We start from the raw sequence: 72,089 nt of genomic DNA, 5'->3' as shown, positions 1-72,089 counted from the left end.
ACCAACATGACAAGGTCGGACTACTTTAGTCCGAAAGATGTCGTGTTAGCTCAAAAGACAAAAAGTTCACTAGGACTAATCCGAATACCCTCATGGTGCTATTCAGATATGGGCAATCGGAGAGGCACTCAGAAGGCTTCTAGACATCACCCTATGTGGAACTCTCCAGACACCAAGTCCCACATGACAGAGCTTGTCCCCTACTTCAAACTCGTGGGTGCACAAGCTGTTAATATAACTAACTTGAAGATAATTCCTAACCCGAACAGATACAGAATATATAAACAGTTTTGTCATAACAAATTTAGATTAGATTTTTATTAAATTTTATTTTGACAAAAAATCAGTTCAAGATCCTATTTGTACTTTTAAAAAAAATATATAGTCTATTTTTTCATTTAACAAAATAGAAGATTCAATTGGTAACTTTTGCAAAACACAGGATTCAAAATAGTATTTACCCTTATATTAATAGTGTGTGATGACTAGTCGCTAGTGTCTTATTTCAAAACCCAATTACTATAAGCTTAAGACCACTAATTCATAGGGCTGTACATCGGTCGGTTTAGTCGGTTTATACTATATATTTTCCAACCCAACATAAAGATCGGGTTGTAAAATTCTGCATGCAAACTGCCCAATTTTAAAAAAAAAAAAAATTTCGTACTGACGGTTTGGGCGGGGTTAACCCGCCCAAACCGAATTAAGATTTTTTTTTTTTTTTTTTTTTTTCAGATTCAACTAAAATAAAAATTAATAACATAAATACATAATATTCCAAATCTAAATTCAATTGTCCAAATCCAAATTCACATCACCATAATAAAACACAAAAGTCCAAAGTCCAAACATTCAAAATAAGAAATACAGGAGTCCAATTTAAATTAACAGAATAAGATCAAAAACAGATAATTAAATAATTTCAACCATGATTCTCTAGATAATTACATCCCTGAGATTGGCTCTCAGTTTTAATAATACAACAATCTTCCAAATATTATAAATTCTCAAACAATAGTTACCTAATCAAATAAATGTCCACTTTCTTTTTTTTTTTTGAAAATCAATAAATGTCCAATTCGATCACCAAAAAACAATATATAAAAAAGAACAAAAAATATCTAAATTAATGATTTTTTTTTCTTGTTTGGATTCAAACTAAAAATGGGAGATTTCTTTATTTAAAATGAAATTATAAACGTTTATGAATCTTTTAAAAGCCTTACTCTTAGTCCCCTCAATCCTAAGTGAGTTATGCATTAAGAAGTAAAATACAAAACCAATCTTCATCCTGGCCAGGCAACCTTTTGATACTGCACTACTAACTGATAAATATACATGTACCATCAATCCAGGCGGGCTGAGAGTAGAGGCTGAGAAGATGAAGATAAAGAGAGAGAGAGGCGGGCTGAGATGAGATCGGGCTGAGAAGATGAAGCTCCTGAACGCACTAACGAGTGAGAGAGAGAGGCGGGCTGAGAGACTAAAATTTAGGGTTTGGGATTTTTTTTAATATATATTATATATTATTATATATTATATAATATATATAAAAAAAAACTGAAAAATCGAGTTAAATCGGTTTGGGCGGTTTGGGTCAAAATTCAACCCGTCCAATTTACAGATTGGGCGGTTTAGAATTTTTTCAAGTTATGTCGGTTTGTATTTTTTATCGGTTTTGTCGGTTTGGTTTAGTCGGGTTATTCGGGTTGGGCGGTTTACGAAAATTTTTGTACAGCCCTACTAATTCATTATTATGTGGGATAAGTTGAGGAATACCTCTTTTTTTTATCCATTAATCAAAAATACCCTCATATTATATTTCATTAAAATTTACCCACTTTTATGAGTGAGTTGCCTAATATATATACCCTTGCCCTCTACTTAAATGTAGCACATGATTTATATTAATCTAAATGGTATAATGGGGACATTATTAATAAAAGTAGGTATATTTTAAAAAATATATAATAAAAATAAAAACAAAAACAAATAAAGTAAAGTGAGATATACAATGCAATTTCTAATTATTATTATATTTCCTTAGTTCTATCTTTAGAAAGATCAAATCTTTCTCGTAAGAAAACAAAAAGTCTCTCATGCTTATTATTTTATAATCATTAAACTTTATACTCTCTCTTATTATTTACTATTATTTAATTTTTCATGGAGGAGAATATTTGAGTAGTTCATTGCATCTTAATAAACTATTCCATATAAATATATCTTGAAAATATAAGAGATAAGTCGGTCCACGATTAATATACTATATTTTATAACATGGTTTAATAATTAATAAAAAATAACAACCAAATAATATACATATATAATGAGTTATGTCAACTAATTCAATTGATATTTATTAAGTTTATATATACACATGTTATAAGATGAGAGAAAAAGTCTCATGTATATTCATATACAGATCAATATTTTTTTTATAAGTATTTGTGATGAATGATTATGCAAAGTGTTAATTATGAGTTAATTATGAGATTTAGTGTTATGATCCATCTAGAAATTTATTAAAAATTAAATACTGAGTCAAAAACATGTTGAAAGTAAATGTTGCAGAAAATAAAAAGAAATAAATATATAAATTAAAATCTGGATTGAATCGTGGGTTAGGTCGTTTTTACTAATCACAGTACTGCTCAGAATTGTGCAAGCAAATTATCAGTCTCGTCATCCTCAGGATAAAACAACACAATTGAACTACTATATCGAAACTCTATTCCACGATAAAAAATCATTGAAATAGTACACCCAACAAAATATATAGTAACCGTGTATAACTATATATAATTTTTTTGTGATAAAAATATATTTTTTTCCCGTTAGTTTTGATGTATTATATAAAGAAAGTACTGAAAGTAGTATCGAGAAGAAAGATATTTCTAATTATAGGAACATTAGAATGTTGAATCATGAGAGTACGTTACTGAAAATTAAGACGAGAAAATATATCAGTTTACTAATTAATATACGTATGTATATAATGAGTTATGTCAGATATTTATTAAGTTTATAAATACACATGTTATAAAAATAGAAAAAAAAAAGTCCCGTATCAATATTTTTCTATAAGTAGTTATGATGAATGATTGTGAAAGTGTTAATTATGAGATTTTATTAGTGTTATGATGCATCTAGAAATTTATTAAAAGTACTTAAATACCGAGTTAAAAAATGTTGAAATAGTTGCTACAAAAAATAAAAGAATAAATTTACTAAATTAAAATTTGGGTTGAGTTGCGGATTAGGTCACTCTTTTTAAGACGTTCACATCACTGCTTAGAATTGTGCAAGCAGACTATCAGTCTTGTCGTCTTCAGGATAAAATAGCCCAGTCAAACCACTGTATCGGAGCTCTATTGCACGATAAAAAACTATCAAAATACCACACCCAACAAAATATTACCACTTGAAATACATATTGTAATATAATCTTATATAACTATATATAATTTTTTTGTTAGAAAAAGATGTCTTTCTCTCATTAGTTCAGATGCATTATATAGGAAAAGCACAGAAAGTAGTAACGGAAAAAAAGACGTTATTTGATCATGAGAATGATAGAAAGTGAGATTGTATGAACAATGCTAAAAAATCAAGACGAGAAAACGTCTCTATTTATGATGAATGATTATGAAAAGTGTTAATTATGAGATTTTATTAGTATTATGATCCATCTAGAAATTTATTAAAGGTACTTAAATATTGAGTCAATAACATGTTGAAATAGTACGTTGCAGTAAATAAAAAAGAATAAATTTATCGAATTAAAATCTGGATTGAGTCGCTAACTAGGTCGCTATCTTTAAGATGTTCACGTCACTACTTAGAATTGTGCAAGCAGACTATTAGACTCATCGTCCCCAAGATAAAACATCCCAGTCAAACTACTGTATCAGAGCTCTATTGTACGATAGAAAATCGTCGAAATACCACACCCAACAAAACACTACTGCTCAGAATACATATTGTAATATAATCGTATATTTTTATGTATATAATTTTTTGTTAGAAAAAGATATTTTTTTCTTGTTGGTTCTGATGCATTATATAAAGAGAAAGTACAAAAGATAGTAACAGGAAGAAAGACGTTATCTGATCATGGGAATGTTAGAAGGTGAGATCGTGAGAACAATGCTGAAAATAGACAAGAAAACGTCTCTGTTTACTAATTAGTTAAACCGGCCTGTTTAAAAATGATTTTAATTAATTAAATAAAAACACTAATTAATAAATAAATTTTCTTCAAAAAATAAGGTACACACCATACCAGCTCAACTCGGTCGAACGACAGTGCGTGTGTGGTGTTCAAGTAAATTTTTGTATGACTTCTTCCTCTTCTACAAAAATGGATATCCCTTGGGGTCCAAGCTAATTGCTCATATCTACACTATATATCAATTATAAATAAGTGTACTCAAGCAATGTAAAATTAGACCTCTAAGGACTTAAAAAAAGCACCTTTCCAATTTTTAATAATTTTCAAGAAAACATAAATCATGCATATATATTATACTTATTTCATCAAATTACCTTAATTGCAGTTATTTTAATGTAGTAAACAAAGTACTAAGGAAGATCATATGCTAACTCTCTATAAATATGAAACCATAATGAAATTAAGATTATTAAAATATATATAAATGACATTTAAAATCTATTTAAAGCATAATAACCATTATTTAAATTAAGTTTGGTAATAAGTAAATCTTATTATAGTTAATTAAATAACATGCATATTTTAATTTCAATTAAAGTTTTGTAATGGAAGGGACACTAGAATATTTATATTGGTTGACTAATGAGTAATGAGTAGTCACTAGTGTCTTATTATTTTAAAACCCAATTAGTATAGGCTTAAGACCACTAATTCATTATTACATTTTCTTATTTCTATCTTTAGAAAGATCTAATCTTTATCGTAAGAAAATAAAAAATCTCTCATGCATGCTTATTATTTTATAACAATTAAACTTTAATGTATATAGTCTTTCTTATTATTTACTATTATTTAATTTTTCATTGGGAGTAGGGATGCACATTTTTCGCATGGAGATGGATCCCGCAGGAACCCGCCCCTAATGGGGCGGGGATTCCCCATCTAAATGGGGAACGGGGCGGGGACGGGGATCAAATTTCGTCCCCGAATATTAAAACAGGGCGGGGACGGGGATGACACTCCCCGCCCCGACGGGGACCCGTTTAATTTATGAATTATTTTTTTTTTATTAATATTTTATATTTTATATATGCGTTTGTATTTTTTTAGTATATTAATATCATTTTTATAATTTTTGAAGTTGTGTTTTTGTATAATAATTACTATATTGAATAATAAATAATATGCCGTATTTTTATCTTTTATGTAATTTAATAATTTTATACATTTAAAATTTTAAAATAAATTTTATTTTACAATAGGGGATTCCCCGCCCCGTCCCCGCCCCATAAGGGATTCCTCGCCCCGTCCCGGATGGAGAATAAACGGGAATGAGAATTAAAATTCTTAACGGAGATGGGGACGGGGAGAGCACTCCCCACCCGTATGCATCCCTAATTGGGAGAATATTTGAGTAGTTCATTGCATCTTAATAAATTATTCCATATAAATATATCTTGAAAATAGAAGAGATAAGTCGGTCCACGATTAATATTATATTTTATAACATAGGTTTAATAATTAATAAAAAAATAATATTGAGAAATTTCTACTTAAACAAACAAACAAACTTTTCCTTTCTTATTAATTAAAAAAAAAAAAAAATAAGTAAAAATTATTGGGTTTATTGTGAGATCGTTTTCTTTGTACGTATGGGACGGTCAGTGGGTCACGTATATTAGTACAAAGCCGAAAATGACAGCCTTAACTTTTATGTGAAAACTCAAAAGCCTTCCTCATGAGGGCATTATTGTCTTGTTACATCATTATTTTTTGAGAAATTTTATTTACCTAAAAAGTTGTAAAATATCTTATTTTAATAATTTTTATTTTATATAAAATTTATATTTTTAATTGTGTTAGATTTGTATAATTTTTTTCTTTTAATTTATATTCTTATCTTGAAAAATATAACTATTAAATAAAATAAATTATATTTTAAATATTACAACAAAAAATTAAAATTAAAAATTATATAATTTTTTTTTAGAAAAAATAAAAAATATATATACATGAGTTAGAAAAATTATGAAATGAAATCAAAATAAGTATTGAAATTAATGTAAAATAATATGAAAAAAAAATTAAAAAAATATTGAGAGTAATTTTTAAAAAATTATTTAAGTTTATGTATTTTTTTTTTTTTAATAATAGGGTGTATTCATTGTATAGGGTGCAAATAAAGTTCCCTTTAGTTTTTTTCTTGAGAAATTTTATTGGGGTTTTTTTAATTTTACAATTCAAAATATTTTTTTTTTTGTATTTTTTTTTATAGAAATTTACATAGTAACTCATATACCAATTAATGGAACAACTTAGATCATTACCGAAGGAGAAGATTATTGTATTGATCTTCCTGATTGATGCCAAAGTTTTTCTTATTCCCACATCAACGTCTTCTTCTGTGAGGGGTTCAAGAGCAGTCGTCTCAGAGTGGTTCGGTTCGGCTCAACGACGTTCTCCGTTTCAGATTTTTGTTTTCATTTATTAATTTATTATTATTAGTTTAATTCCAATTAATGTTTTTATGGGGTTAGAATTATAAGGACTTCATTCCTTAATTAATTTTAATGTTGTGATTGTATTTATGTGTTGAAACTAATTTAGTTTTTTCATTAGTCTTGTCTTTTGACATGATTTTTTAGTCTTTCTCTTTTAGTTTTTTCTGGTTCGAGTCTTGTCTTTTGGCATGGATTGTGTAGCTCAGAATCATCATGGTGCTATGGTAGAAACATTCATGAAGGGGAAGATTGGATGTGTTCAACCCGAAATTGCTGAGATAATAGGCATTAAAGAAGTATTGAGTTGGATTGACCCTCATTCGTGAGATAGAGTCATGTTGGAAACAGATAGTTTGGTGTGTGTCCAAGCGATTCAGAGCGGTATTTTATGCCTTCACAATTTGTGTTTCGTAAAACGATCTGCAAATAAGTTGGCTCATTGCTTGGCAAGAGACTCTTGTTTCTCTACAGGTCGTGTGCTTCAGTTGGAGGACTGTTCCTCTGAAATACGTTCTATCACTACTACAAAAACCCCCTTTAGAGGCGGTTTTTAAGCCCTTTCAGCGTCGGTTTTCGTGAAATTCGCTACCGACGCTGATCAGGGCGACGCTAAAGGGTTTATAAAAACTGACGCCATATGTACCCCTATGGCGTCGGTTATTATGAAATAACCGACGCCATAGGGGTACATATGGCGTCGGTTTTTATAAAATAACCGACTCCATAAGGGTTTCTTAAATTTTTTTCAGTTTTAATTAATATATTTTTTTTACATTTATTAAAAATCTAAATTTATTTTTGTATTATTACTTAAATTAAATTAAAGCATAAATAAAATTAAATTCAAAAGTTAAATAAATACAAATTTACATTGCTCTAAGTGTTTGTATATTAGGTATTTTTTTATTAATATTTTATATTTTATAATTAATATGTGTTTGAATTCTAGTATTTTAGTATCATTTTTATAATTTTTTAAGTTATGTTTTATATAATAATTAGTATATTGAATATTAAAATAATGTGTAATATTTTAATTTTTATGTAATTTAATATTTTTATACATTTAAATTTTATAATATGGGTTTGTATTTTTCTAGTATATTATTATTATTTTTATAATTTTTTAAGTTATGTTTTGTATAATAATTAGTTTATTGAATAATAAAATAATGTGTAATATTTTAATTTTTATGTAATTTAATATTTTTATACATTTAAATTTTATAATATGGGGTTGTATTTTTCTAGTATATTATTATTATTTTTATAATTTTTTAAGTTATGTTTTGTATAATAATTAGTTTATTGAATAATAAAATAATGTGTAATATTTTAATTTTTATGTAATTTAATATTTTTATACATTTAAATTTTATAATATGGGTTTGTATTTTTCTAGTATATTAGTATTATTTTTATAATTTTTTAAGTTATGTTTTGTATAATAATTATGTACTTGACTTCCGATAAAGTCACTTCCGATAAAATCCTAACAACCAAGTTTAAGAGAAACGAAAATCAAATATTATCCTAATTCTACCAAAATTTCGTCAGCATAACGACTATACTTGAACGTTTCCAAAAAAATTTAAACCTATTAATAACATTTTCCTAATACCATTAATAAACAAAATTTGAGAACCTTTCAAATATGAACTTTGATATTGATAATCATGGTACTAACACGAACATGTTATGAGTCAAATATAAAGACCTACTAAGTATAATAAATGCATAGACACATCAATTAGATTATACAAGACAAGTGCCTAAAGTAACAAACAAAACAAATGTCACCTAATTTCACGAACATGTTTTGAGTCAAATATAAAGACCTACTAACACGAACATGTTTTGAGTCAAATATGAATGTGTTATGTCACCTAATTTCTTACAACTAGCGAGTAATAACCTAGTTATTTATGTTATGTACTTTTCCTTTAACATTTATGTTTTTATAATAAAATTTGATCCAAATTCTACTGAAATTTTGGCAAAGATAATGTAATTGGACGTTCCCCAAAATTTTAAAAGTGCCTAAAGTAACAAACAAAACAAATATAACAATACAGAACAAAGAAACTAACATAAACAATACAAAATTTATCCATCCATCCGACCGCAGTACATGTATTCGCAGAACCTACTTCACTACGGATGAATATTTAAGATATTCAAACTCAACTAAGCATGCATTGATAATTATTTATACTAACATAAGGTTAGTGGCTGGATATACCTATTGCAAATCCGATCAACACCGAAATATGTCGACCCTCAAATATTAGCACACAACCAATAACATAATGCAATATACAACCAATTTAAAATTTTAATTATTAAATTACTTACTAGTTATTAAACAAAGTAGCAAGTTATTAGCTAGTTACTAATTTCCATAGTTAACTTTTTAAAAAATAACATATAAATATATATACATATATAATCAATTATATATTCACACTACCATTATTTTAAAAACTTTATCTCTAAACTAATTAAATTCCTACTACCTCTCATTCTCATTCACAACAAATATATATACAATACAAATACACAAAATACACAAATAGTATATACACACAAGATATATATAAACACATATTCAATAATAAAACAAAAAATATATACATATATATTATATATCAAGTTAATAAATATTTACCTTATAAACGCAATCCGGCGATAAAATGCTACAAAAATCCGACCACCTCTAGAACACACACAATATAATATTAATAAAATAAAAAAAATTCTAAAAAAATTTACAAAAACGAAATAATACCAATGTACATAAATAAAATGAATAGAAAGCATATTTATACCTTAATGGACGTTGAGACTCAACGTTTTCTCCGCTAAAATCGGTGGCCGGAGTTATACCCACCACCTTTCTTTATAATAGGTTCGGTTTGGTATATAGAGGGGAAAAAAACTAAACTTTTTTACAGTATAGGTTTAGGTATAGAAAATAGAAGATTTTAAGACAAAAATGGGGTAAAATAGTTAAGAAATGAGGGAGAATGAGATTGTTTTAGCGGTGGTTGGCGAGGGTTTTTTCGTGGGTTTGGGGCTGCTGTGGGTGGCTGTTCTTCGTGCTCAGCAAGGTGTGAAATGAGGAAGTGAGGAAGACGAAGCAGAAAGGGTCTGATATATAACCCTATGGCGTCGGTTATTAGGTATTAACCGACGCCATAGGTGCCACGTGTCGAATAAAGGTGGCACCTATGGCGTCGGTTAATACCTAATAACCGACGCCATAGGGTTATATGAAAAAACCCTGATTTTTCCCAACCCCCAACCGACGGCATAGATATATATACATTCTATACCTACGGTTTTTACCAAAAAACCGCCTCTAAATGTCAATGCAGATATTTTCACCCCCTTTAGCTTCCCTTTTTATAAATTGGGTTGAAAAAAGGGAAGCTAAAGGCTTAGATTGTAGTAGTGTATTGTTTTGAACGAATTTATTAATTAATAGATCTTATGATTTTTATTCAAAAAAAAAAAAAATAAAATTAATGGAACAACTCAAATCGCAATAGCAACTATAGGAGTAACTCAAACTGTAAAAATAAAAAAGAAAAATAGTATATGGAGTGATTGCCCAAAAATTTATAAAGACACCCTATTTTAAGAATTTTTATTTTATATAAAATTTGTATCTTTAGTTGTACTATTTTTTAACTTTCTTTTTCCAATTTATCTTCTTAAAAAATAGGTTAATTTAGATTTTTGCCCCTTGAACTTTGACATGTACCAAAGCATTCCCCCTGAACTTTTCAGTCATTAAAAATTCTCTCAAAACCATTGAGATTGTTAGATTTAAGGATTTTTGTCCAATTTTACTAAATAAAGTCTGATGTGGATGAAAATTTAGGGGACATAATTTTGTACTTTTGAAAGATTAAGGGCGATATCAAAGTTTGATGGGCAGGATTTAGTATATGAACTATCGTCATATTAGTAAAATTAAATAAAATTGGAGAAAAGTCCCTAAATCTAACAATTTTAATAGTTCAAGGGGATTTTTTAAGGGCCTGAAAAGTTCAGAGGGCATGATTTAGTACATGTTAAAATTCAAGAGGTAAAAATCTTAATTATATTTTGAATATTTTGAATATACCTTATTAAATAAAAATAAATTATATTTAGAATATTATAACTAAAATATATATAATTTAAAATAAATATAAAAATAAATCAAAATAAGTAAAAAAAATTAACGTGAAAGAAATTTTTTTTTTTTTAAAAAATATTAAAAGTAATATTTAAAATTGTTTTTTTTTTTTTAATAATAATAGTGCACTTATCATTTATGGAGTGTAAATACAACTTTTTTTTGTCTTCTTTCGGCAGAGTAAACTAATTTTGTTACCACTATAATTAGGGCCGACCCTGAACATAGGCGGGTTAGGCCTGTGCTTAGGGCCCACCTAGCCCAGGGGCCCAAAAAAAATTTATTCTCTTTTAAAATTACACATTTTTTTTTATCAATTTTGAAAAATACTACATTTTTTTTCTAAATGAGGGTCCAAATATATTTTTTTTTCCTTATAGCCCACTAAATTTCAGGGCCGGCATGACTATAACTAAGTTCACTATTTTTTTTAGTGTATATGATGTACAATAAGTGTCCAATTATTTATAAATCGACCATGTATTGCTCTAAAGATTATAATCCGAGGTCAAAAGTGGAGTGCAGCCAAATTAGAATCTACCCTTTTGGAGCCAAATCCCCAATATTTAATTCCTCCTATTCTTAATCTTGGATATTTTCTTAATTTGTTTCTGTATTAATTTGAATTTTTATTTGTGCAAATTAATTTGCTCTGGTACTATTGTTGTTGAAATTTTTAAAGTTTTCCAGCTTTTATCCCACCACAATTTCAAAGATACAAAATTAATACAATAATGCAAAAATAGTATTTTTTTTTTCAATTTCTATAATTTTATGTGTCCATAAATTAATATGGTATTATTAAAAATTCACAATTACAATTTTACTTTCAGCCCAATCAACTATGAGCCCAACAAACCAAGTCTTACCAATTGAATATGGTTGGGAAATTTGATTTTCTATACTTACATATACCTAATATTTTATTTCTAAACTAATACATATCATAATTGAAAGTATATGACCACTTTATCTAAAACCCAAAAATACCCCTCTCAAATTTTCCATACTTTTTTTTAGTGCAAAAACATTAAAAAAAAAAAAAAATTGGTAGTCCGATGGGGTCCGATGGTAGTCCGATGGTGGTCCGATGGTCACCTGATGCTACTTTTGTATGTACAAAAACATAAAAAAAAATTGGTAGCAGATTTGGTCCGATGGGTGGTCCGATGGGTCCGATGGGTGGCCCGATAGGTGGTCCGATGGTGGCCCGATGGGGTGGCCCGATGGATGGTCCGATGGGTAGCCCGATGGGTGGTCCGATGGTGTAAATGGGGTGATGTAAATAGGGGTATTTTAGGGATATCATAAAAATTGTCATATTTTACAAATATTAGTTATTATTTGTTTAGAAAAAATTTTTTAACCACATGTAAGCATAAAAAATCAAATTTCCCATATGGTTTAAGTAGAAAAAAAAGTAACAATAAAAAATTTGATGACTAAAGAATTAAATACATATAACTTGTAAAGTAGATATGCTCTTTTTGGGATGGGAAATTTGAAAAACTATACTTTAAAAACTCTAATATTTTATACCTAAACCAATACATTTCAAAATAAAAAAAATATGACACTTTTATGAAAACCCAAAAATAACCCTCACATAACTAACACCCCAACTCTCTCTCTTCCTCTATCTCTCTAGCTTTTCTCTCAACCTAACACCCCACACCATTCAAACCCCAACACACCACCGCGCCGTCACCCCCTCACCACCACCTACGACCCGACCCAACCCCCTTCTCCATCTCGTAGCTAGGACCCTCTCCCGTCACCCCCTCACCATCGTGTATCGGACCAAAACCCAAAAAAAAATCCCAGCCGAATGAGCATCGGACCTAGAGCCCAAAAAAAAAAAAAAAAAAAATCCGGCCAAGACCATCGGACCCATCGGGTCCATCGGACCCAGAGCCAAAAAAAAAAAAAAAATCCAGCCAAGACCATCGGACCCATCGGGGGATCCCATCGGGTCCATCGGACCCGAGAGAAAAAAAAAAAATAAAAAAATCCAGCCAAGACCATCGGACTGGACCCATCGGACCAGACCCATCGGGACCATCGGACCGGACCCATCGGGACCATCGGACCGGACCCATCGGGACCATCGGACCGACCCCATCAGACTGTCTTCTTCCCCAAAAAAATTTGCAGATCCGAATCCACCCATTCCACCCAAAATTTCTTAGATCTAACAAATAATAGGTTTCACAAACAATCCAAAACAAAATCACAAACACAATAAATCTAACCTTTTTAACAAAACAAAAAAAAAATGAAGAACATAGTTTCGGTTCGGCGTGGGTGGGCTCATCGTCGATTGGCTGGGTCACCATGAGTGGGCTCGTCGTCGATGGGCTGGGTTGAAGTTGCCTGCGCCGTGCGCCGTCACCATGAGCACAACTTCGGGTTTTTGTGGGTTGAGGAGGCTCACCGAGAGAGAGGAAGAGAGAGGCTGAGATTAGGATTTGAAATGTGAGGGGGGTATTTTTGGGGTTTTGAAAAAAAAGGTATAGTTTTTTTAGGGTTTAGGTTTTTGGTTTAATAATAAATTTTTTTAATTATTTAAGAATATAAAATCAAAATTCCCTTTGGGATTTGATCCCATGATCTCCTTATGTATGACATGTAACTTAACCGTTATGTCAAAATTTGTATAATATTTAAAAATATCACTTTTAATTAGAAATATATATTAACTAACTAAAATACATATGCAGTTCTACTCAAAAATAAAAGAATACATATATAGTTTTTCTCGATTTTCTTTTTCAGGGCGACTGCCCTACCTCACCTCAATGTGGGTCCGCCCTTACTAACAGTCGCACAAAAAATTCTAGGGTTTCAAAAATATTTCAAGCTTCTTCTTTTTCTGGCAGGATTTAGTGTTCTAAATGGTTCTTCTAATCTTCTTCTTTTCCTCTTCTTCTACTGAACACGGGTAGGTTAGGATTTCTATGGTTTTGTTATTTCTCTTTTCATCATAGCCACGGGTTCAAGGTTCTATGGGTTATGGTTCTTAGATTCTATGGTTCTACTCTTCTCTAAACCTAGAAAAACTATAGCACTCAAACCTGAAACCAAAGCTCCAAGCTCCAAATTCTAAAACTGAAACCCAGGGCCGCCTTTTGAAATTTAGTAGGCCATAGAAAAAAAAAATTATTTTGGGCCCTTATTTAGAAAAAAATGTGGTATTTTTCAAAATCAGTAAAAAAAATTGTATAATTTTAAAAGGAAAATATTTATTTAGGCCCCTGGGCTAGGTGGGCCCTAGGCACAGGCCTTGCCTGCCTATGCCCAGGGTCGGGCCTGCTGAAACCCGAAAATTCTCACAGCTCTCGGCATAACTCTAAATACCAAACCCAAAAATCTCTTGGCCAAAACACACCAAACCGAAACCAAGAACAGAATACACACAAATACTATAAACACAATATCAGAGAAATCAAATTAGGGTTATGAGAAAATAAAAGGTGCAAAGACAACACCCGAAATTGTTCTCAGAGTTCACCCAACTACTTCTATGTCAAGCTCCCCGTCTTGATGTTCATTCATCAACATATCAGGTAAAGGTTACAATTGTGTCTCTTTTTTTGTTCTCACTATTTTTCTCTCCTTTTACAAAGATACTAACTCTCTCTTTTGCAAACACACTGAGAAAAACTCCCAAAAGAGTTTTCTCTCTTTTTACAATGGCTCTCTTTACTGCTCTGTGGAGATTTTGTTGTAATTAATTTTGTAATTGCTGTTTCTTAATCTTGATAAAGAATATTTTCAGTTGCTGTAACTCTTAACAAATTTCTGTTACCTATTTATGTTTAAGCTAGCTGACTAATTTCATGTTTAAGCTAGGTGACTAATGTAGGTGATCAATATTTTGGGTTTTTGTTTATAATCAATGTGGGTATTGGTATATATAGCAAGCATAATTTTCTCTGAGAAATGTTGTGGACAACTGACAAGTTAATTAATTTGTTCCAAAAGATGAAAATTTGCTGGATTCCAATTGATTAAAAATGCAAAAATTATAGCAGAAAATGAAATTGTAAACCAAATCTGTACACAGTTGATAGATTATCTTGTGGCTTGTGAAACAAATAAATGATTGATTAAATAAGATATAACAAAAAATAAAGTAAAGAATGAAGAAGAAAAGGTTCAAGCATTTTCCTAAATTTTACTTCAATTTTTATTTTTTTCAATGTAAGAAACTACACTAAGTATTGTGTAATCATTTTGTATAAATAATCCAACAAGTACAAATAATAATCACTTTGGTTTTCAGTTGCCATTTCTTGGTCCAAGCTTGATCTTAGAACTCGAAAAAACAAGTTTAATTAACATGATTCCACCCAGCTGCACCTGCGAAATTCGCTGTCCAAAACATTTCTCAATCTCCCAGCATCATTCCACTGCTCGGCCGAGGCATAGATGTTGGCGAGCAGAGAAGAATAGCCCGCCTTCTCAGGCTGTAACTTGAAGCAATTCCTAGCTGCGATCTCCCCGATCTCAACATTTTTGTGTATTCTACACGCGAGAAGCAATGCTCCCCAAACCCCGGCATGAGGCTGCATTGGCATAGTCTTTATCAACTCATGAGCTTCTTTCAATAATCCTCCCCTGCATAAAAGATCAACCATAATCCCATAATGATTGACCGAAGGCAATAGCCCTTGCTCCTTCATGGAATCGAAACACTTGTAGCCTTCTTCAACTAAGCCTTTTTCATCTCTTCAAACAACTCGATTGCCTCGGTTGCTTTAACATTCAGACCACAGCCCGATATCATTGCAGAATAAGCAACCAAATCTTTGTTTCTTAAACCCCGAAATAGCTCGAATGCTTTCTCAATGTTTCCACACTTAGCATGCAAATCGATAAAAGAGTTCGCCAAGTGATCATCCAATTGAATCCCATTCTTTTCATGTATGATTCGATCCATAACCCGATTTCCAGATAACCAAGCTGTGAACAAGCAGATACAACACTAGTTAAAGTCATCTCATCTGGCTGAATGTTGAAATCTGTTTTAACCATACCATTAAACAACTCAAGGGCTTCCTTTGGTTGATTGTTTTGTTGATAACATGCTATCATAACCTCTTTTCGAGTACCCCGAAATCATGGTAATCCAAGAAACATTATTTCTAACAGGCATTGCATCAAAATAGCTTCTTGCTAACTCAACACTCCCACAACTCACATAACCACTCAACACAGCATTCCAAGAAGCCAAATTCCTCTCAGGCATCTCTTCAAACAAACCCGAAATCATCGAATTCCCTGAAACAACATCCTTACTAGGAATCTTAACAAACACCCTCTGAGCCTCTTCCAAATTCCCAAACCTCAAATACCCCAATAACACAACATTCCACGAAACCACATTCCTTTCGGGCATTTCATCGAACACCTTTCGAGCAGTTCATAACATGCGATGGGTTTCGTGTAAGGTATCTGTTGAATAATTTTTGTAAATTCTGATTTCTACTCCATTTCTCAATATTTTCTTCATTTTAATCTCAATCTTTTTCTCACAAGCACACCTAAAAATACATAAAATTAATTAAAAAACTAAATAAAATATCTAATAAATAACACATATCATATTATCACAAAATAATTATAAAAATATATAAAAACCTATAAAATTAACATAAAACTAATAAATTCAAAAATAATTAAAAACTTAACTAATTAATTGAAAATTAAGAACTAAACCAATTTTAGTTTAAAAAAATATAAAAAATAACTCTAATTCCTAGAGTTATCAACCATGTGAAGTGAAGGGGGATCCTAATGTGAAGGAGGACTTTGTTTGTTTGTTTTTTTTTTTTTTAATATGGTTTTTTCTATTTTTTATTGAAAATATAAAAGTTTTATTAAAGGAAAATGTTAATGTAGCTAAATTTTTAAAAATAAAGGTTCCCTCGCTAATAATTTTGTTTTTTAAGGTCATTTAACTTTTTATCCGGCAAAAAGTTGTGGACTATTTCCTTTGTTTTTGTTGTGTTTATGATTTGTTATTTTTCTTTTTTCTTTCCTTTGTCTTGCTTGTTTCCACGGTATTTTTCCGCCATAAGCGAGGTTATTCAATAAACTTGGGAAGAGATCACTCATGAAAATGTGATCTTCTTCTCTTCTAAGAATCTAAATAAAAAAAATAGTATTGTTTAGTATAATAAATATAGTGACCAGGGACATTAATTGTGTGTCTCCTCTTCTTTTAGAATACTTTTAGTTTTTCTTATTAGTTTTTTTTTTACCTGTTTCCTGATATAGCAGGACATGGTAATTTTTGACATTTGACTCTGATCTTATTCTTCAAGCCTATGATAAATCATGTCTTTGGCCCAACTTTAGTTAATGTGGAAGAGTCTATGTTGAAACTGTTATGTAATTTGTATCTGAAAAGCTTATGAGACTGGGGAAATCAATTGAGTTTCTGCCTTGGACTTAGCTGTAAACTCTCTCTTCTTCTTATGCATATATGTTTAGTTAATGTTCTTAATTTACAAGAATTGGAATAAAGGTGCAACTACCTTGTAATAATTGAGTACAAGAGTTCATACACTTAGAGCATGTTTGGTATTGTTTTCTGTTTTTTGTTTTCAAAAAATTATTTTTAGAAATGAGAACAAAAAATAGTTTTTGAAGTTTTTAAAAACAAGTCATGTTTGGTTAGTGTTTTTTTAAAAAAATATTGACTAAAAGTGAATTGGTTTTTAAAACAGAAAACAACATTTTGTTGTTTTCAAAATTCTTATTTTTTGTAACTTTGTTTTCTGAAAACTATTTTTAAAAAACAAAGCCAAACAAGCTAAATTGTTTTCAAAAAACAATATTCTGTTTTTAAAACAAAAAATAATTTTTTAATTATGATGTCAAACATGCACTTAGTAATTAAATTGAACACATATCTGACATAGAAATACAGAGTGTTACAATTTGGTGTCATTAACTAGCTAGTTGGCCATATTCAATTTGGTGATGACACAAATTTTATTAAGTCATTTTTTTTGGAATTAATTAAGAAAGCTTGGATAGTCAATGAGGATGGTTTGCAGTAATTCATAGTATGATCTGTCTTGCTGTTTTGCAATAACCTGCTAAAATTATAGGGGTAAGTATTATACCTAAATTATAGGGGTAAAATTATTAAATGTACATTAAATAATTCGCTTTGAGAATTACTAGAAATATTCGAACTCGTTACCACATAAATAGAAGTGAGATAAGAATAATAACTATTAGCGAGTAAAGATTGGCGAGACAACAAGTTCGTCTCGGGATGAACAAAATACATAATGAAAGTTGTTCCAGATGAATGAACAAAGAGCTTGCAGCTCATTGACCCACATACTTGTGAATGAAAGCTTGCAACTCATTTATCCACATACTTGTGAGTGTGTTCAAAGAATAACAACATTCATCCATCTCGCAAGTGTGTTCAAAGAATAACAACATTCATCCATCTCGCTCTTTATGCGTTGTAGTAACCACCTCACTAATACTTTATAAAATGGCAAAAGAGAACCGCGAGAAGCATTGTATCTCTACAGTAGCATTTTCCTACAAAGATAGTAAAGAAGGATAATACATACTCGACGAGCATCATCCAATACAATCAGCACAACCGTCTATGTATAAAGACAAAAGAACAATTGAACGGTTATTTAATATTATCTCATATACATAATAATGAAACGTAGGGAATGTCCACATTTTATGAGTTGTTATGAATGAATAGATCCCAATGGAATAGTTGTCACCCTACACGTCTATAAATAGGGATAGGACTTAGGGTAAAAGAGAAGACAAATCTAGAGAGAAAAAGAAAGATATAATTATCACTAATATTATTGTATTCTGTATTCTAAATACTTTCACTAATAAGATGGACTCGTAGACTATGAAGAATTAACTTCAAAACCACGTTAAAAAACTTTATGTTGTTTATTTAATACTATAATTAATTTTGTAGTTTATTTATCACAAAAGGCTTGGGGGTAAATGTTATCTGCGTTTTTGGATAGATGATACGTATACTTCTAAGAACAAAATCTAGCTAAGACAGGCCAATTCTGAAGCCAAATCAAGTTTATAAATCAAAACACTGAAGTTAGACTACGACTCTGGATTCATATGTAAGCCGAGCTCATATACGCGACAAGGTCGGACCACTTTGGTCTGGGAAAGATTATCCTACCCAGAAGCTAGAAGGTCCCCCCAAACAAATATGGATGCCTTCATGGGGTAATTCGAAACGGGCAACTGAAGAGACATTTGGAAGCCTCCAAATATCATCCTATGTGGCATCCTTTAGACACAAGGTCCCACCATGTCAGGGGTTTGTCCCCTATGTTAGACCCAGGGAGCGCACCACCAAAAGCAAACCACCTTTTTGTGCAATGCCATATTGACATTCTCGGTACCAACATGGCTTCGCACGACACCTGTCATCACCATACGGTCCCCACTCGTAGGGATATATAGCCGTTACCTCATGAATTGGGCTTTACCTAACCGACCTAATAACAATATGTATTGTATTTTACCCTAGTAGTGGGCTTAGTTGACACCTCTAAATCCTACCAGGTCTGGGTTCACCCATACCCGATGCTAGTCTATAAATAGAATATTACCCCTTCATGGGCTAAGAATTAGGGTTCTTAATTAAGCTAGGACAAGAGCACTTGTGTAAAGATACTTTGAAGCTTTAGCTCAATAATATTGACTCGTGGATTAAAACTCATTAACGCTCCAACTACGTAAAAATTTTTGTTTTTTTTCTTTAGTTTATTTCTTTCTTAAGCTTATTTATTTTATAGTCGATTTTTAAAAATTTCGATATAAATTTATAGTAGATTAACAAGCTCAGATAGATGGATTAAAAAAGTGATACTGATTTTATGGTCATAATATCTGAAACAAAGCAAGAATAATGGAGAATTAAGTTTAAAATTAATTTGAGGGTGCTCCGGTATTTTGACATACATTTCTTTTTTATATTTTGTCGTTTTGTCTAACCCGTGGGTTTTGGTTGGACCTGTACTTGCCAGCAAACCCGGCCATTTTTTTTTTGTTTTAAATTTAATATATAACATAAAATAAATAATGTATTTTTTATAGAAGATTTTAGTAAAAATTATATGTACATATGTGTAATAATAAAAGTAAAAATTAAAATGTAAATATGATTTTTTATATTGTTTTTCTATTACATATTTTATCTATTACATTAAAGATGAAAAATTTAAGATTATGTATGTAATATGTATGTGAATACTATACTAGTGTATATATCATATGGATATTTAAGTTTATTATAAATATTTTTTTAATTTAAATATTTTTAAGGATATGGATATATCATATGTATAGACTATGGTGGATAATAACTAGTAGGAAATGTATGGATGGATTATGAAATATGGAGTATGGACTTTTGATTTTTAGTCATAATTTATTTTGATACTTTTAGTTTTTATTATTATGTTCATCATTCCTTATTTTATGAACAATGAACATAAGTTTGACGAATGATTTGTTTAGTGGTATATTGGATTTACGTTTCTACTTTAGATTTTAAATATATTTTTTTTTCTATAAAGAATTTGGATGATAAAAAAATATTTATCGAGAGTTGATCGAGTCAACCCGAATTCGCGGACCCTCGACCCTGAAACCATTTCATGGTTGGATACGGGTACATTTTTGGAACCCAAAACCCGATCAACCCGCCCAATGTTTAGCCTAGGGTTTTATTTTTTGATATAGCTGGTCTTGATTAGAGATGAAAAAATTTATACCGCGAGAATGGGTAATTGTAGGGACTCGCCCCTATTGGGGTGGGGATTCCCCGTCTTAGCAGTTAATGGGGCGGTGGTGGAGGACACTTTCAATACCGAAAGCGGGGATGAGACGGGCGGGGATAATACTATCCGCACCATATCCGACTCCGATATAAATATATATAGTTTCTTTTTTATTCTTAACGTGTATATACACTACAAAAAATCTTACTTTTAATCACAACAAAATTTGTGATTAAAGATAAAAAAAAGTTGTGGCTAATTATAAATTATCATTATTGTGTTGTGACTAAAAGGTCCGTGTCTAAAAGTATTAGTCACAAAAATTACAATTTGTTGTGGCTAAATATATTTTTAGTTACAATATTTGTTTTGACTAAAATTAAAGACTATGTTTTAGTCACAAATATTTTTTTATTGTGACTAAATGTCACATTTAGTTACAAAAAAATTATGTTGTGACTAAAAGATTGTCACTAAAAGTAGCAGTTTTTTGTAGTGATAGTATATATATATATCATTGATAATCAAAATTATTTTGATTATCATATATAACTAAAATTATATATCATATGCTTAAATTATGAAGATCTAATGACAATAGTGAAATGGTGATCATTGTGGATTACAAGTGTGAAGATATTTTCTTCTCCATTTTTAGTTTCATCTTTATTTAATTTTTAATTTTTTGGGAGACTTGAGAGGTATGAGACCATGATATTATACTTGGGTTATATTTTTTTTTTTATTTTTTCTTTTTGAAACTTTTAGAAATATTTATTTTTATCTTCTACATGAGTTATGCTATTTTTTTTTTTCTGATAAAATGAGAACTTCATTAAATTTGGCATTCGAAACACATGATATCCAGCAAAGTGCTTGAGCGTTGGACACACAGATGCTACGTTCAGATAAAGACCGAGACATCCTAGCAGCAGCATGTGCTAGTCGGTTTGTTGAACGTTTTACAAAATGAATTTTAAGAGAAGGAATAGACGATAAAAGAGATTGACAATCATGGACAAGAACCCCAAAAACCGAACTGAGAGGAATCTTGCTTCGAGACAGATTTGTCTTTTATCTTTTATGGATTATGAAAAAGTAATAAATATTTGTGAGAATATTAGTTTAATTAAAAAAAAATTCAACTATTTTAAATTATTTTATTTTTTTCCATTTTGCCTTAATGGATACTTGATGAATGCTTCATAATTGATGGGTATTCTCCTACCATAAATTCTCTTGTTATTAGATGGGGATGGGAGCATAAATAGGTAATGAGGATAGGGACGAGTATTGCATTTTTTTTTATATTAACCGTCCAATTTTCATCTCTAATCTTAATGTCTAAGTTTCTATATCTAAGAGTGAAATTGTCTTTTCTCGGTAGGGTAGGGTTTTGTTTTCTGATATTAATTAGGCCAAATTTGAAAGGTGGATTAATAACTTGTGTCATATATTTTACCAGCAAAAGGAGGAAAGATTCAGAAAAGAAAACATGCAAGTTTTGTAGATTTTTCTGAAAATATTAACTCTGCATGCCCTACATATTAAAGTGTACGTACTCATATTATTAATGTTCACACTTAATTTGTTCAACGCCATGAGTACTACTATACTCTATATATACAATTATATAATGCAATAAAATATTCATATATTTATATATATTTGTGTGGTACTGTACTTATCATTATTACATTACACCATAAATAAATGATTCATCTTTTATATCAATCAACAAAAATATTCAAGATATATATATATACATACACTACCCTTAAATTGATGAACAAAACATCAAATATATGTATAAAACCAAACCACTAAACCAATAACTATGGTAGCCTCTTCTTTATTCCTTTCTCCATTTTTCATTCTAACCTTGAGCATTTTTCAACCCCAATATTGCACTAGGGTTCTTTCATTGGCCACTCAACTTGAAAATGGTACATATATATATACATTTATTTAACTATGTTTGAACATTTTCTTACATACATAACAATGTAAAATTATGAAAGTAATTTTTTTTTTGTTCAAAACCCTAAATTGTACGTACGTAATGCTTATTATGAAAACAACTTATTATATTCAATTATCATCAAACCCTAATTATTATTATGTGTATGCAGACTTTAGTTACATGAAGGTGGTGACCAACGCCACCAACCTACCACCGTACACGGCGGAGTATGACTACATTGTGATCGGAGGAGGGACCGCCGGCTGCCCTCTAGCGGCAACTTTATCAGCGAATTACTCGGTCCTGGTCCTGGAAAGAGGCGGCGACCCAGAAACCTACCAAGACTTGTTTAGGGCGGAGAATTTCGAGCAACAAATGACAAAAGAAGACGATGGAGAAGGCCCGGTGGAGAGGTTTAGGTCGGTAGAAGGGGTAGAAAATGCTAGGGCACGGGTTCTCGGGGGAGGCAGCATGATCAACATGGGATTCTATTCAAGAGGTGAGAAGGAGTTTTATGAGAGATTAAGAGGAGAAGGAGGGGTAGAGTGGGAGATGGATTTGGTTGAAAAGGCTTATGAATGGGTTGAAGAGAGTATTGTGTATGGAAGTGAGTTGTTAGAGTGGCAAAACACTATGAAAGAGGCTTTGTTGGAAGGTGGAATTGGGCCCTATAATGGGTTTAGTTTGGATCATAAGTTGGGAACTAAATATTCTGGTTCTATATTTGATGAGTTTGGGGGTAGACATGGTGCTGCAGAGCTTCTTAATAAAGGGCATTTTAGTAATTTAAGAGTGGTTGTTTATGCAACGGTTGAACAGATCTTGTTCTCAGGTATGTTGTCAATATATATAGTATTCTTTTATATCTTAATACATAATTAATTAGAAGATATTTGCAAAATAATATTATTTAGACTACAAAGTTGTCATTTGATAAATTGTTAAAAAATATAAATTACAGGTAGTTTTGTCGCCAATATTCCTTACTATTATTATTATTATTCATTAAAAAAAAGAATCTATTCAAAATATTTTAACAACTATGTAATATAAATATTTCATATAATTGTTTGTATCTGCAAAAATTAATTTCTAATCATTTATAGTTAATACATGCACTTCTTTTATATTTTTAATATTTTTTTTTTTTTGAGAGAGAGAGTTATATTTTTAATGTTTAAATAGTTTAAATCTTAATATGAAGGAATGCATTGGTCACTTATTTTAGAGGTCACCATAGAAGCAGGCCTAGCCTTGGGCATAGGCATGTTAGGCATTTGTCTAAGGCCCACCTAGCTTAGGGGCTAAAAACAAAATTTCTTTTGAAATTATACACTTTTTTTTACTAATTTTTAAAAGTATCATATTTTTTTTTTCTAAATAAGGGCCTAAAAATATTTTTTTTTTATGAATATATTTGAGGAAATTGCATTGTATACCCACTTTAGTTCACATATTTTAATTTTTACTTGTGTTTCTATATTATTTAAGATATACTCACTTTTATAGATGATGCCCCCATATACCCCTTAGGCTAATGTGAATTATGTGTAAGACTTAAGTGTGGGGTGAGAGTATATTGAGCAACTCACTTACAAAAGTGGGTACATTTTAATAAAATATAACGTGACGGTATTTTAGATTAATAAATACCAAAAAAAAAAATATTCCTCAATTTATCTCGTACTTTAAGGTTGGCCCTTCATAAAAGCACCCTAAAATTTTGCTATCACACATTATTTAATTATAATAATTTGATATACATATTAGGTTTGACTGCGAAAGGAGTGATCTTTAGAGACTCCAAAGGAAAATCCCACAAAGCATTTGTTCGAAACAAAGGAGAGATCATATTAAGCGCTGGCACAATCGGTAGCCCCCAACTCCTCCTCTTAAGCGGAATTGGCCCAATCTCAGACTTGTCATATTTAAAGATTCCTATTGTTCAACCCCAACCTCATGTTGGAAAGTTCATGGCTGATAATCCTCGTAACAACATCAACATAGTAATGCCTTTCACACTCTACTCCTCGTACTTACAAATAGTTGGAATCACCCCAGATTTCTACCTTGAAACCGCTTCTTTCATGGCCCCATTTACTTCACCATTTGCTGCCAAACCTAGTAGCCTCACAGGAAACCTAACTTCTTCATCCATTGATTTAAGTGTGGCAACTATATGCACCAAAGTCCCCGGACCGTCTTCTCATGGAACACTCTCTTTGTCTTCGGCATTGGATGTCAAAGCCATCCCTAACATTCGTTTTAATTACTTTTCTGATCCGACAGACCTTGCTCGATGTGTTAAGGCCATGAGGAAAGTTGGCGATTTGTTGAAGACTAAGTGCTTGGCTAAGTTTAAGTTTGATAAAAATATTGATGATGTGTTAGGGTTTAAGTTTTTCGGTCCTTCATTGCCAATGGATTACTCATTAAGTAGTAATGATTCGTCGTTGGAAGATCTTTGTCGGAGTACGGTGACAACATGGTGGCATTACCACGGCGGATGCCTACCAGGCAAGGTGGTTGATGGTGATTTTCGTGTTATTGGGATTAAAGGGCTTCGAGTTGTGGATGCATCTGTTCTTAGTAGCTCACCGGGTACCAATCCTCAAGCCACAATTATGATGTTAGGCCGGTAAGTTGAATGAATTTATATATTTAAGTATTAAGAAGCATTATTGGTGTTTTTTTAAGTATAACGTAATGGTATTACAATTAACTAATAATTTAAGGGTCTTAAGTTCGAATACATGCCTCCATCACTACTAAGCTAGTGTTAGTAGCTAATAACTTAACATTTACTACTTGTGTAATTTTATATCAGATTTCATACATGGTATTTAAGTTTGACCTTGGATATAAGTGGGTCAAACTTGAATTTAGGGCCCTCAATTAAAAATGCTTTATTTATTTTCTAAAATGTCATTATTTGATGCGAAAATTACATATTTTATAAGTTTTTATATAATGTGTGTAAAAATATGATTTTTTTTAAAAAATATACATATATTTAATGGAAAGAATTAAAGAAAATTAAAAAAAAAATGAGAAAATTGTATAAATTTACCCTAGGGAGGTAAATGGTTACTTTCCATATTTTTTAATTTTCTTTTTTTTTTTTTTTTGAAATTTTATTTATAATATATATTTAAAAAAACTCATATTTTTTGTAAACTTTTGTCAAAAAAGAACCATAAAAAATGAAAATTTCCCTGATTTAATTTGCTACATATACGAAAATGCTTTAAATTAATTTTGAAGTATACCACTTATAACTTCTTTTAATAATACAATATTTTGCATTGGATCTCTTAATCTTTTTCATTAAAAATATGTAAGGTATAATTAATACATAGGATATAAAGTTGCTCTTGTGACATTTGTTTATGTCTCTACATATGATAGTATGTTGTTTTTCTCTTGACAGGTATGTGGGACTTAGGATGCTTAAGAACCAAATAGAAGTATTACAATGTATTTCAAATACCTTTTCATAATTTTTAAATTATGATAAAGTGTAATCAAGTAATCTTTATATATTTCAAATACCTTTTCATTATCTTTAAATTATGATAAAGTGTAATCAAGTAATGTTTATATATGTATGATTATCCTGTAATGATCAAACTAAGTTATTTAATTTTTTCTTTTAAATTTAGAAAATTTTAATTAATACGTAAAAATAGGATTTAAATAATCTTTTGTATTCGTGACTCTTTTATTTTATATACATGTGAAATAATTTATTTGAACATTACTTTTTATATTGTAAATTATTTTAAATTTTTCAAAATTGTACTTAATATCTTAAATAATTATTACCTGCATAATAGTTACAATAGGTACAAAACAGTTAGAAATACATCAATCTATTTTTTTTTTTTTGTATAATTAATAATAACTTATATGTATAATTAATAAGATAAAACAATGATAGTTTTTGAATAATACTATAGTGTATCTACTCCACATGCATACTTCATTAGTTTAACAAGTAATGTTGACTACTATTTTTGGCAACTAAAAATTTATGAAAATAGGGGCCGCTATTGGTCTAGATTCTGGCCGCTAAAGGGCAATAGCGGCGGACCTCGGCCGCTATTGGTCCGCCGCTATTGCTTGGCCGCTATTAATAGTATTAGCGGCCAAAAACATGCTCCGCCGCTAATACTATTAATAGCGGCGGAGCAATAGCGGCGGGACCCCGCCGCTATTGCCCTGTGTCAGTTTCGTGTTTCGAGACTGACACAGGGCAATAGCGGCGGGGTCCCGCCGCTATTGCTCCGCCGCTATTACCCATCAGAATAAAAAAAAATTATAAATATTTATAAATAATAAATAATAATAAATATATATATTAATCTTATATATAAATAAATAATTAATTAATATAGGAATATTTAATAAATAAATCTAATTAATATAATTAAAACAATTTAATAAAATTTATTAATAATTTAAAATTGTCTCAAAGTAATTAACTTTAACATAATAATCCTAATAAAATATTGTCTCAAAATTAAACTAAATTATTACAAAACATAAATAAATTATTCATTAACATCTTCATTCAGGTCTCTAATTATGAAGTCTTGATCTGGATTATTTTCGGTACGAGTCCCCGAAGCCCGTGGCGGAGAAGGCACATACGCTTGGTCTGATGATAAACCAAGCGTTAAATTACCGAGCTCAGCTTGGTTGAAAATGGGAGTTGAAAAAAATTGGTTCTCCTGCGATGAACTCCCAAATAATCCAAAATCAGCAAAGTTTGAGCCGAGCGAAGGAGACTCTGACGGTGTTCGGTATAAGAACTGATTTCCCATCTACAATTTAGGCGACAAATAAAGTATTACAAATTTGAATGATTTGTTAAGTGTTATGAAATTTTATGAATAAAAATTATGCCATGTATATACATCACTCTTGTATATCCATCGCTCTTTTCAACTACTTATTAATTATAATTATAAAATTTTATGAATATTTTATGAATTAAAATATATTTAAATAAAAAAATTATTCATTAAAGTAGTACTCTTTTAATTTTTAACTTTTTAATTTTTGAGTTATTTATAATTTATATGAATACAATTTATTTTTCAAAATTAAATAAATATAAAATATAAAATATAAAATATAAAATATAAAATTTTCTAAATATTTTATGAATTTAAAAAAAAAAAAATTTATTCATTAAATTACTACTTTTTTAATTTTCAATTTTTTAATTTTTGAGTTATTTATAATTTATATGAAAACAATTTATTTTTCAAATTTAAATAAATATAAAATATAAAATATAAAATTTTATGAATATTTTATGAATTAAAATATATTTAAATATATTTTATTTATTAAATTACTACTATTTAATTTTTAATTTTTTTAATTTTTAAGTTATTTATTATTTATATGAAAACAAATTTATTTTTTAAATTTAAATAAATATAAAATATAAAATATAAAATTTTATGAATTAAAATATATTTAAATAAAAATTTTATTTATTAAATTACTACTATTTAATTTTTCATTTTTTTAATTTTTGAGTTATTTATTATTTATACAAAACTAAATTTATTTTTTAAATTTAAATAAATATAAAATATCAAATTATGAATATTTTATGATTTAAACTATATTTAAATAAAAAGTTTATTCATTAAATTACTAATTTTTTAATTTTTAAGTTATTTATTATTTATATAAAAATAAATTTATTATTTAAAGTAAAATTCATTTAAAGTTACCATTTTTTTTATTTATTCATATTTTTTAATTTTTTATACCATCTCAAAAATGCAATAATAATTATTTTTTAAAAATTTAAATAAAAATTTTATTCAAATATTTTAAATATTTATTTCACTTACCAACAAACTTTACTAAACCTACTAAAATTAATTTTCAACAACTTTTTGAGATTTTTTTATTTATTCTAAATTTACTAAACTTAGGTTTCAAATTTTTATTTAACTATCCAACAAACTTTTTGATTTAAATAAAATCTAATATAAAATAAACAAATACACATTTTTCTTAATCTAAACAAATAACATACCATATATATATATTATTGTTACAATATGTATAAATTATATAAACATTAATATATACTACATATTTTATATACACATATATATAAAAAAAATATCAATCTTATATATATTTACAACTTCTACACATTAATAATAAATATATATATAAATAAAACATATACATGGACAGATTAATATATACAATATATATTACAAAATATATTATATACTTTATATATATAAGATACACTACAATATATATATATACAGATAACAAAATATATTATATACGTTATATATATAAGATACACTACAATATATACACTACAATACAATATATATAATAATTATATACACAGAAAATCATATATGTATATATATACAGATACCAAAATAAAAAAAATAAAAACTCATATACCAAATCATATATACACAAAATATATAAACAGATTTCTATTTTTATATAGAAAAATATATATATGTATATACACAGATTATCAAATATATACACATATAAAAAAATTAAAAAAATCAAACTCATATAACTAAATATTGTATATACACAAATATAACCAGATTTTTAAATATATAAACATTTTATTATATACAAAAACACCATAAATACACATTTTATATACAAATTTAAAACCAAACACATTATAAATACACATTATATTATAAAATCTAAAATAAAAATAATAATACTTACCTATATTTCGGTGGTGGTGGTCGGTGGTTCGCTGGCCGAGACTCCGACTGTGGTGGTGATGCCTTCGCCGGTGGTGGTCGGTGGTGCGACGGGGTGGTGAGGGCGGTCGGGGTGAAGGGGGAAAGGGGGGTCGACGGGCTGAGAGGGAAAAGGGGGGGAAAGGTGGTTTTGAATTTTAGAAAGGAAAAAAGGAAAGTGGGGGAAAAGGGTCTGATGGGGTATTTATCGAGGGTTTAGCGGCGGGGGTCCGCCGCTAATAGTAATAAAATAATTTAAAAAAAAATAAATAGTATTAGCGGCGGACCCCCGCCGCTAATACTCCGCCGCTACTGTTTTGAATGGGATAAGAGGGAAAAATCCCGCCCATGTAGTAGCGGCGGACTATTAGCGGCGGGTCCCGCCACTAATACTAATAGCGGCGGGTCCGCCGCTATTAGTATTAGCGGCGGAGCAGTTGCGGCGGACTGCCCGCCGCTAATAATTTTTCAAAAAAAAAAATAAAAACGGCCACAATTAGCGGCGGACCACCCTCTCCGCCGCTAATACCCCTGTTATTAGCGGCGGAGGGGGTCCGCCGCTAATAGGTCCGCCGCTATAGCCATAAAATGTTGTAGTGAAATGCAATCTTCAATTATCAATAATTTAGAGATTGATTTTTAATTTTTTTTTTATCCTACACTCATTTAAGTAATGTTTCTTTAAGTATTGGAACATCAATTTTTAATTTATCTTTGGATTAACTTATGAACATATTTAAATCATCAAGCTTTCTTAAACACTAATATATTGTATTCGGTATTCACTTTTAATTGATAACATTATAAACTATAATATTTAGATACACATATTAATAATCTCACCTAATAACTAATAATATTTTTTCTTTAATTTTAAATTGTATTACTTTCAACTAACATAGAAAAAAACTAGCATAAAATTTAGTATACGTGCTGTGACAGTCAGTAGTCCCGTGATCCGTAAGAGGAAATACCGGGTAAGCTGTGCAATCCCACATTGCCTGGGGAAAGTCAAGTGGGATGATTCTGAGACTGTGTAGGTATAGGACTACAGAGTTGAAGAGAGCTTAAATGGATTGATTGGTACTACCTATATCAACAAGGTGCATCTTGTTTTTCGGTAGCCCATCTCGAAAGAACTCCACAGTTAAGTGTGCTTGACTTGGAGCAATTTCAGGATGGGTAACCTCCTGAGAAGTTTTCCCAGGAAGCGTGCGAGTGAGGACAAAGCACGCTGGAAACACTCGTGTTGGTCTATAGGGCCAGTCGTCAGTAGTCCATCAAGCAGCCAGAGTGGCGTACTGGTGTATAAGAGCCATTATTCCGTGGGTGTAAGGACCCAATGGAGGCTTGAAGCGGTGACGTTACACGTGCCTCGCACGTAACTTTTTGCTAGTATATATATATATATATATATATATATATATATATATATATAACACTTTAATGGTGTAAACAACAGAATTTGAGTTATAATATAAGGTAAAAATTAATAATAATAATAATAATAATAATAATAATAATAATAAGACATTTTGAAGAATAAAATAGAAAAATTATTGGGATGGAATGTTAAATATTGGTAAGAGATTTTCAGTCATGCAAGTTCAGCCATACATTTTCTTATATATGCTTCTGGTCCACCCAATGAAGCCAATGAGGGGAACCCAATTCATGCATGCATTTGGGCAATCAATCTCTTTTGTGAAAAATGGTCAACCTTTTCTAATTAATAACCGTTATGTTGAAGAGGCTGAGAGGTTCTCTCAACCAGCAGGCTCAGAAGAAATCTTTTTTCGAAGCTCTGCTCTTGATATATAAACCTCCTCAACTAATCCAAGATTCAAAAGTTTCCAACTTTGAAGCTATTAGCTGTTGTTGATGAACCGAGACAACGAAATCTTGTACTGGTTAATGGTAAATGGGCATTGTCCAAAGATCGAAACTTTTGACAGTAAAAAAGTAGTGGTTGAAGTTTCAAGCAATGTTGAAAATCAAGAAGAGGAAAAAGTGAAAGAGTTGAATGTAACAGCAAAGATGGAAAAATCCATATCAAAAGCCTGAACAAGAAGTTTCCAAGAAGAAAATAACTCTTTTCTTCTTCAAAATCTTCAACCAAATCTTCAGCTTAATTTCACAATAAGATTATCGATTAAATCTGTACGTAGACTAGTAATTGAGCAGGCTGATAAGAAGAGATCAATATCATCAACTCCAAATTAAATCCCTTCACAAAGCTATAAATTTCACACCCATTAATTATTAGAGAGCTTAATAGAATAACCTCATCAGTCATTAGAAAGATTGAGAATTATAGAATGTAAATTTCCACTCCATTAAGAACTCCAAACATCTGGACCAAAATGGCGGTTGCTCCCTACAGATTGTTCAACAAGATCTCCATTTTCATCCACTCCTTTCAGCTTGAGGACTGAAAGAAAGAGCTGCAAAAAGACAGGAGAAGCTACAAACAAAAGTCAAGGACAAACCAGAAACAGAAGCTGGGAATTTAAATCCAAGCCTTTGCTTCAAAGCCAGGCCATTGCCTCCAAAATTGAGAAGACAACTTCTCAAACTCCCAATAGGCCACCAGTGAAGACCAATGGTTCTAAACAGATTCTGGGATATATGAACTATGATATGTGGTTTTCAATTGTCTTTTGATACTAAAGAAACCAACTTTTTCCTCAAAAAAAAAAATTTAATAATATTGTTTGTTTAGTTATTAAAAAAATTGAGAGAAAAAAGAAGGATGAAATAAAGGCATATGTGGAGAAAGAATGTGTACTAAAACTTTTATAAATTATAGTTTTATTATAAAGCATATCTAATGTAGAGGATTATTCTCCATAGTTCTTCCATTTTTTCTTTTCTTTTTTTTTTTTTCAAAATGAAAATATGAAAAGAAAATAAAGAAAGAAAGAAATATGTATTGTACATCTTGTCTAAGTTAAAAGTGCAATCCAAAAAAATTAATTGATTGTGATCTAACTCAAATATATATTGTCATACCCTAGGTACTAGATTTTGGGCATGACATAATTTTTTTTAAAAAGGAATATAGAATTTTTTCATTTAAAAAATGATATTATTTATTTGTTTTTCTTCCAGAAAAAAGATGAATAAGAAAATTAGAAATTATTCAAAACCATCCAAAAATAAATATAAGTTCAAGCATACATACATGATGCAATATAAAACTAAAAATAAAGAAAAGAAATTGTTTGTCCAAATCATATCAAGACATACATCATCATCATATATATAAATGATATAAATCCAAGTCATGAATTAAAAGAGAAACTAGTCTTTGAAAAGTCTAATTAAACCACAAAACATATAATTATTAAAATATCCTTATTATTAAATAGTCTTATAAGAAACTAATTAACCTTTTTTAGGGTAAGAAGCTGAGTCTTTGTCTTTGTTCTTGTCCATTGAAATCGCACTTTCACAAAAACTTGTTAGAAGCCTCAAATCTTTATCATCAATATCGTTGTTCTTCTTGGCACTACCATTATCATCATCTTTGAAAACAGCTTTGCCTTTCTCTTTTCCAGAGTCAACATCATTGACTTTCACAGGCTTCAAACTCCCTTGATCATCACCATCATTTTTTGTTGATCCAAAATTAGTAGAATCATCATGACCATGATTATCAACACTCTCAATATCAATAGGAACCTTAGAATAAGCACTAGTACAAGTACTAAGTAGGGTTTCATCTAGTTTAATCTTGCCTCCAAAATAATAATCAGTGGTCGGATCTACCATAGAATCTGAACAAGTTTCTTCTGTATCTGTGTCCTGATCATCATCATCTTTCGGTTTTTCATTAGATTCTTCCTTCTCCTTCTCCTTCTCATTCTCCTTCCCTTTCCCCTTTCCTTCATTGTCTTCTAAAATCACAATAATTAATGAAACAAAAATTACTTAAACACTTTGTGTGTATCAATATATTTCATAAATATAGAGCAAATTTTGTTTCATTCATATTCAAAATTAATGGTAGGATCAATAGTTAAGTTAATCTAATAATTGTCATTATAGCCAAAAACATCATAAACTAATTGTTTACATTAGGTCTTAATTTAAAATAAGTGACAAAATATTCATTTCCTAAGGTCATGGATTCCATGTCACACTTTGTTAGTCATTAAACATAATTTTTCACTTTCAACACCCTTTTTCTTTGTGTGTATTCTTAGTACCAATTAATCACATCACCTAATTCAAATTTCTAAGCAATCTTATAGTTACTTTGATCAACAATAAATGGTTAAGATTAAAAAGAGGAACAAATCATATCCTTATTCTAGCAAGAAATTTATTAAGTGACGTACCTTTGGTGACACTTTTCTTGGAGAAATGAAAAGATTCGTACGACGATCTAAACAAATCATCAGCCGTTTTAGCAGTGCTTGGAAATATTTTCAGAGTTCCTCGAGGAAAATTGCCTGTGTTTTTGTTCTCTCCAATAACTATTCCACAGTCTTGTTTTTCGATAAAATCCGCCTTAAATTGAGGATGAAGAAGATGCTTATCATCTTCAGGAGGCTTAAAGTTTTCATTGGCACCATCATCACCTTTGTTAGGTGATAATAATATTCCAATTTGTTGTGGTTCTTCGTTCAAATTTTGCGAATTCAAACCTTTCGAATTCCTTTTTCGGTACACCCTTTTTCTTTTTTGTTGACTATTATCATTTTCAACATTCAGATGTTTAGACTTCCTTTTTGTGTATGACCTTTTCAGTTTTGGCTGATTATCATCATTAGACCCCAGAATATTAGCCTGAATATTATTAAGAAAATATGATTATAATATTAACAAAATATTATTAATTAGTTATGTATGTATATTTATAAAATTGAACTTACCAAAGTGGTCTTGTTTGGTGTTTTGTTTTTACCAGGAGTTTCCTCATAGAGCAAAAAATTGAGAAGCTCAATAACAGAACGAAGAGTAATGTTTGATTCATCATGACGATAGTACTGCATAATTAAGAGTACATATGTAATAATATTAACAAGTTTTATACATATAAAATATAATATCAAGAAACATATAACAAAAAATTTCACATTGTGAATACATATAATATAAATCTTAAAATAAAATACACTCAATCTAAACATAATATTATGGAAGTGATTATAATATGAAACACAATTTGTGTTTGGTATAAATTTTAGGTCAGGAATATATGTAATTCTTTAAATACTTGAGTTTGAGATTATCGAAACTGATTAAACCTTTCTCTATTTTAAGTAAAGCGGCCTCTGGACTAATAAACCCTTGGCAAATACATAAAACAAAGCTTTATAGTTATGTTAATTATAGTACTTAAAACATAATAATATAAGGGTGTGTTTGTTAATTGTGATTTGAAATCTTAGGAATGAGAATATAAAACATATAATTTGTATTTGATATAAATTTAAGGGTCAGATTCTATATGTTTCTGTTGGCTCTAGTTTTGAGCCCATAAATACATCTTGTATAAATACATAAAACAAAGCTTAAGTAATGAACATAACAAGTCAAAATTTTCAAAGGCCAATTTCTTATATATAAAGTCATAACCTAAAGTTTTCAACAAAAGCTTGTCCACTCTAATTTGAAAGTAACAAACTGGTCATAATTATAGATGAACATTATTAACCAATCATCTAACTAATTAGAATTGTACGAGTTTATTCATTGAAATAATAATAAATAAATAGCGATATGTATATAATTATTGTTATTTGACACCTTAAGATGGTAAACGTTATACCGATGTGGCATCTTATTACATACCGTATCGAATTTGCCATTGAGTCTTTGCCTACGTAGGACTGTCCAACCTTTGAGTCTTTCAGAGAAACGATATTGTCTGATCGGGACACCACCACTACTACTCCACCCCTTTTCTCTTATTGGTAACTTTGTTTATTTATTTATACATATACACACACCAAAATCATTATCAACTAATAAAACTTGTTACATCCTCACAAAATATACACTATTATATTGCAAGAAAAATAATTCAAAATAATCTGATTAACGGGAATGTTAAAGTAAAAAAATTTCAACAAAAAATTCAGTTAATCAACCCTATCGAGGAGACTCTGTAGATTCTACAATGTAGGTGACTAAGTTCTTAATTTCACAAAGTTTCGACAAGACCATTTTTGCTAGCTTGTCGAAACTCTGTGGAATTAATAAGAATCCGTCACTTACATTGCGGCTTCTAAGTCTTCACCAAATATCTCTGATGACAAGACATTGGAATCCATAAAGTCTACTTGATAAGGTTGATTCTACCAACAGAAATTTGAGTCGGTAACAGAATTTGTTGTTGAGGAATTTTTACTCATATAAAAAGAAAATTACATATGATTACACACTCTATAATTTGGTTATATATATATATATATGAAAAATTTTAATGATATGACCAAACCATCTTTGTTGATTTGAAAATGCATCAAATTAATTAATACCTATACATATAAATATATATATATATAAATGATTATATAAGTGAGTGAGTGACTGACCATGTCAATATTGATATGATGAGGTGGAAAATCATTAGGGAGTTGGAAGGAAACAGGAACCTCCCCAGCAGCACTTGTTGTAAACCTTCGTCCAGCTTTTTTATTTGTTGATTCGATCGATTTCTGCAAAATAAATGATTCTACAATTTTTACATGATATATATACAACTTTTGTGCTTATGAAAATAAACATTTTTTTCTCCTTCTATGTAGGTGAATATTGCACTAAATTTGAATAAATATGCATTTAGCTAGGTATTATGTTTATAAAATAATAAAGTATTAGATTGTCTACTAGTAGGGTTGAACATCAGGCGGGTTGGTTAGATTTTGAATTCATAGGTACCGGGCTCATGGGTTTAGTGCAAAAAAAAAGAGCACCCAAACCTGCCCGTAATACCTAGTTGGTTGAGTTCATGGGTGGCTAGATTTACTGTTTATTTATTTATTTTATTTTTTTAATTGCAATCTTAATTAAATAAAGAAGTATGAAATTAATAAATAGAAAAATAAAATCCCAAACTTTTTTCTCTTTCTCATTTAGTAATGTTCCACCACCCCCTTCACCATCACTCTCTTTATCTCCTTCTTTTTGTTTTTTTTTGTTTTTTTTTTTTTTTGTGCGTGTTCTTTGAATCTGATTTTAAATGATTTAGGTTATGTATATATATATATACAAGTGTTTTTCAACTTTTGAGTTTCACGGGTTGAGTACAAGTTAAAATCGGTCCAAATGTTATTAAGTTGTGCCTTAATATAATTCACAGTATATTTTCCACTAGCAAAACAAGTCTTAATCCGAAAATATAATAGTTTATAACAAGTAACCCTAAAACAAAACCTACCACCACATGACAATCGAATTGAACAAAAAGTACCAAAACAAATCCTAATTTATATGATTCTAACATTATTACTTCAATTTTCATTTTAGTTAATGAGATAAACCCTTAAACAATAGAACAAAGCACATTCATATCTTTACAGTACTAGTGTCTACACATGTGTACATATATATATATATATATATATATATATAAATAGCACACCACATAAAAATATATATATATATGCATCATATAATTATGTATATGTACATATCACTTTGTATAATGTGTAAACCATTGAAACTTTTTTGTACATGTTTTGTGCAGACTAATTAAATAATTAAGAACATTTTAGGTATTACATTTTTTTTAGAATAACATATATAAGTCTTTTTAATTACTAATTAATCCAATTTGGATTCAATGCACAGTCCTGTGTTATATATATATAATTTATATTTCTATATAACACTAATTAAGATTTTACCTCTTTCCTATATATTTTCATATATTTTTAAAAGAAATTGAGAATGAAATATTAGGAGACCAATTATATATCGATCTGTAATTTGAAAAAAGAGAAAGAAATCGATAAAAATAAGTACATACTTAGAAAAACTATAAATTGTTATTAGCTACCCTAATTTTTTCTGTGACAAAAAACTTTGTATTGAAAATTTCGAGACAATTAAAGCCTCAACATATAATATTTGCAAAACAAAAATCATTTTCCATTTTTTGGAGCCAAACGGTACTTATAAGAGTTAATAAGAAAAAAAAATAATTGGGATAAAATTGTTTTTAAATTTTACTTATATAGATTTATTAGAAGACATTCCATAGATAAAACATACATATAAACATAAAAGAACCAAACAACAACAAAAGAAAATGCACACACATATATATAACCTAGCTAAGTATATATTCCATATATATATACATATAAATTATCTTCTTTCCTAAACCCTAAAACTTTCACCACTATAGTACTACTCTTTCGTTTTTCCTTCTAAGTGTTATAATAATGAGATTTTAAGAGATAAAAGTATGAAGCTTTTTTTTTAGGTTTTGTGTTGATAGGACTTTATGGGGTTTCTTATATGTGCTTTTGTCATAAAATGAGTCATGAAATTCGAGTGAAAATATTAATTTGTTCTATGGGATAGAAATTTATGAAATTGAAAATACTTAAGTATATGACACATATTTTGGATTGAAAAGAATTACTTTTGTCTGGGGATTTTGCTATTGCTGTGTTGTTTGAGTTAATTAGCTGATTATTTATCTTAATTATGACCATGGATGAACATTTTTATGTGTATACATATTAATCATTGTGAAAACCTTGTAAGAAACAAACTAAAAGTTTGTGCATAAATTTTTTGGAACAACAATCCCAAACACTCCATCAACATGATTGAAGAGCTAACTTTGTTCTTGAAATAAAATAAAATAAGAAAAAAGTTATTCTCTATGTCTATTCTCTCACAAAATTTTATCATAGAAAAATCTAGTCATGACCACATCATGACCAATCTCGAAGCCTCCATCATATATATATGATATAATCTTAAAACAAAACCCTAGAATTCTATATCTTTAAAACCACCTACACACAAGAGATTATACAAACAAAACCTTAAAACAAACACTATAAGATTATCTTTCATAGATCTAAAAGAATAAAAGAGAAAAAAAATGATATTCAATGAAATTAAAATCATTACCACAAGATGACCAATCTTGTCATCGTTCATATCAACACTTTGAGAAGCATTGAAAGATATAGGATGAGCATCAAACACAATATCCTCCACAGGTTTAGATTTCAATTCTTCAGCTACAATCTGTGCTCAAAAATCAACAAAAATTATATTCAAAAACCCTTTTTTGAACACCGAAAAAACAAATATTCATAGATCTAAGAGTAAAAATAAACATACATTGAGAGTCTGCTTAACCGATTTCTTAAGTGGTTCACGCAACACACCATCTATCCAGTTCATAAAAAAATTGTAATCTCGTCTTGGGACATAGCGAACTATCTCCCAACCTTTAGTCTGATGATTGTTTACACGTCTATGTTGACGATATTCTACTCTATATCTTGATCCACTTTCATCGTCATCTGATGAGTCTTCTAAAAGTTTAAGTACGACCATCTTAGCAGAGATTGAAAGTGATAATAACGAAGATAAGTTTAGGAGATTTTTCTAAAGAGTAGGATTATTACAATAAAGCTAGGGAGAGAGAGAGCAAAAACAAAAACATGAAGTAAGAGAAAGTGAGAGAAATATATAGAGAGAGTATGGGTATGAAAAAGGAGAGAAAAGAGGGAGAGAGAATGAAAAATTTGATTAGACAGAGAAAATAATAGTTAGGTGTTTTTTTTTTTTAATTGTGTTAGGTCTAATTCAATTTTATAATTAAATATTTGGTATATAGAGAAAAAAATCCAATAATAATAAATTTGAAAAACTGAAAGTTTGTATTAGTACACAGTTTTATACTAATTATAATTTGTCATTATCTTTAAAATAACGTAAATGGAATATGTAAAAATAGAAAAAGAATATCCTTTTAACAAAATTTGAAATTTGTATTGGTGCAAAGTTTTACCTTTTATAAATATAAGAAACGTTTTCTTCATTTTCTCATATTCTTCAATATTAAATGTTTTGTCAAAGAATTTCCTCCTACATTAATTATATTTTGATAAAATTATCAAATATTATTTGTTTACTATGTAAAAATCAATAAAAAAAAAAGATTTATTTTCGCATAAATGTACAAAATATATCACTGATTATGATGCCCCCATTTTTTAAGAGAAAATTATACAATTACTTAATTTTGTTTAGTTCTTGTTTATTGGTATGTTAACTATTAAATCAAGTCTCATAATATATAGCTACTAAGAACCATCAATGTTTTTATTCAGTGAAAACTTATATAAAATAATAATAAAAAAAGATTAATGAATGAATATGTATTAATAAACATAAAAAATTACATATTGTCTACTTTAATAAAAATTATATAATTATTTTTTAAATTATAGATATATTTTGTGAGGCTTAATTATTATAAATTAAAAATATATATTGATGAAGAATTTTTATTAAAATTTGATAAAAAAAAATTAGTATATAAATTAAAAATAGGAACATAATATATATTTTTAATTCGTCCTTTAATTGATTAACATTTAGCGACTATATATGATATATTTTTCTTTTCTTAATTGTAAGAAATCAGATCAAATTAAATGTTCTATAAACAAAGTATATGAATATTGTAATGTAATGAGTAATATTGAAGGAAATTAAAATAGTCTATCTAAAATAATTTAGTATCATCGTAATGTTTAATAGCGCAGCAGTTAAATAATGTTAACGATTATTGTACTCAAAAAAAAACATGTTAACCTTTACAACTACTTATTTTATAAGTATAATTGGTGGAAATATTCCATCCAAAAAATAATATCAAAATCTTATAGAAGCAATTTAACTAAGATGAAATTATAACTATTTGTATTTTAATGAATAATGCATAATGTCTTGTAATTAACAGCTAAAGATAGATTCTTATGTTTTAAATTGTGGGAGCGAAATCTAATATTTTACGTAAACAATCAAGTTTGCATGCATGGATAAAAAAAAAGAACGTAAATTAGTATATATCGTAAAGTTTAATGCTAACGGATAACAAAAATAACGGTATTTTGTATTATTTTCCTTATCAGTTGGGGAATACAAATTAAAATAAAGTGACTTATCGTAATGCTTAACATGTAAGAGTTAACATCCAATCATTAATTTGAGAGAATTGAATATTCATGTATTAGAGTTTCAAATCTAGGTGAAAGAAAAAACTTAGGGTGTATGTATAAAGTATAATAATATGTTAATAATTTTTTAGTCACAAAAAATAATTTTTTGTTGTGACTAAAAGTCACATTTTATCACAAAAAATTTATGTTATGTGACTAATTAAGGTTGTCACTAAAAATAATAATTTTGTAGTAAGAATTTGATTTGAGTTGAGTATACTCAACTAATTTGTACACATGTAAATTTGATTCTTGAGCAATAGAACTTTATTGAAGAAAAAAAAATGAAATATTATATAGGTAAACAAAATAAAATTGAATTAATCCTAAAGACAAAAGTTGGGGTATGCAAAATATTAATATGAACTCGGTAATTATAATAATTATGATCTATACATTGATTTCTTTTAATATTTTTCTTAGTAATTGCAGAAAAATAATTAGAATAAAAATGTTTGTCATTTAACATTATAGTTAGTAGTAATTACGTACATAATTTTTCTTAATACTTTTTTAAATGTTAGAGAGAAATTTGATATTTTTGGTAAACAATAAAAGTTACCAAAAAAATATAGGTTAATAAAGAATTATAATATTTACGTCGTAAATGATCTACGTACAACAACTTGTTTTAATATTTTTCTAAAAAATTAAAGAGAAATTGGATATTCTAGGTATAACAAAAAAATTTCGAACTCAAGTCGAAACTAAGGTATTTAAAAATATCTTATTTATAGTTTAGCAGTTTAGCATAGCTCACTTTTAACATATCCATAGCATTTCAATAACTTTATACTAACGATCAACTGATAATAAAATTTAAATTAATTTAAATTATAATACAATTAATAATACGAGTTAGAGAGAGAAACAAAAAGGAGCTTATACGGAATTTTTACATAAAAAATCTTCACAGTGTAATTTTTAAATTTTAATAAGAATCAATAAATTTGTCATTCCTTTTGTATAAGTTTTCTTTTATCATTGTGCTCCTAAACTTCATTTATTCTTCTTAATTCATATGCAAAACATACTTACAATAATGTGTTTTTAATGTTAACTATTTTCTTTAGTTATAATTATTGACAAATTAATTAGATAAATTAACCCGAAAATCTATCTTCGAAGAAACTTAGAGGATCGAAAACTAGGGAAGAATCGAAACACAATGTGATAGTAGAGAAACTCTTATTAAATTATTTTCTAAAAAAATTATTAAATTATCAAGTGTACATATTATTTATTTACGAAAAACACACATATTTAAATTTATGCAACCTATATAAGAAATCTCACAAAAAAAAAAAGTGAATAAAAAATAAATTAATTAAGGATGTTTGTATATTATAAGGATTAATAAACATCAATATGTTTGGTTAATTAATATATAATAAACATCCTTAATTAACTTATGTTTTATTCACTTTCTTTTCCTAATAAAAAATTTCTTATAAGTTGCATAAATATAAATATAAACTTAAATATAAATATATAATGAAGGGTTATGCTCATTTCATGACTATCTTTGTTATATGATTTGATTTGATCTCAACTACATGGTGTTATAGGTCTGTTAATTTATTCCTTGAATTTACAAATTAAGATTTATTTTCAATTTGAATTATTTTTTAAAAATAAATAAAATAAGGAAGTCAATTTTTATAAGAAAAAAATAAAAGATTGAAGCAATTTGAATTAGTTAATTAAAGTAGTTAATATATAGAATAAATCTTGCTGGTCCAGATATTATAATTCAACACTTCAAACAATAAAAGACAAAATATTTGAAAGCATTATTATTGAATGAAAATATATTAATCAGGCATGTTTTTTTTTCACAAACACAAATTTAAAAATTAAAATAAATAAACATCTCCTCCAGAAAAATTATTATTATGTAAAGTTTTAAGTCTAGTACATAACTATTAAAACAAAATGTCCATACTACAAAATATAATTTATTTTTAATTAATGGATCATAATTATTTTATTATTTTTTAAGTTTTAACAAAATTATTCTAACATTGAACTTGCCATACAAACGACATTATAAGATAGTTTTCTTTTAGCATATTTATCTTATTACAGTAATTGGTTTTTACGTATAATAAGGCAGCCAATCTTTAATTTTTATCCTTTATTTATTTCTTTTTTTTTTAAAAAAAAAAAAAAGAAGATTTATCTGTTTTTTTTAGGATTTAGTAGCACTAATATTTTATTTTAACAGAAAAGAATATATGTAAAAATATAGGGGGCAGGTGTTTCATTTTATAACTTAAAAATTGTTTCATCTCTTGTTAAAATAAAAATAAATAAATAAAAAAGAAAAACTATTTTCATCTCTTAAAAATAATAATAAAAAAAAAATTTAAAAACAATAATGGGTGTTTGGCTATATTTTTTAAAAATAATTTATAAAAACTGAGTTAAATAAGAAATTAAAGAATATCTTACTGTTGTTTTCTATTTCAAAAATAATTATTACATGTTTTTTTTTTTAATTCACATGAGTTTTACTTTTACCTTCTTTTGTTTCTAATTAAGAGTGCTAATTTATAAATTATAATGATTTTTTAAAGTAATTAATAAAAAGTTTAATTTAAAATTCATATCTCAACAGCCCAAAAACTATTTTTTGACTCAAAAAGTAACTTTCAAAAGTATATCAAAAAACAACACCTTAGCATTTTTTTTTAACAATTTTTAGCTTCTTTTTTTCCTTTTTAAATCAAGGCTGTATGAGTTCAATATTAATGGAAAATTCAAAAATATTTATATATAGAAAATTTAAGAAAAGTTATAGGAAAAAAGTTAAACAGAAGGAAACTTGTATGAAAAAAAAATCCCATTTATTTAAATATATGGTTATTCTATTTCTTAACAAATATAACCAAAAAATATCTCAAAATATTATATGGGATTAAGAATATCATATATTGATTTTTTTAAAAAAAAAATCATAAAAATAAGCATAATAGGTATAATTTGGTCAATATAACACCTTTTCTAAATGAGTGGTTTTTAGATTCTTTCTTAAGAAAATGTTAAAGAGCATTGATGACAATATTCCAATAAAAGGGTTGTATTGTATTGCTGTGTGCTACTAAGAATACTCATGCTTTAATGGTATAAAATCACACCTAATTAATTAAATAAAAAATATGAAACTATTAAATACACCCTTTGTCTCCCAAAAGGAGAAAAATCATTAAAAGAATAATTGAATGCCACGTGGCAGTGGAAAAGGGGAGAGAAATTCATCTTCCAAAACTGTCTTCTTTGTAGAGTCATGATTCTTAACCAAACAAATGGCATTGCATGGTGATATTATCATTACAAATTTTTTTTTTTTTTTGAAACAATATCATTGCAAAATTTAATTTGGTATCATTTGTAAATTGGTAAACTACAAAAAAAAAAAAAAAAAAAAAAAAAAAAAGCTACTTTTAGTGATAATCTTTTAGTCACAATATAACTTTTTTGTGATTAAATGTAACTTTTAGTCACAACAAAATGTTACTTGTAACTAAAACATAGCATTTAGTTACAACTTGTCACTAATTTAGTTTTAGTCACAACAAGTATTGTGACTATACATTTAGTTACAATAAATTGTAATTTTTGTGACTAATACTTTTAGCCACGGACCTTTTAGTCACAACATAAGAATGATATTTTATAATTAGTTACAATTTTTTACTTTTAGTCACAAATTTTGTTGTCACTAAAAGTAAGATTTTTTGTAGTGGTAGGCTAGTAGGAGTGAAGGAGAGTAGGGTGGATGGAAAGGATTTTTGATCTCTTTGTATTGTTTGGTATTAGGTGTGTTAGAGAAGAATGAAGAAAAAACTGATTAGTAGAATTATAAAATTGTCCCTTTGAATATAAAAAATTTAAGAAAATTATTATATATACTATTTTTCAATTTTGTTTTTCAAATTTATGGTTTGAGTTGTTCTGGTGGTTTCTATGTGGGTTGTTATGTGGATTTTGATTACGATTTAGGTTGCTCTATTAGTTGCTATGAGGGTTTTTATGTGAAATTTTGTAACATTAATGAAAAAAACTGTTTTAAAGTGTAAAAATGAAAAAACCTCATATATATTATTCTTTTTAGGGTAAGTATTGTATTTTGTAAAGTATATTTTATCTCTTTCTACAATCATTACAAATTTAGAGGGATCAAATCTTTACACCATGTTTGGTATAGGAGGGAGAGATTGGTGGATGGAGATGGGTTAGGGGTGGCAATTCGTTTTCGCAAGTCGTGTTCGTGTCGTGTCGAGACCCATGTATAACAGGTATATGCTCGACCCAAACACGACCCGTTTAATAATCGTGTCAAAAATAAAATCCGAACACGACTCGTTTATAAACGAGTTGACAGGACACGACCCGTGTAACTCGTTTATAAGTATATTTTGTTTAAACATGTCAATCAGTAATACGTTTATGAAGTATTTAACGCGTTTATAACCCATTTATGACACGTTAAAGTACTAAAATAACTTTAAATAGGTCATTAATGAGGCAATTTCGTGTTAGTCATGTCAACCCAAACACGACCCTTTTATTAAACGGGTTAGACGAGTCAACCCAAACTTATTTAAGGCAAACCCCAAACCCACTAATTCTCGTGCAAGTTTCGAGTCGTGTTATCGTGTCTGACCCGTTTTGTCGGCCCTAAGATGGGTGGAGTGATAGTGATTGAAGGAGAGACTAAATCTCTTGTTTGGAAAGAGAGAGAGGAGGGAGAGGAGAGATGGAGGGAGAATCTGTATCCCTCCAAACTTTCAAAATTTAATCCCCCCAAATTTTGGAGGATTGTAGAAAAAGACAAAATACAATTATTACCCTTAAAAAATAATAAATTTTTATTTTTAAAAGGACAATTTGATAATTTTACTAATCAATTTGAGAAATTTTATTCACACCTCAAAAATTTGTAAAGACACATCATTTTAATAATTTTTATTTTATATAAAACTTATATTTTTAATTGTATTGAGTTTTTTTAACTTTTTTTTTCCAATTCATATTCTTAAAAAAATATCTATCAAATAAAAATAAATTATAAATTAAATATTATGACAAAAAAAACAAAAATAAAAAATTATATGGAATTTTCTTAAAAAAAAATATACATGATTTAAATATATATATATATATAAAAAATCAAATTAAGTATTGGATTAAAAATAATGTGTGGAAAAAATTTTAAAAAAATATTAAAAGTAATTTTTAAAAATTATTTAAGTTTATTTTTTTAATAATAAAGTGTACTTATAATTTTATGGGGTGCAAATATAACTCTCCATCAATTTTTTCTCCATTCTTCTCATCTCACTCCTATTCCCCATCCTCTCTAACTTCTCCATCCATCATACTCTCTCTCTCCCTCTCATGAAACATAGGTTTGGAGGGAGAATGTCTTCCCCTATCTCTCCTTCCATCATTCTATATTTCTTGCCAAACAAGTGATTTAGTTTCTTCTTCTATCACTCTCTCTCCACCCCTCTCCTTCATACCAAACATAGTGTAAGAGATAGAAAAATGTAAATTTATTTTTTTAAGAAAAAACAAAAGATAATATATAGATTAAAAATACATAAGACTATCTCTAAAGTTTAAATTTGACTAATTTTTAACATGTGCTAAATTTAACATACTTATCACAATCCCTATAGAATTTTATTTTTTTAAAATGTGTTAAAATATAGCAATGCATTACTTTTTTTTGTTTTATTGAAAGAGATGCATCACTTATATTTGTCTATTTTTAGATCAGCTTTATAAATTTTATTCATACACATGTATTTACATTAAAATGGAATCAAAAAATATTGCACACATTTTATAAAAAAAATTATACAAAATACTAATTTTTCTTTAAACTTTACAATTATCATTACAAAAAACTTAACTTTTAGTCACCACAACTACAAAAATGGATTTTAGTGATTTTTGTTGAGTGACTCTAAAACCTTTTAGTGACCTTTCATTACGCGTCACTAATGTGGGTGATTGGAAAGATAGTATTTAGTGACCCTTCATTGTGGGTCACTAAGCATTTTCAAAGTTACTCATCGCGTGTTACTATAGACTCTGGGAGTCAGACTTTGTCAGATTGTAAAGTATTAGCTACTCTTACAGATTGTCACTATATTAATTTTTTAAAAAAAGAAAATATTATTTTTTTTATTCAAATTATATATTATAAAATTTATTATAATAATTTAATTAATTATATTTTGATAAAAATATACTTAATGATATAATTTAATAAATTATATATGAATTAATGTAAACTAATATAACAAAATATCACAAAATATATACAAATCAAGAAATAAAATTAGTAAAACTTAATCAAAATCTATAACTCATTTGGACAGTAAAAAAAAAAATAAAAATAAATGGGCATAAACATACATTTAAAACATAACTAAAATTCCTAAATCTTCAAACAAGAAAATACAAAATTTTTGAAATGCCTAATATCAAATCCCGTAAAAACCTAGGTAGTGGTGACCTCTGTTTGGCTCGTCGGCGATGTTGGGTCGTTCGTCATTTGGGAAGAAGAATAGAGATGTAGGAGTCGTGCGAAGTTGGGACCACGTGAGGAAACTAGAGGGAGAGAAGGGTTGTCACCTCCAATTAGCTCGTCCTCTTTGATGGGGTGCGAACAAATGGGGGAAACCACCGCCATTCGGGTTTCCAAGTGTTGCAAGCTTTAGGGTGTGGTCTATTTGGACCACCATATTTTGGAGAAGGCCATCGTGACCTAACAGTATCGTCGCGTAAGGGAAAAGGGAAAGAGAGATGAGAGAGATGTTGGGGCTTTGGGTTTTCTTGGGTTGAGAAAGCCATGGTCGTAGCACAACTACCTAGTCGTGGTCACTCCAGAGCCACGCGCAGTAAACAAAGGGAGAGATAGATAGATACGGGAGGGTGTGTGAAGATGGTGAGATTTAGGGTTTATTTCAGCTTCATTTCGAAGAAGGCCACCTGATTTGTTAAAGTTCGATAAGATTTCATTAAAATCTCCAATAACCAACCAAGGATTTTGAGAAGTAACCTCAGCGAAGCGCTTTAGAAGAAGCCAAGAAGCTGATTTGTTTTGAGAATCTGGTGCACCATAGAAGCCCGTGAAGTAGAAAGAGAGACTACCATCAGCAACAGCCATAAAATAGTCAAAGAAAGTGTCACCATAATGCTGGAGAGTGACATCAACATCATCCTTCCACAATAGCATTAGGCCACCTTTTAGACCAACTATTGGCGCCTCAAGTCCATTATAGAAATTAAGTGACTGCTTGAAGCGAGTAACATTATTACTACTAAGTTTTGTTTCCACAATGAAGAGAACATTTGGTGATTGTTGTTTAATAAGCAATCTTAAATTCTTGAACGCACTTGGGTTCCTTAGTCCTCGTGCGTTCCAACTTATTATTTTCATGGTAATTTGCGGGGTTGCATAACAACCTCTGCTATAGAGTTGATGGAACCATCAAAATCCACTAAAGTAGCAAAACCATTAGGTTCATAGCCTTCTTCAACTGACCAAGATGAAGTTGCTAAATTAGGGGTACCACGACATCGTTTTAGAACTTTACGGATGGAGAGAACATCATGTTGCCTCTTAAAAGAACAATTTGGCTTAACATTCTTTTTGTCACTGGTGTGACAGAAACCTGCAGAGGTATTTGTTTGGGAAGTGATCGAGACTAAAGAAGATGGTGTGGTAAATATTTTTTCAGAGGAGATGTTCATAACAGGTGTGTGAGATTTGGTTGTGGTGAAATTTGACGGTGTTTGTGGAGGATAGGTGGCAAAAAAGTTTGAGGCAGTCAGACTTATATCTAGGATGTAAATTTGAGAGAGATCAGTAACTGTTGGTGGAGATGAAATGGAAAAAGATTGAGTAGAGGCTAAAGATCTTGGAGGAAAAGAATTAGAGGGATGCACACTGTGTTCTGCAATAATAGGAGAAGAGGCTACATTAAAGGTAACACGAGAGTGTGTATGCTGCTGTGTAAAAGGTAGTTGTAGTGTGGGCTGTTGAGAAGGAGAGCATTCTCCTAAAAGTAGGGTCTTTAGTTGGGGAGGATATTGAGCAAATAATTAAGGGAGAGAGGTAACCAGAGACTTTCGTCCAAGTCGAGTGAGAAGTGGCCACGAATTTCCCTTTGAAAAATTAGTGTGATGTTTGTCATAGGCATTGGTTGGTAATTTAACACTCTTCATCCAAAGTTCATACTTAAAATCATCATCATTAACATCATCCATTCGCTCCATGAAAGAGATGCATTTTTCAAAAGGATGACTAAGGAGACCACATTCGAAGCAAAATTCAGGTAAACATTCGTAACAAAAAACTGCCCATTATTCATCTCGTATATTTGGCAGTTTAATCATCTTTCCCCGTAGTAATGGATTGGTTACATTTAACTTTACTCGAACTCTCAAAAAATGCCCTCAACCTTCATTAGTAGAATCTTCATACACTTCAAAAATTCACCAATAATGTTCCCAAGTACTTCAGCCAAGAATGAGGACTTGCTCAGGAAAGGCAGTCGATAAATCTGGACCCAAAAAGGGGTGAATATCAAATCTTCCTTTGACACATTTTGCAGAGCCCTTGGTGAGTACAGAACAATTAAATAATTTTGAAAGTGCTATAGTTCTTTATTGAGGACTCGAAGTTTATCACTTGCACAACCAAATACAATGTGAAACCTATCACTCTTATATTCAGAGATCATAACTGAGAATCTTCCTCTCCAATGCCCTGACATTTATTTTAAGAAACCAAGTTTATACACAGTATTTTTTGTAAGTACACGGGCCAAAAGAATGTGAGCAGAGCGGACAATTGAGGTAGACTAGACATGGTCAGTCGAGTTAATTGTGATAGTTTCCTCTTCAGTGAGGGACAGAGTAGAATTTAGTGACTATAAAGAATTCATCAGCAAACTAGTCAAAAATCCAAACAGAGAAAAAGAGATCCAAACCAGTTACCAAAATCAGCACTTCAAACATCAAGAAAACTAGAAAGGGGAGGGAAAAACAGAAAGAGAAGCAGTTAAAATTCAAAAAAACATTTAAAAAGACAAAACCAACATAGACCCAACAAGGGTACCTCAGGTGAACACCTCAACTGTAAAGCCCGCTTAGTTAATTTGGAAATTATCAGTTAATTATGATTAATTATGAAATTATTTATAGCTATTTAAATAATTTATTACTGTTATTTATGGAATTCAGAAATGCATGGTTATGTTATTCAGTAGTTTTCATATTTTGCATTTCCGGTGCCCGGTATTTTGGAACTTGGCGTTTGGCTCAGTAGAAATCACAACTTAGTATGTAAGTAGTTTGGGGACGGGTTTTAGACATTGGGAATGTCGGGAATGGCCGGGAATTTAGAATTTCCCAAAATACTCCTTTAGTGTGTTTTATGTGATTTTAGTGTGGAGGGGCAAAATGGTCTTTTTGCCCCAATAATATTTTGTCTTTTGGTGATTTTATTTAATTGAAAAAGACATGTTAAATGCTTATTACTTTGCTGAAATAAGGTTAATATATGTTAAGTGATTTATTAGTTTATTTTACAAAAATTTCAAAGTTTGAAAAAATAGAAAATTGGAAAGCTTTTTCTCTCTTTTCTCTCTCTCTTTTTCGGCTGAAAGCTTGGGGTTCAAGAGCTGGAATTTTTGTGGTGATTCAAGCTTGGGTTGCAAGCTCTAGTAATCCTTTGTTGAGGTATTTCTTTATGTGAATTCTCTACCTTGTTTTCTTGAGTTTTTTGATGAAAAAGTTGAGAAAATGCATGATTATTTGAGTATGTTGTTGCTGTGTTTAATTGTTGTTTTCAGAAGCTTGATTAGGTTTTAATTGAATGGATTATATAGGTTTTAATGCATGCTAGTTGTGTTGTTCAAGGTTTGGAATTTTTAAGCTTGAAAATGTGATTTTGAAGAAAATGGAGAAATTGGTTGCTGTGTTTGTGGTGGTTGTTTTCTATTGTTTGCAGAGGCTTATTTATGCTTGTTTTAGTAGATTCTAGCTTGATTGAATGCATGTTTGTGGGAATTGCTCAAGTTTGAGTTTAGAACTCAAAGCTTGAGCTTTAATGGCAAGTTGTGTATCTGTGAATTCTGGGTTAGTTTGATGCCTTAGATTTGTTCTTTGGGGTATTTAGAGTGTGTCCGGAAGGTTTGGAATTAATTGGGTTTGATTTGGTTGAGTTAGGAATTTTTGAAAAATTCTGCGAGGAACCGAATTCCGGTTGGGCAACGGAATTCGGATGGGGGTCTGAATTTCCCGAACCGGAATTCGGTTGGGCAACCTCTACGGTTGGGGATTTTTCAGAACCCGTGTTTTTCCTCGTTTTTATGTTTTTAGGGGTATTGCCATGCTTTTTATCGATAGGGAAACTTTTAGTTCCTAGTTTAAGTCCCCGGGAAGTGATTTAGCGTGTCACTTATAGCGTTGTGATTTTTATGGTTTAGGAGCCAGTAATCCACCACTCAGCTACAGTTCCAGTCAGGTTGACCGGCACACCTGAATTCGGAATCCAGGTAAGATTAGTATAACAGTATGCATATGTAGATTACATGTTTAGCGTGCATGTAGGAAGCCTGCTAGATTACATTAGTTATGTATATAGGCTTCGAACCATCTAACCCTGTCACGTCGGTACAGGCTGGAGTATGACCAAAGAATGAGTATGACCGGTTTGACCGATCAGTGACATTTGGTTGGTGGTTCCGTGCTATTGACCTATCCCGTCGGTACAGTGGAGTATGACCGGCGGCGGAGTATGACCGGTTCGACCGATCGGAGGATACTTGTCAATAGTACCGTCCCAAAGGTGAACGTTCAAAACTCGCACCATGTTGGACATGGCGGTAGTGGCTCGGTACCATGTTGGACATGGCGGTAAGCGGGACTCGCATCGTGTTGGACACGGCAGTTAGAATTATGTATGAGTATTATTATGCTTTTCTTACTGAGTCTGTCGACTCACAGTTTACGTTTATGTGTAGGTAAAGGCAAGGCTATAGCTGATGGACCGTGAGCGAGCTTATGAAATTGTACATGTCGGGGCGGTTAGGCCTGGAGCGTACGATCCTCGGGACAGCAAGGCTGATTTTTGTAACTGGTCGTTAGACGACCTTTATTTTATGTAACAGTTAAACAGTTAAAACTTTTTGTAAATAATTTTATAATCGGGATCCCGAGTCTTTTGTAATATTGTTTTATAAGTTTAATTAAAAAGCAAAAATTTTAATTAATCACGTTCTTCCATAAACCTCGTTGATTAGCAACGAGCTGCACAGTATGTTTGAAAATCACGTAATACGCCTAAGTTAGTTAGGGTGTTACATCAACCCATTCTAAAATTTAAAACAATTGTAATGATATTTCTATTAAATGTATTATTTTTTAGGAAAAATGCCATACTATTGCATAATATTTTTTTTTTTGAAAAAAACTGAATCCTCATATAATTTTACCCAGGACCTCCAATACTCACACACCCACTTATGGCTACTTGAGCTAGCCTAAAGTAAATCCTCATATAATTTCATAATATCATATTTTTCACCCTAATTAAAAAAAAAAAACGATTTTCCCATCTAATAAATAAAATTAAAAAAGAAAACTTCATGCATATAAAAAATCAAATAACATTTTTTTCCTCACAATTTTTGAAAAAAGTCCCCTAATTCTAAAACCAAATCGGGTTTTACCCACCCGAGACCAATCGGGTCAATCGTAGCTGATCAAAATTAGGGTTTTACAATATTTCTATATATATACATATATGTATATATATATAAGCCTCCGCTTTCTTCAACCCCTGCTCGAGCTTTCGATTCTTATTCTTCTTCTTCTTCTTCTGTTCTCAATCCAATCATGGGACACTCTAACGTCTGGAACTCTCACCCCAAGAGCTATGGGCCCGGTTCTCGCACCTGGTAACGATCCCTTCCAATTCAATTCGGTTTTTTTTTTTTTTTTTTTAATTCAAATTCAAGTTATTTCTTTTTTGGGTATTTCGAACAAATTTCAATTTGATCTTCTGATTTTTTTTGATTGAATTGATTAAACAGCCGTGTGTGTGGAAACCCCCATGGTTTGATCCGAAAGTATGGTCTCATGTGTTGCAGACAGTGCTTTCGTAGCAATGCCAAGGAGATTGGCTTCATTAAGGTAACAAAGAAACCTTTTTTTTTTTGGGATTATCAATTTAGATTTAGTCAAACGATCTTGTGCTTATTGCTTTGAATTTCTTCTTCTCAATTTTTTTTGCAGTACCGTTAAGAGGGATTTGACTTACAATTTTCACAGTGGGATGTTTTGGCTTAAAGAACAATCTTATTAGTTTTTGTTTTTTTTGTTTTAGATCTCTTTCTTAAGAAGAAAGATTATCCTTTTCAATGTTTTAGTTTGTTACATTGTTGAACATGAATTTGATTTGGAATATGTTTTAGTAAAAGTAAATTTATAAGTTCATTGTTTCATACTTCATTTATTCTTTATTTTCAAGTTTACTTTTTTCTTCTTTGTGCAATGTATTTGAGTTTGATGGGTGAGAATTTATACTGAATTAGTATATTGTGGCAATTTGAGTGAGTTTTTCTATGATGGTATTTTAGAGGATGCCTGGCTAATATCGGTCTCATATATTTTAATTTAATAATTATTATAAAAAATCTTTAACCCTAATGCGAGTTTCACATATTTTAATTTAATAATTATTATGGTTAAGGCGAGAGATGTGTTATGCACCACTTTGGCCTAATAATAGTATTGTATTATTAGAAGAATATTAGGAAGAACAAAAACAATGTAGAAAGCATACCAATGCAAAAGCATTGATTGTTGGCATGGAGATTCTTTATTTTCTTCAACGTTTATGTTGTAGCATATGTACATATGTGAACTCTCCCTACATTGCCTAGAGTGAGTCATCTTAGCAATTTTTGTGGTGTTAAACATACACTATTGCGAATTGCCTTGAGGTTTTCGTGTGAAATTGCAGCTTGGTCTACCGGAAATTCACATGGAGATTAGGAAGATGAAGCTTGTTGGGTTCATCTATGAGTGATAAAGCAGTAGCTGCAATGTGTTTAGAAGTGAGCCCTGCAGCTTCCATTTGGTTTGATTGTGATCCATGGTCAATGTATCTATCAGGAAGCATCATAGACCTCCACTGCAATCCAATCAAATCATTCAAATAATGTAATCATTTCATAATTATGATAAGAAAAAAATCATAGTTTGTGAATTACCTTAAGCTTGCCATCTAGTAATCCATTGAGGCTCAAGTAGTGGGAAACATGAGAGCTAAACCCTCCAATGGAGCCTTCTTCTACAGTGATCAATATCTCATGTTCTTGAGCTAGTTGCTTGATCAAATTTCCATCAAGAGGCTTACAAAATCTTGCATCAGCAACGGTGATCGAGATATTAAGCGTTTGAAGAAGAAGCTCGGCTGCTGCTACACAACTTTGAACTATTGTTCCATAGCCTAAAATGGCTACCCTGCTTCCTTCTCTTAACACCCTTCCTTTGCCAATCTGTAATGGAATTCCTTTGTTGTTTGGTGGAAGCACTGATCCAATGCCATTTCCTCTCGGGTACCTAAAGCAGCTAGGTCGGTCATCGATGGCTGCAGCTGTGGCCACCATGTTCATAAGCTCAGTCTCACAAGAAGGAGCCATGACCACCATGTTTGGTAAACAAGCCATGAAAGTTATGTCAAAGGCACCACAATGAGTTGGACCATCTGCACCCACTAAACCACCTCTGTCCATTGCAAATCTCACTGGGAGTTTTTGAAGGTCTACATCATGAACCACCTAATCACCCACCAAAGTAAGAAATTTCATTACAAAATCTAAAGTGGGCACCACTTGTTTTTGAATGTATCTATGTATATATCTATATCTGTGCTTACCTGATCATAACCTCTTTGTAGAAAAGAAGAGTAAATAGTACAAAAGGGCTTCATGCCTTCAGCAGCCAAGCCAGCAGCAAAGGTAACAGCATGTTGCTCGGCTATCCCAACATCGAAACATCTATCCGGGAAACGATCTTGGAATAAGTTGAGTCCAGTACCACCTCCCATAGCAGCATGAATAGCCACAACTCTGTCATCTCTCTCAGCTTCTGCAATCAAAGACTCAGCAAAACACTGAGTGTAAGAACGAGTACTCGATTTCGACTTCAACTGCTTCCCCGAATTCGGTTCGAATTTCACAACACCTAAAGTACACAAAACCAAAACAAAAACTTGTTATTCAATTACACAAACAAAACAACAAAAAAAACAATCTTGTGTGCTATGAATTGTACCATGCATTTTATCATGTGCTAGTTCAGCAGGAGCATAGCCTTTTCCTTTCTCAGTAATAACATGGATGAGAACAGGTCCTGATGTTTGCATAGCTTTGACATTATTCAAAATGTTGACTAGATCTTCCACATTATGACCATCTACTGGCCCAATGTAATACAGTCCAAGCTCTTCAAATAGTGAAGTCCCTGCTGCACCAGCCACCATGCCTCTAACACAAGTGTCAACTTTTGATGCAATTTCATGAGCTTGCCCTCCTATTTGCTTGGAAATGTCCTTTACATCAAAATGTTGAAGATGTTACATTTTCCACATGTGAAATCACAACAAAATGATGAATGCATTATATTTGGACTTCAACTAATTAAACATTTTTACAAAAATATTAAATTTTGAGTAAAAGTTTACAATTTTACTGTCACACAATTTATTTTTACAAAAATACTATCTTTTTATAAAATAGTTGTAAAATAACAAAATATAACAATTTAATCAATAGTAGAACAACTAAAAAATAGCTGTGGAATAACATTAAAAATTTAACACAGTACACAGTATAAAATTTATACAGTATTTTTGAAAAAAACATTTTATTTTTTTAAAAAAATTCTGGCCTACAGTAAAAAGTTTGAAGTTTTAATATGTGGTGTAAAAACTCATTCTTTCAAACTTGGGAGTAGTTTTTCCATGATTTTTCTTTATTTTCTAATGAATTTATGGGACTTGTTAATCTCATAATTTTGTATAATTTGGTGTAATTTTCACTTTTTTTGTTGGGTTAAGATATATTTGTTAAGAAGTAGAATTCTCATATATTCAAAAATATGAAAATAAAATTAGCATTTCATTTATCTTTGCTTTATATGGAGGAAATTTTTATTTTTATGGTTTTTAGGTAAAAGTTTGTTGAAATATGGTATTTTTTCTTTCAAAATAGTTGTTTTTATGGGAAAAATAAAATATATATACACGAAAATAGCATAAGGTAACTGGTTACCTTAAGAAAGTAACTAGTTACTTTAATTCTTTTTTCCCTTTTTTAATTTTTTTTAAAGAAAAAATCCATATTTTTGCACACATTGTATAGAAGCCCACAAATATTGTAATATCCTCTTAATTTGTAAAATTAAGAGTTAAAAAGAAAATGGTATTTTTGTAAAAGTTTTGGTTACCTTAGCAGCTTCTCGTAACTGGCGAAACTTTGTAGTGGAGTTAAGCTTAGCTAGGGCTTTGGTTAGGGCACCAACAGGAGAAGCAGGGGCATGGAGAGTGGCAGTTGGAAGAGAGAGTTGTTTGTTGTCATTTAAGATTATGATGAGATTGGTATCAAGGTAACCTGCATTGTTCATTGCTTCATAGGCTTGTCCACCACTCATCCCACCATCTCCAATCACTGCAATCACATGATGATTCTCTTTCCCTACTAAGTCTCTTGCTATTGCCATACCTAATAATTATTAATTCATTCATGGAATCAAATCACACTAATATGTTAGTTGTTTAGAATTTGTTGATGTTGTTTCTTCTTATTAATATAATGATAAATGCTAAAAAGTACCAGTAGTGTCTAGTATTTTTTAATATGTGTTATTGTTATTAGTACAATTAAATAATTGGTTCTTTATAGTTTAAAGTAATATAATTTTTATAAAATATTGCTAACTCTTCGTAAAATGCACTAGTATCTTATAACAATGCTCTAATATATATAATATCACACATTTAGGACTGACCCTAGGTTAAGGTAGATTAGACCCGCGCCTAGGATCTACTTAACCTAAGGGCCCAAATGATAAAAAAGATCTTTTAATATATATAATTTTTAAAAATGCTATTTATTCAAGGCCCTTGTAAATTTATTTTTGGGTAAATATTATTTTAGACCTTATATTTTGTAAAAATTACTAATTGGACATTCTGTTTTGTTTAATGATAAAATGGATCCTATATTTTTCAAAATGGTAAAAATGGGATCTCGAGCTCAATTTTCGACCATTTTTTTAAAATAACCAATTTAAAGACAATTTCTAACATGAATATATACAGAAAATTTAATTAGTTTTTTCATAACATCTCTAGATCGGATTATTATTAAGTTAATTTGATAAAAAATTAAATCAGGGTCCTATTTGTACAATTTTGAAAAATACAAGGTTCATTTTGTTATTTAACAAAACAGAAAGTCCAATTAGTAACTTTTACAAAATACAAAGTTTAAAATAATATTTATCCTTTATTTTTTCTAAAGTCCAATTCAACTCAAGGTCCGCATACACCATGAATAATAATGATAGTAATTTATAAAGTGTGTTATTCATGAAGTTATGTATGTACACATGCATGATTGACTCAAAAGGGCATTAGAGTATTAAAATAATGGTATAGTGTTATATTAATGCATGCTAATTTATACCATTTTTATTCTATCCTAATGTCACTCACTAACCCCATAATAGAATGTGTATTAATTCATGCTTTGGAGTGGGAAAAAAGATAATGGGTAAAATTTTGTGCCATTTGGATTGAAGATGCAGTTAAGGTCATATTTGTAAAAACAAAATGGATAGTTGGTGAGAAAAAAATTATTTGTGTCCTTATTTAGTTAAAATATTTTTGTTGTATTTAATCAAGTGATTATTTATAGATGAAAAGAAATTACCAAGAGCTGCAGAAATACTAGTGGAGCTATGTCCAACTCCAAATGCATCATGCTCACTCTCATCCCTTTTTGGGAACCCTGCAAGTCCAAAACTTTGTCGAATTGTTTTCATTCTTGATCGTCTTCCTGTTAATATTTTGTGACCGTATGCCTGTGAAATAATTTATAAAATAAATTAAAAATTTGAAAAAAATTATAAAAATACTTCATTATGAAAAAATTTTCATTTTTAGTTTTTGAATTTTTTTATTTACAAAAATACAGTAAAAATAATAAACTCTTGTTTTAGTTATTTTATAGTTTATTTATAGTTGTATTATAGTTGGTATGTGGTTATTTTTCTGGTTGTTTTACAGTTTATTTGTAGTTGATTTATAGTTATCATGAAGTTAATTTCTGATTGTTTTCTTACCTTTTTTTTTTTAGCAAAGTGTATTTTTTTTTTTTTTTAATTTTAAAACTTTGAAAGTGTATTTTTATAAATAAAAATTTTAGGTCGTAAAATTATAAATAAAACATAAAAAAAAAAAGTAGTGTTTTTGTAAATTTCATTATATATATTTTAATTATTTATTGAAAAGAGTTAATATTTTTGTGTATTATATTTACAAGATATTGCCACTAATATTTAAAATATACTAAAAAAATAATTAATTAATAATTAAGTTTAAGTGAGCTAATTTTTCACTAGGGTTTTTTTTTTTAGAAAATTATAATAATTAAAGTAGGGTTGATTGTTCCAATATAACAAGATGATGACATAATACTTGTCCCAATAAAAGATCAATTATTTGTATATCTAAAATAATTGACTCATATAGTATTATTATATATATTTATATTAGCAGTGAGAGAATGATAGAGATGTCATATTAGCACACTATAGCTAATATTGCCACACTATACATGGATCATTTTCCCATGTGCATATTTCTATTATAAATTATTTATCTAAAAACAAAACAAAACAAAAAAAAATAATAATTATAAACGACACTAGTCTATGATTTGATATATAAAATCAAACAAAATCAAATATTTATCATTATCCTAGTAATAGTGAATTAGTCAATTATTGAAAATATTACCATTATTGCTAAAAAAAAAAAATAAAATAAACCCTTACTCTAGAGCATATTTTTCTGTTTATTCTTCAAAAATTTTATTATTAAAATTCTATTTTTATCTTACATATTTACATTAATTCATACAACAATTTCTTTATATTTTTTATTACATCATTTTATTATTATATTTTAATTAAAAAAATATATACAAGAGAGAAAGAAATAGAACAAAAAGAAAAGTTCAACAAAAATAATTAAAAACACACTACAACAAAATAACAAAATGGGTATCAAATAAAGCATTTAGGGTACTCACAACAACTTCTCTAAAATAAAAAAGTTTTAAAAAATTTAAAGAACATACCTAAAAACACCCTACATCAAATGTTCTAAATTCATTCTTTATTTTAAAGTTTTTTTTTTTTTTTTTTTTTTTTTTTTTTTTAAATATACTATTCAAGCTCTACATTTATAGAATACGATATTGCTCAAAACATATTTTATTATTTTTGTATGGAGATATGTATTTATATTAATATTATATATTTTAAATTATTAAAATATAATAAAATTTTTAAGAAGTCAGATTTTAGTGATATTTTTTTTAAAGAAGTTGATGTATGGTGTAATGTAAAAGTATGCTGTAAAATAGAGAAAGTAGAACTACAAAAAATTACTACTTTTAGTAATAACTTTTTAGTCACAACATAAATTTTTTAAGACTAAATGTGACTTTTTAGTCACAACAAAAAGTTACTTGTGATAAAAATATAATATTTAGATACGAGTTATCACTAATTTAGTTTTAGTTACAACAAATATTGTGACTTAAAACATATTTAGTCACAAAAAATTTTAATTTTTGTGATTAATACTTTTAACCACAAACTTTTTAGTCACAACATAAGAATAATAATTTATAAACTAGATGAGAATCGATATTAGTACAATTATGTGACTAAAAACACATAGAATTATGTGATGTTGTATTTTAAAAAATAAAGTAGAGAAACTGTTGAGAGTACTCTTAATTATTTTTTCTTTTATTTTGAAAGAACTGATATAAGAATGTTCTTATAAACTAGATGAGAATCGATATTAGTACAATTAAGTAACAAACTTCACTTATTTGTAAATATTAGAGTAATTTACGACATAAATACTTAAATTTAACTTTCAGTTGTAAATAAATACCTAGCTTTGTTTAATTTTTGGCGGTAATAATACTTAAGTTATATTTCTGGAACTCTATAGATAACTAACTATTAAATGTTAAACATTATATCCACGTGTCATTTTCATATTGGTATAATTGAACTAATTTTTTTTTAAATAATAAAAATTTAATGACTTGGACCAATTAGAGATTGCCACGTGGTAATTTATTTAACCAGGTACCTAGAGAAGTTCTAAAATTATAACTTAGATATTATTACCGCCAAAAATTAAACTTAAGTATTTATTTACAACTAAAAATTAAACTTAAGTATTTATGCCGCAAATTACTCTAAATATTAACATAAAATATATATAGAACTCCACCTACAATATCAAACTTTAATATATATATTTATATAATATATATTACCTGGTGGCCAACATCCCAAATAATTTTATCTTTGGGAGTGTTGAAAACATGGTGAAGTGCTATTGTGAGCTCAACCACACCCAAGCTTGAACTCAAATGCCCTCCTGTTTTGGACACACTGTATACTATTTCCTCTCTTAATTCATCAGCTAAAATCCCAAGCTTCTGTTTTATGTGTATATATATATATATAAACAATTAATGTACTATACTCAATCAAAGAAAAATCAAATTAACTATATATTATTTATTATATTTACCTCAATGGAAAGATTTTTCATATGAATTGGGTAGTTTATAGTGTCAAGAATTGGAGTAGAAGGCTTTTCTCCAGAAAAATTAAGAACCTTACTATTTTGGGTATCTTGTAATAAGGTTATTTTCTGATGATGATCACCAATATCCTCTGATAAGTTTCTGTCTAGAGAAGCAGAAATCATCATCACCCCATTATTCATCTGAAAAAAATACCACAAATTATATGTTAGAAGAAATTTATTGGTAATTATTTATTAAGGAATTTTATAATGTATTTACTACAATATATATTAGGATTTGTTTGATGGTATTGTATAATATTATAATTAGTACTAAATATAGTATTATAATACAATATGATGTAATACAGTGTACAAAACCGAACCAGTTTATAGATTATTGTTATTACTAATAATTAATTTTACCTTTTGGTAATTTGTAGTAGAGAGAAAACTAGTTATTGGGATGAAACTAGTTCTTAGCAAAGAACTCATTTTCTCTTTTCTTCTTTCAAATTTATATTTAGAGTTAAAATGAGAACTAATAAAGCTTATTTAAAAGAGAGCAATAAGAAGAAGAGAGGAAAAAATGTTGAAAGTTTATGTTTGATTAATATAAGAAGTATAGTACATATTGAGCTTGGAAGAGTAGTAGTATTTATAGCAAAATAGTTATGTGGTAAAGGAGAGTACTTTTCAAAGTATAAGCTTCGAAGTTTCCACAAATTTTCAAAATAACAATAAAAACAAAAATCACGTTTTTGTTTATTTGTTATTTATTTTGAGGTGGTAATTGGAGACATTAATGATGTCAACAATAATGAATTTATATTCATAAAATGTACACATCAACTCTTTATAGTCTCTCCCCTTTGCCAAAAAAAAAAATGTATAATTAGGATATAAGTACACGAAGTTTTAAATTTATATTTAACAGAATAACTATTTTAAATGACATAAATACTTAAGTTAGTAAAAATGTAAATTTTATGTAATTTTGTCTGTACATATTCTTTTTTTTTTTTTTTTTGAGAAAAGGGTAAGGTTTTATTCAACTTAAGATAAGATCATCCCTTACAATTGAAATCAAGTTTGATGGAGCAGAGAACTCATCAAACATACAATCTGACATAAAACATGATTGCCTTGCAAGACAATGAGCAGCCCTATTTGCAGATCGTTTAACAAAAGAAATAAACACATTTTGTAATTCAGATAATAACAGACGACAGTCCTGAACAATCAAACCAAACTGAGATGGCATTTGAACTGATCCATTTATAGCCTGAACAGTGACCAATGAATCAGTTTCAATTTCCACATCAGCTATATTCATTCTCTTGATCCAACTCAAGACCTCTTTCATACCCACCGCCTCAGCAATCTCAGGAGAAACCGCACCCAATTTACTCCCACAACCCGCGTGAATGAGTCTCCCAGCCGAGTCCCTAGCTAAGAAGCCAAAGCCAAACCGAGTCTCACGTTCAAAGATTGCCCCATCGACGTTGATCTTGAACTTAGTTAAAAAAGGTTTTGTCCAATGCTCCTTACCATTCCCAATATTAACATTGAGTAATGGAGATAATCCATTTGATTGAGCATTTTGCCAATTGCCAAGATTAGTTCTAGCCGATCGAAGAACCTCCAACACCGTGGTTGTCTTATTACTCCAAAGCTGATCGTTACGGGCTGTCCAAATACGCCACAGGAGCATTGCAGCTTCCTCAGCCACGCCTCTGCTGCCGTGCACCAGCAGACTACAAAACCAAATTCAAAAAGCCATCCTCCCCGATACCAGCAGCTGAAGCCGATGACAGGTTCCAACACGAGTGAGCGAAAGAGCAGCTGAAGAGTATATGGGAGATCGTTTCTGGTTCAAGGTTGCACATGGGACAAGTTAAATCAACATGGACATGCTTGGATGAAAGTTGAATTTTTGTTGGGAGGCAACCCGAAATGACACGCCAAAGCATATGTTGAACTTTGGGCGGAACATTCAGTTGCCAAATTTTTTTCCAGCAATTTTCTTCCCCAGTAGGCGGCCAATCCCCATTAGAACATTGCAACAGCTTATACGCACTCCGAACCGTGTAAATACCAGATGTTTCTTTTGACCAAGACCAACAATCCTCTTCACTAGAATCACTCAATTGAATAGAGAGAATTAATGCACTGTCGTGAGGAGTGAAAATATCATTGATCACCTCAACATCCCAAGCTCGTTGATCCATTTGCAGCAAGCTATCCACCATACGCCCAACAAGACTCGAGTGGAAAGTAGTGACAAATTTGTTATCCGAAGTAGGGAGCCAAGGATCTTCCAGAATAGAAGTTGATCTACCATTTCCAATGGACCTTATAACACCTTGCTGAAGCAAATCCTTAGCCTCCAAAATACTACGCCAAATGAAACTAGGATTCGATCCCAACTCAGCTGTTAGAAAGTTACCGTTAGGAAAGTATCTTGCTTTGTACACCCTTGCCACAAGCGAGTTACTATCAGTAAGCATACGCCACCCTTGCTTTCCCAAGAAAGCCAAGTTATAATCTCTGAGATTCCTGAAACCCAACCCGCCAGCATCCTTATGGCAACAAAGCTTCCGCCAACTCACCCAATTAACACCTTTAGATGAATTCTTAGACTGAGATTTCCACCAAAACTTAGCCATTAACCCTTCAAGGTTAGAACATATTTCCTTAGTGAGAAGAAACACGCTCATTGCATAACTAGGAAGGGATTGGGCCACAGATTTTATCAACACTTCTTTCCCAGCTTTTGAAAGAAATCTAGTCTCCCAACTTTGCATCTTCTTAATCATTTTCTCTTTCAGATACCCCAAGATCGCATTCTTACTGCGCCCCATTGTACAAGGCAAGCCCAGATAAGTGCTATTTTCAGAAGCAGGTGCCATCCCAAGAAGCCCACAAAGCTGAGCCCGAGCGTGCTCATCAACATTTTTGCTAAAAAAGACTGATGACTTAGCAAAGTTAATTTTTTGTCCCGAAGCTTTCTCATAAATATCCAAGAGGCGAAGAACACCAGCCCCTTCCATATCAGTTGCTTTGCAGAAAATGTAACTATCATCAGCGAACAACATGTGAGAAACAATAGGGGCATTCCTAGCCACACGACACCCCGTAAGCCATTGCCGATGCACAAATAAGTTAACAAGTGAAGAGAAGCCTTCGGCACAGATTAAGAACAGATAAGGCGACAACGGGTCTCCCTGACGAATACCTCTGCTTGGAACAATCGGCCCTAGAACATGGCCCCCATGAGTGATCTTGTAAGATACAGATGACACACAATACATTACCAAAGAAACCCATCGGCTAGAAAAGCCCATTCGAAGCATCATCTTTTCAAGGAAAATCCATTCCACTCTATCATAGGCTTTACTCATGTCCAACTTTAGTGCCATAGTACCCGACTTACCCAATGTTTTCCTCTTCAGGTAGTGCATTATCTCAAAGGATATCATCACATTATCAGAGATCAAACGCCCCTTCACAAAAGCACTTTGATTTTCGGAAATCACACACGGTAAAACTACCTTCAATCTGTTGGCTAAGACCTTCGAGATAATTTTATAGGCAACATTACAAAGGGAAATGGGTCGCAAGTCCATCATAGTCACAGGTTGTTTCTTCTTTGGAATAAGAACAATATTAGTTTCATTAAGCAAAGGAGAGAAATAACCTGTATCAAAGAAGGTTCTGACTTGCGATATTATATCATTGCCCACCACCGACCAACACTTTTGAAAGAAGCCAGGTGTCATTCCATCAGGTCCAGGAGACTTGTCAGGATGCATTTGGAATAGAGCACGGCGCACTTCATCATCAGTAATTGGTTCCAACAACCGCCCATTTTGGCACTCAGAAATAACACTAGGGATAGTATCAGTGACCTCATTAACATCCAAAGAGGAGGAAGTGAATAAATTGTTAAAATAATCCACCATAAGACTAGATAAATTATTTTCCCAATCAATCCAAATCCCATGATCATTTTGTAACCTCTTAATAGAGTTATTTCTCTTCCTAGAGGTTGCCATAGCATGAAAATACTTGGAATTTTGATCCCCTTCCTTTAACCAGAGTTGTTTCGACCGTTGACGCCAAAACACTTCCTTTTGAATTAAAACTTCTTGAAGCCGAGCCTCAGCCTTCTTGTAGTTCTCAACCGAAGCAACATCCCTACCATTCTTCCAACGACGCACCTCAGCCTTACACTCTTTTATTCGATCTTTAAAGTGCCCTGAGTAGTCCTTTCCCCAAACCAAGAGCTGTTCCCCACAATAACTAATTTTTTCCATTACAGAAGACCCCGAGAGAAGCTCCCAAGTATCCTTCATTATCTGTAAGCAAGCGGGCTCACGAAGCCAAAGGTTTTCGAATCTAAATTGTTTCTTTCCCACCCATTTCGGACCTACATCAAAAACCACCTGAATTGGACAATGGTCCGAAGTCGACACCTCCAAATTCACTAGCTTAGCAAGTGGAAAGCTTTCAATCCAGCTCTGGGAGACTAGCGCCCGATCAATACGGACCTCAATCCAATTGCTAGTGCCCCGTCCCCTCTCCCAAGTATAAGGGTAACCACCCAACTCCATATCACACAACCCACACTCTTCAAGCATATTACAAAAGCCATCAATAAGCCAATTAGGATAGGGATTACCTCCTCTCTTATCGGATTGAGAAGTGACATTATTGAGATCACCTACAACACACCACGGCAAGGGGCTTCGTGTTTGTAGCTCACGAAGTTGGTCCCATGTGTTCCTTCTGAGGTTGCGGTTAGGCTCGCCATATAAACCAGTAAGACGCCATTGAACACCATTCTCTTCTGCAATAGACACATCGATAAAATTCACCCCATACCCGATCAATTGAACATCACTATTCTGCTTCCACAGCATCGCTACACCACCACTCTGACCCCTAGCATCAACCGAGAAAACTCCCTCAAAACCCAATGCTACCCGAACCCTTTCCAACATATAAGCTTTTGACAAAGTCTCACACAAAAACACAACTTTGGGCTTCTTTTGGATAACTAAATCCTTAATGAATTGGATAGCCCATGGGTTCCCAAGCTCATGGCAATTCCATGACAAGATACTCATAATGATTGGTGGGCCTGAACACCAAGGCCCACCTGTACACCATTTTTTGACATAACATTTGAATTATCAATCAAACCCACATCAGAGTCAGCCGAAACTATAGTCCCATGCAAAGTTTCCTTACCCATACGTCTTCTTTTATTGTCAATAATCAGCAATGAGTCATCATTTTGGCCAGCCAATTGCATTTGCTCATTATGATTTTTACCATAATTATCATTGGTATCAATCCCTTGATTCTCTCCAACAACCAGCCCTTGATTCTCTCCACCTTTCTTGCCTGCAAATCCTCCATTCTCTCCATTCGATCGCATCATATCACTAGCATTAATGTCCATGTCGCCACTGGTATGCCGGTGCCGTTCTCCTCCGTTAGCCACTCCTTCTTCCTCCTCACGGCTGGACCGAAGCCATTGAGCCCCAATGAGATAATTTTTCCTCCTTGTGGTAGCTCTCATCCACTCTCCATAGGGCTTAATATTCGGATCAAAGTGAGGATCGAAGCGTCTGGGGCAAAACCGATCACTGTGGCCAAGAAATCCACAGAAAAAGCAAAAAGTAGGGACGTGTTCGTACTTGAAATTAGTCCAAATCCATGTTCCATCTTGCTTGATCAACTTCATCCGCCGCTTCAAAGGTTTGTTAATGTCGATTGTAACCCGAACACGAAGGTAATCACGCCATATGCCAATAAAATTCTTAGCATCAGATTTAATAAACGTACCCGCATAATTCCCCGCATTCTTGACCACCAATTCCGACATAAAACCGTACTTAAGATCATGCATCTGAACCCACATATCTAACTCATGCAACAAGACCACCCTAGGATCCTCTCCTCGTTTCAACCGATGAAACACAAGCGGCATGCGATTAAACGTCCATGGACTCCCATCGATAACTGCTTGGATATCAATTTCATGGTAGAACTGGAAGAGATAGCGGTTAGTGTCCAATTCCTTGATATAAACTCCCTTACCAGGCTGCCATAGTGAAGCCAAAGTATGGCGCATAGCGTCAAAATCGAATGTCCGATTGGTAAGGAATTTACCAACCAAACACCAACGATCATCAAAAGCTTGAACCTCTTCGGATTGATCTTCAGCAATCAAAACACCCTCGTCCTCACCTTCGATATTCAACTGAGCATATTGATCCATCCAATCGGCACCTTGGTGACTACTCGAAGCCATACTAGCCAATCCCAAAATACAGAAGAAAAAGACAAAGAAAACTTTCAAAACATGTCAAGAGACAAGACTATAATAATAAATGCATGAGTATGAAGCTATTAAAAATCATAATTACATATTCTTTTTTTAATTTATCAAATATAAAGATTTAGAAGTAGCTGATACTATATATTTCCATTTAGATCCAATAATTTAAAATATGAGTCTTAGATGTGTCATGTTTAAGACACTAACAGAGTATGTACTATGTACTAATGAAACTGAACATAAATAATTACAGTTTTCCAAATATTAGATATTTATGTTATTAAAAAATTATTAGATTTATGCCGCTATTTACCCCAAAACAAAAACTTTTAGTGTTTCCCACCATTTTTAGTAAGAAAAATGATATAGGCAAAAATTACACATAAAAATTGAGAGATTTTATTAATAGAAATTACACTTATTATGAGATTTTAAAAGTTCTTATGTTAAATATGACACTTTTAAGTTTGACCAATTTATATGGTATTTTTTTTTGTTTTTATGTCTTTTTATGGTATTTGATATGCCATATATATGTGAATTAAGTTTTTAAATCTCATATTTAATGTTTTTATTTGTTTAGGTAGTTTAGTTTGTCACTGATGCTAGAAAAGTCGCCGGAGTTTGCTGCAGGTGTCGGAAAAATCACCAGAGTAGCTGTCGGTGCCGAAAAAGTCGTCGGAGTTGCTGCCGATGTCGGAAAATTCATCAAAATTGGCATTGTCGCTAGAAAAATCATTGAAAAATACCAAGAAACTTTTCAAGAAACCGATTTCTTGATGAAGAAACCACTTTCTTGGTGATTTTTTCAGTGACAATGTCAATTATGACGACTTTTCTGACACTGGTAACTACTCCGACGACTTTTCACGCACCGACAGCAAACTTTAAAAAAGTCACCGGAATTGGCATAGTCGCCGAAAAAGTTACCAAGAAAAAGAAACCAGTGTCTTAATGAAGAAACCACTTTCTTGATGAAGAAACCAATTTATTAGTAATTTTTCCAGTGATTTTTCCACGACAATGCTAATTCTGACGACTTTTCTGGCGTTGGCAGCAACTCCGATGAATTTTCTGACACCGGCAGCTACTCCGGCGACTTCTCTGGTGCCGACAGCAAACTCCAAATAATTCGTCAAAATTGGCATTGTCGTAAGAAAAATTATCGAAAAAATCACCAAGAAACTGATTTTTTTGGTGATTTTTCCAGCGATAATGCCAATTTTGATGACTTTTTTAACGACTTTCCTGTCCCAGCAGCAACTCCGGTGACTTTTTTGGCGTCGACAGCAAACTCCAGTGCCTTTTCCGGCACCGGTGACAACTCCAGCGATCACTGTAGTTTCATTTATTTTATTTTTAAAAAAAAATATGAAGGGGATTTTAATATCTTTTATGGTAATTCAATCTCATATATGTTAAGTTTTTATTTTAAATATCATATTTTATCCTATTAAGTTTTCTTTCTATATTTATCTAAACTAGCTTTATTTTTCTCATATTTATAAAATTACCCCTTTTCTAATTAGATAGAAAAATTAAACATAAAAAATTAAAAAAATTTAACAGTACCCATTCATGACTAATACTCATTAAAAGTTACTCAATAATAGTATATGTATATAAATTACTAACAAAAATAACACAACTATATGATAAGTCATTTCATCTAATTATTTTTATTAAAAGATAGATCCCACTTATAAATTAGTGGTGATAATTTATATTCTCTCTACTCTTCCCGTTGTAAAAAAGTTTTGATATATATATATTAATTAAGGAAAGTTTATTTTGGATTGTTATATATAATAATTATTATTACATTTTGAGTATATTATTTTTCTTTAACAAAATTGATATTATTTATTCTTATTTATTCTCATGTAAACTCCCCTGACAAAATCAAGAATGGAAAGAGAGGGTTTCCATGGAAAAGTTTGAAGACTAAGGGAAAGCCTATTATTTCTATGCTGAAAACATGGAAAATAGGTATATAATCCTCAAAAAAGATATGAAGCTCAAAGACATGGGAACTAGGCTATTTTTTTTTCTCCGAGTTCATCATAATATTATAAAATTATGATAAACTTAGGTGGCAAATATTATTCCTAAAAAAATCAATGTAAATATGTATGGATTTTGTTCAAAATATAAAAGAGGTTATCAAGAAGACATAAACATTGTTAAAGCCAATCCCTGGGTCTCATAGTGAAAGTCCCCGAGTCCCATGATCAAGTTCCCCGGGTTCCATGACAAAGGTCCTCGGGTCCTATGACCAAAGTCCTTAGGACTCATGATCAAAGTCCTCGAAACTCATGACCAAAGTCCTCAGGACTCATGACCAAAGTCCCCGGGACTCATAGCCAAAGTCACCGTGACTCATGACCAAAGTCCTCAAGATTGGTGACCAGAGTCTCCAAGACTGGTGACCAAAGTCCTCAGGGCTGGTGACCAAAGTTCTCAGGACTGGTGACCAAAGTCCTCAAGACTCATGACCAAAGTCCCCAAGACTCATGACTGAAGTCCTCTGGACTCTTGACAAAAGTCCTCATGATTCATGACCAAAGTCCCTGGGACTCATGACCAAAGTCCTAAGGACTCATGACCAACGTTCCACGGGTACCATGACGGGTCAGAAGGGCTGACCCCCTAAGCTCATCACTAGGCCGACCCTTAAGGGCCTCCCTGCTAGGGCGGCCCCCAAGGGCCTTTCCACTGGGTCGACCTTCAAAGTTCAGTAAGACCGCTCTCGTGGACTTGGGTCCAAATTTAAATGCACTCTCATGCTAGACACGTTCCATCAAAGCTATTCTGAAATATCTACAACAAAGTTATCTATTTTCAAAGATATTTATTCTGGAATGTTATTTTATTATTATTTTATATTTTAAACTTAACTCTAGTTAGGAAAAAAGATATATCAGGTTAAGAAACCTTAAGCCCTATAATGTAAGACTATATAAAGGTTATGAAGTTAATTGTAAATGGACTGTAACACCCTAACTAACTTAGGCGTATTACGTGATTTTTAAACGTACTGTGCAGCTCGTTGCTAATCAACGAGGTTTATAGAAAAACGTGATTAATTAAAATTTTGCTTTTTAATTAAACTTATAAAACAATATTACAAAAGACTCGGGATCCCGATTATAAGATCATTTACAAAAAGATTTAACTGTTTAACTGTTACATAAAATAAAAGTCGTCTAACGACCAGTTACAAAAATCAGCCTCGCTGTCCCGATGATCGTACGCTCCAGGCCTAACCGCCCCGACATGTACAATCTTCTCAAGCTCGCTCACGGTCCATCAGCTTTAGCCTTGCCTTTACCTACACATAAACGTAGATGTGTGAGTCGACAGACTCAGTAAGAAAAGCATAATAATACTCATACATAATTCTAACTGCCGTGTCCAACACGATACTGAGTCCCGCTACTGCCGTGTCCAACACGGTACTGAGCCACTACTGCCATGTCCAACATGGTACTGAGTTCTGAACGTTCATAGGGACGGTACTATTGACACGTAACAACCCGATCGGCCGAACCGGTCATACTCCGCCGCCGGGTCATACTCCAGCTCGTACCGACGTGTTACTATATCCTCCTCGATCGGTCGAACCGGTCATACTCCGCCGCTTGGTCATACTCCGGCTCGTACCGACGGATACGTCAATAGCACGGAACCACCAACCGGTGTCACTGATCGGTCAAACCGGTCATACTCCGCCGCTGGTCATACTCCACCGTACCGACGTGACAGGGTTGGATGGTTCGAAGCCAACATACAACTAATGTAATCTAATAGGCTTCCTACATGCTCGCTAAACATGTAATCTACATATGCATACTGTTATACTAATCTTACCTGGATTCCGAATTCAGGTGTGCCGTCAACCCGACCGGAACCGAAGCCGAGCTACGGACATCGGCTCCTAAACCATAAAAATCACAACGCTATAAGTGACACGCTAAATCACTTCCCGGGGACTAAAACTAGGAACTAAAAGTTTCCCTATCGATAAAAAGCATGGCAATACCCCTTAAAACATAAAAACGAGGAAAAACACGGGTTCTGAAAATTCCCCAACCGGTAGACCGGTTGCCCAACCGGAATTCCGGTTTTGGGAAATTCAGGACCCTCATCCGGAATTCCGGATGCACAACCGGAATTCCGGTTCCTCGCAGGCAGCAACATCAAATTTTCATATCTTGCTCAAATCAACCCCAAACCACCTCAAACTTTCCAGACCTGTTCTATACCTTCCCTAGAACATATCCAAGGCATCAAAACAACTCAGAAACCTCAAACACGAAAAATGCCATTGGAGCTCAAGCTTTGAGTTCTAAACTCAAACTTGAGCAAAACCACCTAATCATGCATTCCACTAGCTGAATTCAACTTAAACTAGCATAAAATCATCTCTGAAAACTATTAAAAACAACAACAACATCACAGAAACAGATTACACAATTTTCATGTTGAAAATCAAACTTTTGCATAATAAAACTCTAGCATGCTCAACCTAGGAATCATACTTCACAAGTAGCTTAATTACCAACTAAAAATCATGCTTTAAACCTCAGAAATCAACAACAACACACAGCAGCAACAACCTCAATTTATCATGCATGCATCACCACTTTCATCATTTTTTTCCAACAAATTAAAGAGAGAAAGTTAGAGATCACATACCACAAACAAGAGTTCACAATTATAGGTTGAATCTAGCTTGAAAATTGAAGAAAAACCCAGCCTTTGCACCCCAAGTACCCAGCCGAAATAGAGAGGAAAAAGAGAGAGAGTGTTTGAAAATTCTATTTTCTTTTCTAAGTGTTTTTGTAAAAATGAAAGAAATAAACATAAATCCACTTATCATATTTCATTTCAGCCAAGTAAACATTAAATAAACATTTAATTTTCATTTAACAAATTCACATAAGACAAAACACTAATGGGGCAAAAAGACCATTTTGCCCCTCCACCATAAAATCACATAAATCATACTAAAGGGGTATTTTGGGAAATTCTAAATTCCCGACCATTCCCGACATTCCCAATGTCTAAAAACCCGTCCCCAAACTACTAGCATACTAAGTTGTGATTTCTACTGAGCCAAACGCCGAGTTCCAAAATACCGGGCACCGGAAATGCAAAATATGAAAACTAC

General features: G+C 30.8%; 7 protein-coding genes across 8 annotated transcripts; 2 read left to right on the top strand and 5 right to left on the bottom strand.

The window, feature by feature from the left end:
* Positions 1-14,947: 14,947 nt before the first annotated feature.
* On the bottom strand, positions 14,948-16,286 carry LOC115694871 (pentatricopeptide repeat-containing protein At4g22760-like; the record flags this gene model as incomplete). Its single annotated transcript, XM_061117907.1, is given in 4 exon segments — positions 14,948-15,587; positions 15,590-15,778; positions 15,781-15,959; positions 15,961-16,286. Coding segments are annotated over 4 exon segments (1,083 nt in total), but the record flags the coding sequence as incomplete, so codon positions are not given.
* Positions 16,287-22,456: 6,170 nt separating this feature from the next.
* Positions 22,457-26,285, top strand: LOC115724498 ((R)-mandelonitrile lyase 1). The gene is made up of 4 exons (XM_030653789.2): positions 22,457-22,625; positions 22,812-23,474; positions 24,413-25,280; positions 26,073-26,285. Exons 1-4 carry the CDS (start codon positions 22,517-22,519, stop codon positions 26,140-26,142), a joined length of 1,710 nt encoding a protein of 569 aa, XP_030509649.2. The 5' UTR covers positions 22,457-22,516; the 3' UTR covers positions 26,143-26,285.
* Positions 26,286-32,740: 6,455 nt separating this feature from the next.
* LOC133038719 (uncharacterized) lies at positions 32,741-38,994 on the bottom strand. The gene is made up of 7 exons (XM_061116917.1): positions 38,731-38,994; positions 38,515-38,634; positions 35,958-36,080; positions 35,212-35,337; positions 34,290-34,403; positions 33,753-34,203; positions 32,741-33,308 (listed from the first exon to the last, which is right to left on the bottom strand). The coding sequence occupies exons 1-7, from the start codon at positions 38,947-38,949 to the stop codon at positions 32,797-32,799; spliced, it is 1,665 nt and encodes a 554-aa protein (XP_060972900.1). The 5' UTR covers positions 38,950-38,994; the 3' UTR covers positions 32,741-32,796.
* A 13,451-nt stretch (positions 38,995-52,445) lies between these two features.
* LOC115725623 (small ribosomal subunit protein uS14z/uS14y/uS14x) lies at positions 52,446-53,162 on the top strand. Of its 2 annotated transcripts, XM_030655205.2 has the most exons (3): positions 52,446-52,609; positions 52,745-52,844; positions 52,947-53,162. In XM_030655205.2, exons 1-3 carry the CDS (start codon positions 52,548-52,550, stop codon positions 52,953-52,955), a joined length of 171 nt encoding a protein of 56 aa, XP_030511065.1. In that variant the 5' UTR covers positions 52,446-52,547; the 3' UTR covers positions 52,956-53,162. The 2 variants fall into 2 exon arrangements, with proteins under 2 accessions (XP_030511065.1, XP_060972899.1); XM_061116916.1 differs by having other exon boundaries at positions 52,448-52,609; positions 52,745-53,162.
* A 264-nt stretch (positions 53,163-53,426) lies between these two features.
* On the bottom strand, positions 53,427-61,193 carry LOC115725622 (probable 1-deoxy-D-xylulose-5-phosphate synthase 2, chloroplastic). Its single transcript, XM_030655204.2, has 9 exons — positions 60,991-61,193; positions 60,568-60,765; positions 60,308-60,472; positions 57,653-57,803; positions 56,166-56,440; positions 54,993-55,269; positions 54,595-54,902; positions 53,927-54,496; positions 53,427-53,847 (listed from the first exon to the last, which is right to left on the bottom strand). The coding sequence occupies exons 1-9, from the start codon at positions 61,057-61,059 to the stop codon at positions 53,683-53,685; spliced, it is 2,178 nt and encodes a 725-aa protein (XP_030511064.2). The 5' UTR covers positions 61,060-61,193; the 3' UTR covers positions 53,427-53,682.
* Positions 61,194-61,615: 422 nt separating this feature from the next.
* On the bottom strand, positions 61,616-62,278 carry LOC133039101 (uncharacterized). Its single transcript, XM_061117906.1, has one exon. The coding sequence runs from the start codon at positions 62,276-62,278 to the stop codon at positions 61,616-61,618; it is 663 nt and encodes a 220-aa protein (XP_060973889.1).
* A 3,505-nt stretch (positions 62,279-65,783) lies between these two features.
* Positions 65,784-66,889, bottom strand: LOC133039100 (uncharacterized). Its single transcript, XM_061117905.1, has 2 exons — positions 65,905-66,889; positions 65,784-65,815 (listed from the first exon to the last, which is right to left on the bottom strand). Exons 1-2 carry the CDS (start codon positions 66,887-66,889, stop codon positions 65,784-65,786), a joined length of 1,017 nt encoding a protein of 338 aa, XP_060973888.1.
* Positions 66,890-72,089: the final 5,200 nt, after the last annotated feature.

Source organism: Cannabis sativa, chromosome 6, assembly GCF_029168945.1.
Source record: "Cannabis sativa cultivar Pink pepper isolate KNU-18-1 chromosome 6, ASM2916894v1, whole genome shotgun sequence".
Lineage (NCBI taxonomy): Eukaryota > Viridiplantae > Streptophyta > Magnoliopsida > Rosales > Cannabaceae > Cannabis > Cannabis sativa.
The sequence above is the reverse complement of the archived record's forward strand: the minus strand, read 5'-3'. Positions and strand labels throughout refer to the sequence as shown.

Bases quoted from the DNA above. Each gene is read 5' to 3' on its own strand.
- LOC133039100 (XM_061117905.1), bottom strand. From the start codon at position 66,889: ATGGCTTCGAGTAGTCACCAAGGTGCCGATTGGATGGATCAATATGCT. The intron at 65,816-65,904 runs GTAAAAATCATA...CGTATGGGTAAG, and splicing joins TGATACCAATGATAATTATG to GAAACTTTGCATGGGACTAT.
- LOC115725623 (XM_061116916.1), top strand. From the start codon at position 52,548: ATGGGACACTCTAACGTCTGGAACTCTCACCCCAAGAGCTATGGGCCC. The intron at 52,610-52,744 runs GTAACGATCCCT...TTGATTAAACAG, and splicing joins GGGCCCGGTTCTCGCACCTG to CCGTGTGTGTGGAAACCCCC.
- LOC133038719 (XM_061116917.1), bottom strand. From the start codon at position 38,949: ATGGTCGTACTTAAACTTTTAGAAGACTCATCAGATGACGATGAAAGT. The intron at 38,635-38,730 runs GTATGTTTATTT...TTTTGAGCACAG, and splicing joins CGGTTAAGCAGACTCTCAAT to ATTGTAGCTGAAGAATTGAA. The intron at 33,309-33,752 runs GTACGTCACTTA...TTGTGATTTTAG, and splicing joins CAAGAAAAGTGTCACCAAAG to AAGACAATGAAGGAAAGGGG.
- LOC115725622 (XM_030655204.2), bottom strand. From the start codon at position 61,059: ATGAGTTCTTTGCTAAGAACTAGTTTCATCCCAATAACTAGTTTTCTC. The intron at 57,804-60,307 runs GTAATATATATT...ATTATTTCACAG, and splicing joins TTTGGGATGTTGGCCACCAG to GCATACGGTCACAAAATATT. The intron at 54,903-54,992 runs GTACAATTCATA...TGTGTACTTTAG, and splicing joins AGCACATGATAAAATGCATG to GTGTTGTGAAATTCGAACCG.
- LOC133039101 (XM_061117906.1), bottom strand. From the start codon at position 62,278: ATGCTCCTGTGGCGTATTTGGACAGCCCGTAACGATCAGCTTTGGAGT.
- LOC115724498 (XM_030653789.2), top strand. From the start codon at position 22,517: ATGGTAGCCTCTTCTTTATTCCTTTCTCCATTTTTCATTCTAACCTTG. The intron at 23,475-24,412 runs GTATGTTGTCAA...TATACATATTAG, and splicing joins TGAACAGATCTTGTTCTCAG to GTTTGACTGCGAAAGGAGTG. The intron at 25,281-26,072 runs GTAAGTTGAATG...TTCTCTTGACAG, and splicing joins ACAATTATGATGTTAGGCCG to GTATGTGGGACTTAGGATGC.